Below are 72,089 nucleotides of genomic sequence, written 5' to 3' on the forward strand. Positions count from 1 at the left end.
ACAAAATGACAAACTTTTATTAGAAAATAATATTTTCTAAGTTTTAAATCAATTTAAATGTACTAAACAGTTTTGATCTGTTCTGAAAGTCTCTCAGTGTTTTCTTAAATAGTATTTTGTAACACTGATGGTAAATTTATTACTCCAAAATAGGTATGTTTAGCTAATTTGCATAAAATTAACCACTACCACAACCAACATCTAAGGAAACAAGATACCACTAAAATTTAATAAAATGATATGGTTAATTGTTATGAATAAAATAACAAATTATGTGAGCTATATTGTTTGGAAATGTAGTTTAAACACCTTTTTGAAGGAGGACTCAGTATGTAACATACTTTACACATGTTACGTTACCATTTCAATAACCTTATTTTATTACGTCAATTATTTAGAAAATATATATCAGACAGTTTTGATCTGGTCTTAATGTCTGTCAGTGTTTTCTCGAATAGTATTTTGTTACCCTGAAGGTAAATAATTTCTTTTACATTAGGTATTTTAGCTAATTTGTATAAATTAATTAAGAAATAATAAATCTGTTCCTATATTTTATCAGTTGATAAAATATGGGCAGGAGTTAGGATGCGTAATAATTAAATCACGAGTGCGCAGCACGAGTGATTTAATTATTCGCATCCGAACGACTGCCCATATTTTATTAACTGATAAAATTGTTGGAACATATTTATTATTTCGATTCTAACAACGCAAATAATTTGCATTTTACAGTACTACATTTTCAGCGTAATACATCATTCGGGTCATATGCTGTTACAATTTACCCCCAAGGTTAGAAAGTGTTGCATAGCCAATGGAACGTACAGATATTTGTTTCTTTTTTATCAGAATTTTGAGAAGTATTTATAAATTAGTAATTTAACATCTCGCAAACTGTTTATGAACAGAATCATCAAATAAGGTTATATTAGTTGACTCTGTGATACGAGTTACCAGCTAAACATTTTTTATGACGTCACATCATTATGACGTCAAACTTTATGTCATACATTTATGACGTCACCGCCGAATTATAATTGAGCTAATTGAACTCGCTCGTAGAGATCAAAATGCGTTTTACGGACCTACACATAAGTCAGTATGACTTTTATTCATAATTATATTTTTGAAATGTTGTTTTCAACCGTTTGGCTCTGAAATGATTCGTATGTAATGGGACAGAAGTAGAATCTCTTATGCCACAATCATAAGGGGGTGAAATGTACCAGCCAACCATATTTTATCGTAGATTCATGTATAGGCGATTTCGCTATATGTTTATATAGCAATTGATGCGGATCGTGTTAGAATCTATGCTAAAACAGACATCTCTGGAAACAAGATATAACTAAAACAGAACAACATGATGAAATTAACTGTAATCAATAAACTTGTGTTATTTGAGCTATATCATATGAAAATATAGTGTAAATACTTATTTGAAGGAGGAATCTGTTTGTTACATACTTTACACATGTTACGTTACCATTCCAGTAATCTTGTTTTATTGTATCGTTATTTTCTCAGAAAATAGTAGAGGAATATTTAGTTATCAAGTTATTAAATACTCTTACAAAATAGTATAGTTCCATACTTCTCAAGCAATGAGATTTTTTTTTCCATAACTGCGCTTTAAAATACGTTACCACTATATTTTGCTGTATTTACAAATATGTAGGAAGAAATTTGAATCATTGTTATCAATATTATGATATCATTGATTTGTTAAATCTTTTAAGTATTTATTCTAACATTCTTTCTTTACTTCTGTCAACCAAGAAATCATCTAAAACATTCATTACACATTATGATGTTCTTTTATTTGATGGTTTCAATATTGTTGTCAATAATTACATTTTACATTGATGAGGTACTTTTATGTATATATTCTGTATATATTAATTATGTATAAATCCCTGCTAACATCCATACACTGATAATAGGGTTACAATTTGGGGCTGCCTTTCATGGAAAATGTTTTTACAATGGAATATTTATCTTGTTTCGTGTGATTGTGAAGTGTATCTATGCAGTTATTTACGTGAGAAATAAAGCATTTTGTTTTTGAGTTTGAGAAAAACATGCATTGTATTGAGATATTTGTAGGCTTATTAATAAATTATTCACTGTTAAAAAGCTTCACTGAACAAAAACTCAAAAACAAAATGAAATATTCAGGTACTTTAAGTAATCTTTAGATTTAAACTTATGAAATTGCAAAAAGCTGTCAAGAATGTGAACAATATTAAGTGTTTGAAAACCAAAATTGTTAAGAAAGAAATTACATCATGCTATTCAAAACTTCTAGGAAGACACTGAGTGCCTTCTGAACGACACTTCAGAGTTACTGAAAACATGTTGCAATTGACTTTACGAAGATCCTTTAGAAGCAAAGAACGCAACCAAGCAAATAAATAGCAAACTCAGTTGGATCAAGTCTGTAAATGAATTGTGAAACACACCTTACGCCCCCCCCCACCCCTCCCCCGCCACCCCAGCACTGGCTTAAGAGGAATTCTGTTTTAGTAAACATGGTCCAAAAGGGACAGAAAATCTAACAACACTGAAACCGAGTAGGAGGAGACTTTTTATAAACATCACATGTCACTTAAATACTTTTTTGTGATAGCAAATATTTTTTAAGATGATCCTTTGGAAGCATAACAACACAACCAAGCAAAATAACAGCTGATTTGATTTGATTGTGTCTGTTCGTTAGATATAGTGAAATGTGAAATTGCCCTCACACCCCTAACACTAGCTTAAACAGTGATCTGTAATAGTAAAATTGTATGGATAAGTAAATATCTGAATCTAAAATTAGATGAAATGTCTGAAAAATATGAACTGCACACAATTTGAGGCAGCAGTGTTACAAGAAAATCATATTCTGCACGTCTTGATTAAGATGTGACTTAAGATATTTTTACATTAATGTTACCTAATATTGCATATTTGCCCTATAAAACTGTTATGAATATGTTTTTTTTTGTAATATATTTTTATTTCCAATAAATACAGCACATTTACAACAAATACATCAGTGACAGTTTATTTCTTTTCAATATTGATAAACAAGTACTTTCTTAATTAATCTTCAATATTCATTTTATTTTTATTATATATGTCTATATTATTGGAAAAATGTGATAAAAAAGGAGGAGGGTAAAAAAACAACAAAAAATTAAAGGAGAGAAAAGAAAATAATGAAAAAAAAGGAAATGAATATTTGGATGTTCTCGACAGAATTTATATACTGTTATATATGATGGAAAAATGCATTTTTTAGCTCATACAAAATGGTATTAAGACAGCTCATATTATTTCTCAAATACTATCAAAAACTGACCATTTTTGCCTGTGTTGTTCTATTTTGTTATGTATTGTGGCTATTTCCTGTTCTATTTTAATTCGTAGTTTCAAATATAAAATAAAATTGTCAAAGACAGGTAGAAGTTTTCTATTTTTCACCTGAAAATATAGGATTTCATTAAAAAGATCAGAAAGTTTATTACATTTCTATTTTGTCCGCTTACTAAATTACCAAAACTGATTATTTCTAGATTAAAGTATGCTGAGATGTTTAAGGCACTTAGGAAATCAGTTAATCTATTCCACATGTGTTGAGTATATTGGCATTCCCAAAATAAATGCTCTTGACTTTCTACATACATGTTACAAAAATCGCATAGACTTGAACTCTTAATTTTACCTTTAATAGATACTTATTAGTGGAAATAAGACGGTGAATATATTTGTATTGAAAACTTCTCAGTTTTGAGTGTATGGTTGATTTGAATACTTGTCGGTATATAATTTTCCATTTTATTACTTCTTTATCTAAAACATCTTCCCATTTGGCTTCGTTTTTTAATTTTTGTTTTCCTTTTTTCTTCATTTGCATTTCATACAAAAACTTATTTGGTGCTTTTGTTTTAGACAGTGTTGTAAGTAAAGATTCAATTCTATCATATACTATGTTACTCTCTTTCATCTTTACCTTTATGTTTTGTGGTATACATTTAACTAGCCGATGATACTTTAAATAATCTATATTTTTCAAATCATAAATATACTTGAAATTTTGGAAGGAATAGAAACTCTTTGACCTATAGTCAAATAAGTGTTGTATAGACTTAATGCCTTTTTCATACCACTCTTTACAGAAAAAATGATTTTTTTTTTATTTTATTTTTATATCTGAGTTGTTCCATATGATTTGATGACTTACTTCTGTTTCATTTTCATTATCTTTTATGGATTTCCATGCTAATAATATGTCTTTTAAGAAAGTATTTTCTTTGCATATCATTCCAATGTCCTTTTTGTTAAGATTACTTTCAAATATTAAAGATCCTCCCATTTTACATATTATGTTTTCATAAAACAATTTCCATGCTCCTTTGTTGTTTTCATCATTTATTCGTTTAACCCAACATGCTTTTAATGCATTCAGAAAATATTTGAAATCCGTCATTTTTAAACCTCCTTCATCATAATTGAGTGTTAATGTATCTTTCTTGATTTTTTCTGGTTTATCATTCCATATAAATTGAAACATTGCTTTTATTATTTCATTAATTTTGCTATCTGAGGGTGTTGGTAGCACTGTAAGCGGGTATATTAATTTCGGTAGAGCAAAAGTCTTTATAACTGTTACTTTGCCTATGAGTTTTAATTTTCTATGTTGCCATTGTTTAAGACAGTTTTTAAAACTATTTATCTTAGGTTCCAGATTATTATCAAGGTTTTGTTCATAGTCATTCGAAAAGATCATTCCTAGCGTTTTTGCTGATTCCGATGTCCAAATAAATCTATTTCTATGTTTAATTTTAATATTTATGTTTTTTAATGACCCAACTTTTAAAACAGTAGATTTATCAGTATTTAATTTTAAACCCGATACATTTCCAAAATCTGTTATAACATCAGTTAATCGTTCAAAGGAATGTTCTGTTCCACTATTAACGAAGGTTGCATCGTCTGCAGAGTGACTGTTTATTCTCTTGCCCATTTATTTCTATACCTTTTATTAATTTGTCTTTCGCAATATAATTGCTTAATATTTCCATACAAATTATAAATAGCAGAGATGACAGTGGACATCGTTGTCTTACGCTTCTTTTCCTGTTTTGGTGATAGTGAGATTATCCCTTGTTTCTGCAATACTGTTAAATTTCCCGTTTGGTAAGAGTAGTTTATTGAACTGATGTAGTATTTTTTAAGTTCATTCTAGAAAGTTTTGTAGAATTCGCTCGTAATGCCATCTGATCCTGGACTTTTTTGATTTTTCATTTCACTTAATGCATTGTAACATTCTTCCTCTGTCAGGATACCTTCACACACTGTTTTATCATTGTCACTTAATTTATTAATCGTTGGTTTGAAGAAGTCTGAGCTATCATAGAAATTATACTTCTTCTTATATAAGAGTTTATAAAAATTTCTTCCTCTTCTAATATCCTTTTTGAGTCTGTTATTTCATTTCCTTCTATTTTTAGCTTAAAAATTGTTTTTCTCTCTGCATTTTTCTTTTCCAGACTTGCAAAATATTTACTATTTTTTTCGTTTCCTTCAATATTGATAGCTTTACTCCTTAATATTGCTCCGTTTATTCTTTTATCATATATATTTTCAAGTTCTTGTTTTTTTCTTTTAATTTCTGTGGATATTTCATCGCTATCTGATCTGCCACTATGCAATTTAGATTCTAGTGTATCTATTTCTTTGACTAAAACTGTCTCATTTTCTGTATCTTTAAGTTTTTGATAGGTTGCATATTTTATTGTCTGATTTCTTATTTCCCCTTTTATAAGTTCCCATAATGTATTTGGATTAGTATCTTTATTATTTTCAGTCAAGCCACATATATTTTCTTTTATTTTATTTTGATATTCACTATCAAGGAGTAGACTATTATTTATTTTAAAATATTCTGGTCCTCTTTTCTTTCTAAGAAATTTACTGATTTCTACCAATGAATGATCTGATTTATAACCCGGTTTGATATTACGGTTATTAATTAGGTTAACGAGGTTATCAGAGATGAGAAAGTAGTCTAATCTGCTAAATATACGTGGTTTTGTATTTGAGTGCCATGTGAATTGTGTTTTATGTGGATTAAAAAAATCTCCAACTATCAGTCAGATTACATACATCAATTAATTCATTTATGGGTTTTCTGCATTTTTTATGTGTTTCAAGTTGTCTATTCTTTTTATCTTTATTAATATCGATGACTGTGTTGAAGTCTCCTCCGATTAGTAAATTGATGTCATCCATTTTTAGAATTTTGGACTCAATTTTTTCAAAAGGTTGTGGGTTATCTTCGTTTGGACCGTATAAATTAATAATGACTATTTCTGTTTCATTTACAACAATGTTAACAAATATCGCTCGTCCAATAATTATTTCCTCATGACATAGTATCTTACCATTAAATGTACTATTAAAAAGAATTGCCACTCCCTCACTGTTACTACTATTTCCACTAAAAATAGCTTCTCCACCCCATTCCTGTTTCCATGTATCAGTTTTGAAGGGGATTGAATGTGTTTCTTGCAGGAGACAAATAGCATACTTTTTACACTTCAACCATTGAAAAATTTGCTGTCTTTTTTGTAGTTTCCTAACCCTTTTACATTAAAGGAGCATATACTAACAGTCTCCATAAGAAATTTATTAAATTATAACAGTCATTTGATTCTATCGAGAACATCACATATTGCATTAAAGATATCATTTTATGACAAACAGAGATGAGAAGGAGGAAATATATATTTATATATATCTATATATATGGGCTGCCAATGCTTTCTTATTTTGTTTTGTTCAATAAAACTTAATAAGCTAATAGTAACAACATTATAATACTAATTTGGTATAATATAATGTTATCGACTTTTATACAATAGATTTTCATGAAGTGGTTCAAAACTTTTACTAATCTTTAAATCACGAGACTCAAGTCGTAGGCTTACAATTTGAAAACCTTACTTAACTGGTAACCTTCTATTAAATACTGAATGATAACTAATAAGCTACTTATATTTGAAATAAATGTTTTAAGATACATTCTATTATCAATATATTTAATCATACTAACTAAAAGTCGTCCTATAATGGTAGATTTAGTTGCTTTTTGGTATCTTATTATTAATATTGCTTTATAACATATTACTGTGAAATCATTTTTCGCGTATTTCGCGCTAGAACCGATGCGCGAATTTAAGACCGCGCTATTTATTATTTTCTAATTCATTTTTTCATTTATAAATTGAAAATGCGCGAATTAAAGCCCGCGCGAAACAGTCCTTTTTCACGTTTGCGCGAAATTTCATGCCAGCGAAATTAAATGATTTCACAGAGTATTTATAAAATAGAAAGTAACTGACAAAAGAAGATCATAGGCTCTCAAAAATCACAATGTTATGAATGACATTTGATTACACTTTGATTCAGAGCAATCTGTATCATGCTATCGAGTCTCTTGCTACAGTTTGGACTTTTTACAAAGACAGGTCATGCCTATGTCATAACCTTTGGTACGTAACTTAATTGATAATCAAACTTTATTTGTTATGATTGACGCATAGCTTCTCTTAGTAGTGTTTCTCTTAATGTTCCGGTATATCCAGGAATATTCCATCACATAATACAATTTAGTCCTTGTCTGTACAATTTAAAATATTAAAGAAATATTTTGTACATTCTGTCATTCTTGTGAATGTTTCAAAATGACAACAATAGTTTTCTTTATTCCATATCTATAAAGTTTTATATATTTGTTATATCTTGATTCGGTATCACTAAAACAGTTTTGTCAACCTGGTAAATGTTTTAAATCTAAAGTGTTTACTTAAATACCTGCATATTTTCTTTTGTTTGTTAGTTTTGGTTTAGCACCGCTCTGCAACAGAAATTCAGTCATGTAATGTTGAGCAGTTAACCTAGCAAGTGTCTCTGGATTCTGTACCGGAACTACTCAGTTCTCTACAGGCAAGTGCTAAGTTCTCCGTATTATACAGGTGTAAGTCTATTGGCTTCAGACACAATATCTTAATTGAATCGTCATGGAGAGCAAATGCCTCATCCAGATATCTGACTCAAGACCCTATGATTCGTCCTATCGAGCTAGGGTTGGTTTTGTATATATTCTTATAATGCTACGATTTCTAAAATCTTAAAAAAAATACTTTGTATAAAACTTGTTTTTTTACGCACAGGACGACAGAACATATCAGCTGTATGATCATAATATTATGAACGCACAGATGGATATCATTGTTAGTTTTATTGAAATACCATCTAAAACTATAGTTACATGGATGTTGAAATATATATTTTATATGCAACTTCTAAAATAACAGAAGAAAACCTTCTTAAAACTTACCACTAACAGTTTAAATAAATCAGTATGTGACAATTTGGGCTTCAATTTCTTCTTAAATATCGTTTTAAAAAGCAATGGTTGTGGTAACGTATTTTAAAGTGTGTTACGACAAAAAATCACACTGTCTGACAAATAAAGAAGCATATTGTATTATTATAGTACAAAATAAGTAATATTAATTATGTTTCTGTAATATTTTCTAAATAATTGTTGCAATACAACAAGGTTGTTGAAATGGTAACGTAACATGTGTAATGTATGCTACATTTTTATTCTTCCTTCAATAAAGTGTTAACGCGGTGTCTGCGAACATTATAGATCAAATAAAAATTGTTATTTCATTGATAACAACTAATTATATCATTTTATTCAGTTTTAGTGGTCTCATAATTTTATTCATTGTTTGTGACACTGGTTCATTTCATGCAAATTAACTAAGCACTTCCAGTTTTTGAGTAAAAAAGTACCATAAGAGTAACAAAATAATATATTAAAAACACACCGAGAGACTTTAAGACCAGACCAAAGCTGTTTGGTACATTTAAATTGATTTGAAACTTAGAAAATGTTATTTTTTAACAAAATTTGCTCATTTTTGTAACATTTTCATTAATATTCATGCAAATTAGTTAATTAACATAAAAAGGCTGCTATTTAAAGACACATGTCTTAGCTCCATTTTGACACCATTTTTAATGTTTTATCACCTAAACTGACCAAGATATGACTGATTATCATCTATATGGTTGTCCTTTTCAAAAATGAACGGTTGCCATGGAAACAGTGAAATCATATATAGTTCAAAAGAGTTTTTTCATGGGAACATTTTTTATTTTGAAAGAGTTGGTCCTGCCGAACAATTTGGTATCTATGAAAAAAAGTCTAGGGGGGATGCATGGTAGACCTTATTGTATCTTTGTTTAGATAAATGAAGTATTCAGATTTGAGAACTGATTTTGAGATAAGTTTATTTATTTATTTTTTTGTTGGATTTAACGTCGCACCGACACATGATGGGTCATATGGCGACTTTCCAGTTTTTTAATAGTGGAGGAAGACCCCAGGTGCCCCTCCGTGCATCATTTCATCACGAGCAGGCACCTGGGTAGAACCACCGACCTTCCGTAAGCCAGCTGGATGGCTTCCTCACATGAAGAATTCAACGCCCGGAGTGAGGCTCGAACCCACATCGATGAGGGGCAAGTGATTTGAAGTCAGCGACCTTAACCACTCGGCCACGGAGGCCCCTGAGATAAGTTTAGTTCTGTTAAGTACGATAATTATCCTAGTTATTAACTGAAACTTTGAACTAACTTTTGTCATTCATGAATCTTTAAAATAGTTATTAAAAAGTACATACATTCAAGTTTTTTTTTCCGGATCTTACGAACATTTTCTTTTAATATTTAAATGTTTGGTAGGTCATTTTATCTTCAAACACCACCTCAGTTCATATAGATTTCGTAGAAAGCAGGGCAAAATAATTGAATTATTCAAATATAACAGATAAAATAGGTGATATTTTCCGTAAAAAATCGAACCAAATGGTACCCCTGAACATGTAGATAAAGTATTCAATTTTTGTTATGTATTATTTGTTTACAATGTTATAATGGCTTCCTTGGACCTTTTTGCATTTTAGTGAGTACAGTGAGCATTTCTTCAAATATTCCGACTTTTGTCGTGGTTTTCTGTAAGTACTCGGAAGCGGTTACGGAACATATTGTCGTCTGCTAGCATCTGGGTTGCATACAAATTGTTATAGCTTAAAGCCTATACAAGAAAGTTTTTCTTGAGACACGTGATGTTTTAAATATTTTTAGCTTTAATTTTGCTAATGAAACTTGAAATTTTCAAAAATTGTTTCTGTTGAACTGGATTACTTAAAACTGTTCTGTGGTGATGAATGAACATACAAGACATAGTAAAAGTGGATAACCACAGATCGCCCAACACGAAATAAACGAAAATGTTGCAAGAAGCGATATACATTTAGATATATTCATAATCATGTTGCGTAAAAAGTGTATAAAAAAATAACCAGCTTTTACTGTTTTTACATGTATTTTCCTTAAATCCACATGATATATATATAACTTGACGATAAAAATCAAATTGCTTTAATTTATGAATACAGAACAAACTATTGAAAGAAATACAGCATTATTAGTTCATCAAGGCTATGTTATGGAAGATCAAATTTGTTTTAAAAATCATATTATATAGTTAAAGTGTAAGAGACCTTATCCTTTTGTCTGTTCATTTCGACTTAATACCTGTTTTGGTACATATTTTGATTATTCGTTTGAAAACTGCGTTATCAATTTAGTTATTATTTATTTTTCGTTTTAAATTAACATAAAATAATTTAATTGCATCAAATGTTTTAACACCCTTTTAATTTCATTGTATATTACATGCCTAGAGGTAAGCAATACCCGGTCAGTGTTGTTTCAAGCTGGATCATAAAAAGGCATGTTACCCCACTTATTACAAGTGATATGTGTTTTATGGTTTTATTGTTATTGCATTGTAATATATATTTTACTTTCTGTTGTCTTTATATAGCTTTTTTTTCTCCCAGGGATTCAGTTTGTATGATTTTTACACTTATTTCATTAATCTTATGACAGCAGGACGATTTAGTAAAAACTATTACTAACAGTGATAAAATTAATTATCATAATGGAAAGAGAAACTTATGGCACTGATAAAAAGTCTCAGTTAAGATTTAGAGTTAGAAGTATTATAGGGTTACAAATGATAACAACGTCAGGAAAGTGCGAAAATTAGGAAATCTACAGATAAAATATCTATTTTGTTTATTTCCAAATTTCAGTTTTAAATTCTTGTATAACTATTTTTGCTTAGGTTGTGTGTGCAAACTGCGCTGTGTTGGTATAATAAAACAGTTGCATTTGAAAGTTTTAATTCATTTTTTCACACCTAAAATAAAGGTCATTCTAAATTCAAGATGGTGGAAATAGTTTAAACACCGTTTTGTAAAAGTTGTTTTCTACGCACGATTCATTTCTTTCAGAACTGTTGCTTTGAGGTAAATAATTATCAGGGCATTCGATGAAATAAGATTGCCTAAGCCTATTGACATAAAGGTTGATTTCATTTAATCTAAATTATCATATTCTTTTAAAAAGATACATACTGAAGGGAAATAGCAAAGTTTGCTATTTTGTATAAACATTGCCTACCCGTTTCTTCACATAAAAGATCTTAGTACCATAGTATTGCTACTTATTTATGAAATTCAAAGCTACATCTTTCGATTTGTTTTCGCGGTAAATACTTTTGAATTAAACAAATTTCCCCTAAAAAAATTTTCACTTAGGAATGAATGGTAATGTTCAATAAAATGAAATGTTTGCTTTTGCTTTTGTTGTCCTGTCAATCAAGATCACATCCAGGGACATCATCTATTAATTACAGATTTTTTTAACCAACATATTTAATTGTTAAGCTAAAGAGCCTAGTCGGACCCCAAATGCTTTATGCATTCTGGAAAGAAAACTAAATTTCAATCAACAATGCACTTGCTTGGAACATGAAATATATTTGCTTGGACTTATTTCTGCAGCCATAAATGTAAAAATTATATGATTCTTATTTTATTTCCAAGTGTTTTTTTTTTTTTTTTGAGACAGTTTCATGATATACGTGTTCGTGACAACAAGTTTTCCGGAACATGATAATTTCTTATTAGCCACTTTTACAAATCATGCAAAATTCAACAACTCGAGACACCCTGAAAGTAATATCTTTGCTGCAAACAATCAATTAAGATATAGGTCACGTTATCATTTCATGTTGCCAAAATACTCCTCAAGTAAAATATTCCGGAACGGATTTCTTAAGTGTTGATCGCAGTAGTTTACTCGTATTTTTAAGAACAATGGCTGCATATATTTGGAATCTTATGTCTTTTCCATTATGATTAGCATATTCTGAAATATAAATTTAGATTGGTTTGATTCTTCTGGCAATTGTATTTTGTAAAATCTAAGGTAACGGTACGTGATATATATCAACCATCTAAATTATTGTAGGTCTTTGCATACATAAGTAGATATAAAAATGTCTTGGCTATGCTTTTGAATAAAAACTAAAAACATATAGTTGATCATTTCTTTATGGTTGTTTATTATTTCTTCAACTTGTTTGTTTGAGAAAAGACGTATCCAGTACTCATACAAAGATTTTCGAACAGTCCTCAATAAAAGCAGGCCTTCTTGTTTCAAATGTAACTTGGAGACTTAAAAGACTAAACCCTACAGAAAAATCGGCACCCATAACATACAATCAGATGAAAACAAAAACATTTAATTACGACAAAACCCAAAATCTTGATTTGTGAAAAACACTATTTCTGATTATGGAACGTTATTTATCTGTTTGTCTATTATTTGCATAGCAAAAATAAACCACAGCAATGTTATATCTATACATACATATAAAAGTGAAAACAAGTTAAATGACAAAATTATTCATACATTTTAACTTAAGAACAAAAGACCTTAAAATATTGGCAGATAATTTGATCGTTTAACAAAATTTTCATTAGTACTATAAGTATTTTCTCTGTTTCATTTCTTTTATTCCTTTTCTTTCTGTTTAATGAATGTTATGTGAATACAACAATGCAGATTGAAAATAAAGAGCCGAACAAACATGTATTTTTAACCGTTAATATATGATTCTTCTTAACGCTATAAATACTTTAACAAAAATGCAGTTTTCTTGTTTTACATTCAGTAAAGGCCTGTCCTATTACTTTCAATCCAAGATGATCTTCTTAGTACTCCAAATGCATTTATTCTGCAAAGTTTTTCCCTATTTGATCTTTAAGTCTATTACCTAGATAGATAATGGTATATCTGTGGTATACTTTATATAATGATTGAAACTTAGGGCCATTAATGATTTTAAATGTTTATTCCTAAAGTTTTGAGAATATCAGATTTAAGTATAATATGATATCGATAAATAGAATAAACTTACTCACCGATAATGATTTTCCTTTCCTATAGCTATGCAAAATCCAATTTATATCCAACTTGTATTAAACATTGACATCGTCAATAATTATATACCTTCACTATATGTATGAATATTTCTAATTGTACTTAAAATTAAACCAGGTTAGAATATCACCAATAATTACATTTCTTCACTACGTCTATGTATATTCCAAATTATATTGAAAATTATCCTTGCATATTGCCAATTTTGTTGAAAATCCGACCTGAATATCACAAATAGTTACATTCCTTCACGTATATTCCAATTTAATCCAGTTTGAATACTCAACAATAATTATAATAAAACCTGCTCACAAATAATTATATTCCTTCACTAGATCTATGTATATTTCAAACTCCGTTGAAAAATTAAATTCAATTTGAATACATATTATATTTTATAATAAAACCTTCTCACAAATAGTTATACTCATACTCTATATGTATATTCCTAATTGTATTGAAAATTTAATCCTGTTTGAGTACATAGTATAAGAATGCAATATTTCATACCAAAACCGATATTTTGAGTTCTGATCAATAGCAAATAATTGCCAGGTGAAATAAATTGATGTAACCTTTTCTAATAGCCATTTGAAAAAGATGTCGTGCATATTGGTTGTTTTTTCTCCACCCTTGAAATATACAAGCACAGCTTTCAAAGGTTCCATTCTAGTATCAATTATTTCAAAACCTGAAAAGAAACAAGAAATACATAATTATATCAAACGGGCATAGACATGTTCAAGAAATGCAGCTCCTAACACTGAAATCAGAAGGCGTGTGTGAGTACATTGGCAAGTGATAAAGAAAACTGTTTGATTTAATCATGACTGTAGAATTGCTCAAGGTGATTTTTAAATGCAAAACGAAATATGTTGTTAGATAATTCTGAGGTTAATAATTTTCTAACTTGTAGGTCCAATTTTGCCAAAGCTAAGAGAAAAGCTAAACATTCTTACTGGGAAACAGAATTAACAAATGGTGTGAGAGTGAACAAGTTTTTAACGATTCTCAGTTCGATTTTCGAGATGGTCACTGTACTTCTGATGCAATTTTTCTTTTACATGCTGTCATTCAAACGTTTTTAGGTAATAATTCCAAGTTATGGTGTATATTTGTAGATTATAAACGTGCTTTTGATAGATACTGTCAACCGTGAGGCATCATGGGAGAAACTTATTAAATCAGGTATAAGTCGCAAGATGATCAGAATGATTAAGTCAATATATAACAATGTTCAGTCATGTGTACGTATGTCAAGCTCTATGAAGATGTTTTTCAATGTCACTATCGGCTTAAAACAAGGTGAACCCTTGTCACCGATAATGTTTATTCTTCTTGTAAATGATATAGTTGATAATCTTGATATGGATTCTTTGACTGAGAATGATTTAGATTTATTGTCAAACTATCTTATTTCATTTGCAGACGATTTTGTTTTTATTCACAACTGACCCAAATAGTCTGCAAGCACAAACTGAGAGACTATGGCACTATTCTTAGAAATTAACATAAACAAGACTAAAGTCTTATTTTTGAGAAACGGAAATGCAGTCATAACGTAGATTATTTCATAAATGATAAAAAAAGTTGAAATTGTTGACAGTTTTATTTATTTAGGAATTACATTTACACGTACAGGAACTTTCAGAGATGCTGTTAAGCTTCTACATGATCAAGCTCTTAGAGCTTATTTTAATCTTCTGTCCTTATTTGATCGTGTGGACATGGATGTAAACATTTTTATTTAATTCAATGGTCCTACCTATTTTACTATATGGCGCAGAAGTTTGGGGTGTCTACAAGTTAAAAGAAATTGACAAGTTACATGTTCGGTTTTGTAAATACCTCTTGGGTGTTAAAAGACAGACCCCAACTTATGCGGTGTACGGCGAATTAAGGGTACTACCTTTTCCTGTTGTTTGTAAAATAAGAGCATGAAATTTTGGTAAAAGATCATGAAGAACCCTAATTCTGCTTTATATGATATTTATCGTGACCAATGTAGAACTATTAACGGTATTTGTTGGTCAAATTAAATTAACTCTATTATAGATCACTTTGGTTACACTGATATACGCATGAGCTTTAATAATAATATGAACTATTTCCCGTTGTTGAAAAACAGATTGTATGATCAATTCATTCAAGAATGGACTGGATCTATAAATGTTATGCCTAAATTAGAAAGTTACTGTAAATATAAAACGTCATTCTGTTTTGAGGATTATATTGTGAAATTAAAAAAAAAAACTGATTTACGAAAGGTGTGTACTTGCATGAGGTTGAGTTTACATCGGCTGGAAATTGAGACGGGTAGATATAATAATATAGATAGAAGTAACAGACTATGTAAGATATGTAACCAAAATGATGTGGAGTCAGACTATCATTTCATTCTTTGTTGTAGTAAATATACAGACATTAGAAAGAAGCACCTTGGTAATACACAATGGCCCACTATTCAGAAATATAATAATTTTATGTCTTCAAAAATGCTAAGCTATTTGTTAAAATAGCTAAGTTTAATAAAAATGATACCACATAATTTCACAAAAATTGTTATATATGTTCTGTTTGTTTGGATGTATCCTGACATACTTTTGTAATTTAAACGTTTGTTTATTGTATGCATACCCTTTTATTTTGTTTTCGCACTATATATTTATATCTGTATTGTATTGTTTTTTAATATGCCTGCCATATTCTTTTTATATTTGTATGCACGTATAATGCCGAATTTGCCGAATAAACCTTGAAACATGATAATTCGGAGATATATTGCCTGATAGCATCGCGCTGCCGTAAAATACAAATCAATAGATAAATAGACATTATCAAACATATCGAGAAAAAATGAACAAATAAAGGAGTGCAATGAGGTAACGCCCCACGTCCTTAGCGGCAAACCACAGTTGTAATCCCGATGTGATAATTCCTTAACACACTAAAGTTATGGTATCAGATTAATACAATGTAAGTCGATGGATAAAATTCTAGTATGCACACAAATTGCAAAATCGAAATTGTATCAGCAATCCTAATCTACCATTTTCTTGTCTCATTTATGTAAATTCTTGTGCCAACACGTGTTAATTACTTATAACACTGTAATGAAGTTTTGAATAAGGTAAACTATTTTCAGTATTTGTCTTATTCATTTTATACATGTGTATATATATATCGTAAAAATATAAAATGACTTCACACACTTGCTTGGATTTTCTTAAATTTTAATAGAAAAATCACAAACTAGTTCCGCCGTGAATGGCTCATAAGTGTGTCTACATATATAACAATAAATGAAAGAGAAGTATTTTGTTTTTTTTTATTCTTAATATATATGTATTTGTTACTTAGATTATATTGATAATTCCGTGTATGATTTTAAATATCTTTATATGTCCAGTCTGTTCTTAATGCAATATACATTTATTGGTTGAGGAACAGAAACCTTCCCGAAAACACTGCCAACATAAGATTGATATATCTTTTTTATTCTAAAGGTCTAGTTTTAAAGTATATATTTTTGTCAGATATCTAATAAATCTGCATCTTAAATTAACGAAAGTTTTGCTTATATGAATGTCTACATTTCGTCTAGCAATGACGAAATAAGGATATGGAACCATTTGGAATTTTGGTACTATTCGGGTAAGGGTCTGCACGCTGTTTTACACAGTATATGTAATATTCCTGCGTCTTAATTCAGTTTTGACTTAAAAGGATTTTGCAAGTAATTGCGATAGTTGTATTATTTCATCATTGTACGAAAATGTGTGAATATCATTTTATTTTTGCAGTCAGGACCCAATTTTAATTGCTTTTTTAAGAATAAATATCGGCATACTCGACATAATATTTTATTCTTTTAATTTACTGCTCATATTTAAGTACAAAAAAGAGCGTCGTTTCAAATAGAAAACAAAAGGTGAAATAACATCAAACAAACAACCAACACAAGAACATTAATACGGAAAATATGTCCTCCGCTCACTTTACGAACTAACACTATCCGGGCTTGGAATTTAAATTCAGACACACTTTGCATTTTTAAATGGAATTATTCATATCGCTAGAAACGAAATGACCGGTTACATAATAGAACTATCCATATAAGTTAATCAAATCTAAAAATTGAGACATAATACAATAATATTAAAGGCAGTGGTTATAAGGGCAGAGTTGTAAAATAAGCCATATATTTCAATAATTTTATATATCGGAGTACAACAGCGCGAGTTTAGAGTATAAATTAATGAATACATATAAGTGTTGAAATACACGGTCAGTCAGTAATTCAATATTGCCGTTGTGTACCGTTTTAATGACTTATTTTTTACAGAGTTGATAACTGATTATTGATAAATATTAATATTTCTTGAATAAAAAATGTAGAGAATCAATAACCTAATTACTAGTGTTGCTTCGTCTTTCAGACATATTGCTTACTAATTTTTGTTGCCATTAGAAATAGTAATTCCTCAAAATAGTACCTAAGTTCTAGACAGCCAAATAATGTTTAATTGAGAATATTTACATTCGCCCTATTCTATTCCATTCATATGAACAGCAAAAGGAAAGGCGCGAAAGTTACGTCATCACTGCTTAGTGACGACGTCCGCGTATAGTCAAGGAGAACATTCCTTAGATGACGTCGCAGTTGTTCCGTCTGGTGAACAGAATGGCCGGGAAGCTGATTTCAATGCTAAATGCTACAAATTATATGCAATTCATAATATTATATAGTTTACAAAAGGAAAGGAAATATAATGTAAATACAAAATAGACATTAATCGCTAGCGCGATTCATTGATTTGCCGATCCTATTCTGTCGTTCATTTCGCATGAACACCGAAAAAAAAATAATTTCATTTCTTGAATATATAATAACGTCTATCAGTTGGAAGCGTAGGTCTTGGTGTTGTATTTTAGTACTATGATCGAAATGCTATTTTATATAAAAATGTTTCATGTATATATACAGAAAGTGTATTGTAAAACTTCATTGAAATTTCGCACAGCTAAAATTTTATAATTATGTATTTCTACTGCTAAAAACATAGCTTCATAAGATAAATAATGACGATTTTTAATTAACACAATTTGTGTAAACGTATCATCAGTTAATCTATTCCATAGTTGTATGTAGTACAATATTACTAATTTTTTGCCATTTTCTGTCCATTACTGATAGAATGATAAATATGGAAAATTCAAATAAAACTGTATAACATCTGTTTGAAAATTGCCAGTATAATTTGATTTCACACTTTCCTAAAATGTTTTAAATTGCATTTTTTAATAGTTTATTTTTCGATTTATTATTATTATTATGTATTATGTACCATGGACAGTATCAGGTTAAGTGCTATTGATTGAAAGTACCAATGATGTAAATTTGACATCTATTAGAATAAATCATGTTTAGTCATTTGAAAAATAGGATGAATTTATACATGAATTAGGTAACAGAGATATTTCTATCGTAGCAATTTTTGTTGAATATTTAGGAAAGATTGTTTTATTAAAATGCCGTCTTTATTAAATCATAGTCGCTTGAAGCTCTTTATAAATAGATATATGCATTATCATATTCCACCCACCTAATATACTATGAAATAGTACAGGTTGGCAAGTAAATCGCGTATTTTTTAGTCATTTTATACCAGCTGATAACTCGAACAGCATCTCAATTATCAATGTAAACAAACTTTCAAATGAAAGAAAAATCATTCATCTTATGTTACGCTGAGCACAACTAACAAAAAAGATATTAAAGTCGTTCAATTTACCAGCTAAGTAACACTATCAAAATCGCCGTTCTGGTAGTCCATCATATCTTATCCAGTTTCCGATTGTAAAACTTTCAAAAAAAACACATTAATTCATCATTTACAATTCTTACCAAAAAACAAACGTGATTGAAAAATTAAATAAAGACTACCTGCAAACATCCCGAGCCGATTACAGCCAAAGAAACTTTTGTTTACTTTGGAAAACCCCAACGGTTTCAAGAATTGTGACGTATTATTCGTGACGTCATTACAGCTTGAAGATGATGAGGCTCTGCTTTGTGGTTTATGGAACACAGTGATTGATCGTTCTGAATGTTTTTCGACTTTCTCGACACGCCTCATTTTGATGATAGAATGCTAGCTGTTCAAAACTAAAAACTAATTTTGTAGGGTTTCAAATTTAAAGATCTATATTAAAATCTGTCAAGGGACAGCTTAATATTACTACTTATATTTCAGTTACATGTAGGTTTTGGCAAAGCCTATCTTTCACGATACAGGAAATTATACTACTGGTTGTTCTTTTCAGATATTATTTTCCTACGATAGTGTTACTAGAACACACCGCTGAATAAATGCGCTTACACGTAAGTAATATTTTGTGTCATACCTACGTTATTTATATATCGAAAGTATTGCTATTTGTGCCGCCGGAATCTTTTTAATGGCATGATAGAATAGTTCCGAATCTCATGCTTTGCGACTTGAAGGGTACCCACGGTTTACCCAAATGATGTCTGTTGTCGCAAACGTGTACGTGCGTTTCATGGCATATTAAAGTTTTAAGGTGCTTTATTACATAAAAAAGAGATATACATACTTCTTCTATATATGAGAAATCAAAGAGGAAAGGCTTATTTTAAGTACTAGTAAACGCATTTAGACTTACTTACTGGAGAACAATCTGAATTGTGATCGTCTGGAGTTCATGTAAAGTTTTGGAAAATGCACTGGCGGTATTGGCGTCCTGAAAACTGGTGTGTAAAAACTTCAAAATTACGGATTTGAATAAGAGATATATATATGTTAAGTAATCGTAACACTATTCATTGGACATTACAGTTATGTACAAAAACACTTTGTCGAACCTCATTTTTTCATTTAACTTCTGTCGTAAGTTATAGCAAATGACATCACATAATACTAGGAAAATGCAGTGGTTTCAGCATTGTTTACACATCGCGGCTAATATGTAGAAATATTAATTCTGTTTGCATGTGTAAAATATATTCATTAAACAATTCACCACTTGGGCACCAGTATTAAGATTCAAAGATTATTTGTAGATTCTTTAAGGTACATTTAATAGAATTGAATTTCTTTTTCATTTTTTTTTTTTTTGTTATTGTTGTTGTTGTTGTTGTTGTTTTATGTTTGTTTGTGTTTTTTGCGCCATGAATGACATTTCCCATTTCGTAATTTTGGATCGACTGAACAATTACCATGTTCACCCATAACTTACGTGATGCAAAGATTCTTAAATTGTTGCTAGGCAATGCCTACGGATCATTCACTCCTGACAGACCGGAAGTTGAACACGGAAAGGCCGAATACCAAAACTGCTCATGTATGTTTTAGATGAAATATTTAAATTTTAGATATAATTATGAACCGTTATGTGAGTACCTTTAAAATAAAATTTCCGTCTTTCAAATGATGTTTAGCTGAAAGCAATCCGTCAACATTTGCCTTCAAAATCGCCGTTCATAAAATCAAACCGGGGCGTGAAATTGCCAACCTGGATCTCTTTCAGAGATCTACTATCTCTTCAAGAGATCTAACCTGCATATGATTAAAATACAGGAAATGTTATATTTTGCTTAAAATAAATACATGGAGGAAAATATACATTTTTCGAAATTGGTGCTTTATTTCATTTTACAGTTATGAATACGTGTGTGCAATGCTTTGAAATTTTTTCTTTCATTTAATGAATAAATATATTAAATTTCCAAAAACATATTACACATTTTTCGGTATGTAATTGCAATTGTATTATTCCAATAATGTATTTGGTCAAAATAGAAAAGGGAAAGTTCTACATGTGACTGAACATGACAAAATTTAAAATGTTGCAGTCTCGCTTTGACTGAGCCTATTCGTGGACGGTGGTGGAAAGGAAATCCACCATCCGTGCTTCTAAGCTATACACAAAATCGTTTCATAAGTTAGTATTTATGTTCTTACTTTTAACATAATTTTGGTTATAAGCATCTCGACAATCTAAAATATTCTGCTTTGTATATGTTCATTTACGTCAACGTACCCGATTTAATGTACAGAAACAGTTTCTGTACCGCGAATGACATAATTAACTTTTCTGTTGGGTAATAACCGACACATCACATCCCACCGATGTAATTCCGTAACAGTGTAGAGCTTTGATACATTAGATAGTTCTATTTTACATCATATTACGAGGGGGTGATATCAGTGTCTGGAACAATCTAAAGACTTTATATGATTTGTTTTTTTAAATATCTCAGTGTTTAAACGTATTTACAAGTAAACATGGAATGGAATATTAGTATATGTCCAGTCCCTGAGAATATTCTTCTAGTTGGTAAATTCTAAAAAGATGTTTAGTGTTACGTTATATATTTGTAAAATTTCAAAACAAAACATTCATCTAACAAACGTTTATTGGCCCCCTTATAATAAAATACAAAAGTTTGTCATTTTCATTGTGTTATCTATTATCTGTTTAACAAAATGTTGTACGAAAACGATTTATAAACATGGTGGCATTTTATAATTCGAACTGCTAGTTAAAATGATATAAATATTGCGAGTATAGTTATTGAAAAGATATTTCTTTTATATTTAATGAAATATTGTGTTTCAGAAATTGGACAAATATTTTTTTTAGAAAAACTCGTTGAACATAAGAGTTCAGACGTGTCATCATGGGTCTATCGAAGCATCTAAATGAGCCAACACCCCCCACCCCCACCTCACACTCACACACACACACGCACACACACACACACACACACCACGAATAAGTCAATGATTTGTCTTGTAAATAGAGATTTGACAGGTAAGAATGGCGCAGTATCTTCATGCACTCTACACATCTGAAATGTTTTTATTTAAGAAGTGACTAGAGTTCAAGTAACCATTTTTCGACCCGTTCTCCCTCCAAAAAGTTACCCAAAATTAAAGAGAGGGCCCTGGATATGACTTTGACCGTTTCTGCGGGTAGGGACATGGATCTCTTAATATTTGTGAAATTTCAATAGTTAAAAAAATATTTCAGTCACTTTAAACGTTCACCGTCAAGCAACTGATGGCCGGTTTGACTGAGGAGTGAGGTCAACTATTATTCCTCTATTTCCTAGCAAAGCCAAATGCGTCTTTACTCTTTATATAAAAAAGCCCTTGGAAATGTTGAACAAAATTTTGTATTCGCGTTTTTTCCAGTCAAAGGTTTCATATACATAATAATCTAGAACATGAAGTACATAACATTAAGTAGATACGAACAAGTCATGAATGAACATGCTTACTCAAAATGTATAAAACAATCATGTATGTTTGTACATAAAAATCTACATTCAAGACAGTTTTATAAAATGAATTATTAATCTGCCAAACATTTAACACAAATAAAACCAAATGTGAAATCGCATAAAAATATAAATTGAGGAAATAACATTTAATTTATTTATCGTTCGTATATAATATTTGTCCAGTTGGTGAAGGTTTAGGTTGTAAATAGATATCAAAAAGGAAAGAGATTATTTTAGATATATAATCACACAAAACATGTATGTTTTGTAACATTAATCTATAATTCCTGACAGAACCTTTATTTTTGTACAACTTTAATAAATATATAAAGGGTGTCATTGCGTTTCCGTAAATAACAGCAATTGTGTTTCACATATGAACTTCACATTTACATTTTATACAACTATTCTAGCAAAGCCATAAAATGTGAAGAATTTTGCGGCAATTTTTATAATGATCTGGTCGCTGTCAACGCAGTAATAATAAACGTTATCAAAATTACAATTCTTGTGTGTTTATTCAATTGCAAGCTGCCTTTTCTTAAATATTATTATAAATGATATAAAGTTTACTCTTTTCCAACAAAGGCCGGAATTACCGATGTGAAGGTTTGTTTTATTCTTTATTAATCAAAATTGCCGAACGCAACAACTGTCTATACATTATAAATTGTGCAAGCAATATTCTAACATTTAGCCGTCAACAACATATGAGTACTAATGCATAGGCTTTATACAGTATATATCAAAATGTCATAATAGACCTTGAGCTGACAATAACCCCCCATCCCCCCCTCTAGGGATATTTCTACGCTATGATTTTCTTAAAGCATATAATATAAGCTATCATTCCAGAAATTCTGCCATCTGGCAGTCGGGTTCTTTTTACGTTACAGCCTACTTTGTACGTTACCATTAATAATTTCTAGAAAATATTGACTGGCCCTACAGTTAGCCATAAATGGTTTACTAGCTACACAATATATCAATATATAAAGACAGAATATACAGATTTAAATTTTGCAGGTAAAATTGACACTTATAGGCATGTGCTATACGTAATCAAATGTACGTTACCAAAAATTGTAATGAAAATATAACTATGTGATTTTATATTTTTTTTTGATGTGTCTATGTCAAAAGTGTTATAAAAAGGGGTTGTGGTTATAACAGATAAGAGCTTGATATTATTATATTGGTTGTAAAATATTTCTAATTATTGACAAAAAATAAGCAGTAATGTATAGTAAAGAAGATTAAATAATATAATGTTGAAAATATGAGTTTCAAATTTATAATAATTATTTTTTAAAATAGTCGAAAAATATTTGGGATTTGATAAATTTTTTGTTCAAACAGATATGCAACATGTACAAATTTCATAAATATGTATTATAATTACATTTTAAAACATAAATATATCACAAATTATAAATATATGTAACGAAAATTACTAATTAGATAAATCATATATAATTTTCTTCAAACTGAATTTACCATAAAGATTAACAAAAAATCATTTTTCCATGTGAAATAAAACTGATTTCATTGAGTTGAAAATGAAATGAAATGAAAAAAAAAATAAATAACAAATGTGTGAACTGATATGCAGAGAGTGAGTGCTCAAACTTGCTTTATATGTATAGCACCTTCGAATTATTCGATCAATGATAATGCTACAGTCTAGCACATGTTAAAAACGTCAGTAGATACAAGTAATGAAGTTGGTCAGAAATGTACTATAGCGACATGTGGCTCGGCTGTTGCTAATAAGGCATATTCTTTGGTTCTGCAGTCTAGAGATGGATTTGGTAACATAATTGTTAGAATGGGTATGTTTCACACAATCTGCTCTATAGTTGGGCCTGTAGGAAAATTAATGAAGGGCAGTGGTCTTGCAGAACTTGTAAAAGAATCAGGAATTTGTTCTAGTGGTTCATTTAATAAGTTTTACCAGGTAAACGCTACAACCATACCCTAAAAGAACACAGGACTGTAATGGAAGCTCTTGAGTGTTTGCTTATATGCAAGTTTGAAGAGACAGAACCCCACAAGGAAAGCATTTCAGAAGACACTAATATTGCAGAAACAGACTGAAAGTCCAATGCAAAGAAAAGATGTTTGAATTAATAACTCTCCTGACTTTGAAGAGTATTTACATATAGCATCTCTGTACAAACTGTGCCTTTGTTCTTTGCATTTGACCACAACAATCGCTCCCTCCTCATTTACCTGTTGACATTGATGAATACTGATCCAGGTACAGAAGAGCTACTCCAGAGTAATGATTTTAGTGTATCTAGGTTTTCTGTACCAGCATTGAGAAATGCTGTAGATATTACTAGCAGACAATTAACAGACATTACAAGTCTGAGGTTGGCATACTTGGTTTCAGTTGAAACTCTGCTGCATATTTCCACAGGTGCATGACTCGTCATTACAGAGCAAGGTATGTTGAAGCAACACTTCAGAATGCAGACATACATAGAGAAGACATGTCCAACCACAAAGAAGTATAACCTGCTCAGATAGACATGAATGAAGAGGAAGTTAACAGGGTTATGATGGCATAGAATCCTTCACAAACCCATTCCAGGCTGAAAAAAACACCAAGAAAGATGAAATTTACTGTGTGTTGTCTGGTATTCCTGCGAAAGCAGAAGTCGCTCATGACCTTAAGGCAACTAACATAGATGGAATGACAGGGGATGGATTATCAAAAGAAGATTGACTGAAAAATCAGTTCCCTTCCAAGACCTCGTGAAGAGAAGAAAACTTAAAATATTTTTCACAGCTGAAGGTAAAAGGAAAGTAACTAATTCTCAAAACAAAATACTACAGATAAGAGCAGAACGTAACGTATATGAACAGTTGGTACTTTTAGCTGTCCAGCACAACATAGATCTAGAATTGACACTTTCTTTTTTCTCTAGGACCTGTCACCTGGCCGTTATAGCTACTGCGACTGGAATGCCAATGAAAACAGACAAGTCTAAACTACTTCACCATGTACATGCTGCAGTCGTCCAAAAAGATGACATTGTTTTGTTGATTGACAATAACGTCCTGCTGCAAAGCTTAGTAACGATCCCTGCAACATTCCAAGACGTAGCCGAAGCTGTGTTCAGTCAACTACCTAAGACAGCTCGAGTCGATTTTGTAACTGACACTTACTGTCCTCGTGACTGAAAAGCATTCATGTCAAATAGTGAAAACAAAACAGTGATCAATCTAATTTTTGAACAATGAAAATGTGATTCCTATGCACCAAAGATGAAGGGAAGACAACTGTATTTTGTCAATGGTGAAAAGTGTTATTTACTCACAAGTGAAGATGGGAACAAAGTTCAAGCTCAATCAAAGTTAGATCCCCAGATACAGACGCGTTTGTGTTATTGGTGATATCTTCAAAAACACAAAATACTGTTTTATTTTACACTGAAACAGGCAGTAAGAGACGCCATTTAAATGCTCACAACATCTTTATACATCTTTATAAACAAAGGAGGAAGAATCTGCTCAGTTTTGCCTGCAATACAGCATCTGACTCGTTGACATAACCGGTGCTTTTGTTCGCACAGGGAAAGTAACACTGCTCAAATTAGTAGAGAAAAACCAGGTGTAGGTTGCAACATCAGCAGAAGTAGTTCATACACAGCACTGATCTGATGACCTCTTTAACAGCATCGAAAATATTGTCTATGCAATCTATGGATTGAAGAATACATTAACATCAACAAACTTATATATGACATGTTTCTCGCAAAGTATTAAGTACGTGCTGGCAATGTCCCGAATACATATAATGGTATGGACATGAGTCTATTTCCACTGTGCCAGTTATCATTTAGAATGCACATAACACGCGTGAACTATCAGTTTAACCAGTTCTACCAAAAGTAGATGAAAGTGGATAGAAATTTGGATCAGAAAATTTGTTGGAATATGACTGGTGTTCCGATAATATAGTACTTCAGGAACTAGCTGAAATTATTTGTGACACATCAGCAACATGCGACTCTGATGACTCCGATGATGACTATGAAGAAGTAGAGATGACCAATATAATTGATACCATATACGAAACAAGACAGTGATTATGATGACTTAGGTGACTGAACCCCGCAACTTAATTGTTTCTCAAATTTGATCTATGTGGATTTATTCGGTTAAACAGATAAGCGGTTGTAAGTGTGTATTTTTCAGTTACTAAAATACACATTCAGTAACGTATCGTAACGTAGATTACAATGTCAGTGCTGGGCTGTATGGATTTTTATATCAAACTAGTTCAAACTTGATAAGATACTCACATTATCTAAGTTTGAACATCATTATAAGGATTACATAAACAATCTACTGACCGAGAAATGAAAATAATATATCGTGAATTTTAGTAACGTATATAATAATGGTGACGTACTTGTTCTAAAAAAAGTGTTGAACGATAAATTCTTAAATACTAATGTAATGTATATCTGAAAATAATATACTTTAGACATATCTGATATTTTCTGACAATTAAACCTATTGAATTAATTGATATGAGTATTTTTATAAAACAGAATGGTAACGTAAATTACAAAATGAATTGATCGATTTAGAGAACACAACTAAACCGGAACATTGACAACAGCATATTCTGCATATTACTAAACCCACTTGCTGATGATTTTGGTTGTTTCTACCATATAAATTACCACATTCCAATTTTATCATTTATTAAATAATTGTTAAGGTAACGTAAATAACAGGCTGTAACTCATAGAGAACCCGCTTGCCAGATGGCAGAACTCAGAAATATGATGTATATACAAGGGGCTTCAAAAATAACGGGGTCTACAAAAATCCCTAGAGGGGGGGGGGGGAGGTTTCACCTTCCAGCTCTAGGCCTATAACATCTGATCTTTGAACGATGAATACTAATTATAGCATATTAGTAATTAATATTTGATATCAGTTAAAGCCTATGTTAATACTTGTGTCAATTAGATTCTTCCAATTTGAAATATTTTGTAACCGTGCATGCTTTTGAAAACCAAACACTTTCAATTAGTTTTCTAGACTTTACTGCTTACCTTATACATATATTTTATCTTTCAAAAATCACTGAAACAAAAACGAATAATTTACAGAAGTAACATAAATACATACAATATGAGACGGCTGAAACCATTATCATCATCAACATAATTCCCTAGTACAATACCGACATTTGAATTATTCAAAACTAACTGGCAACAGTCGTATTTTACTTTGTAAAATATAAAGCCAGTATAGGAAACCGTGTAGGCGTAAGAAACCGTCGAAAAGAGATAACCAGCTTCTAAAGACAACTCAAGGCATTTCCATTTGAATTTGAATTTTTATGTTAATATTACTAGACTGCTGGACCTATTTTCATATGTGTGTTTTAACAAATATTTATGAATAAACACCACCCGATGTTACTGCTTGTTTACAATTCTGTGTCAATGAACAAATTTTAGTCTTGTAGATAATTTATGATTACATTAAATGAGAAAAACAGTGAAATCAAAATGAAATTATACTCATTAAATTTCAAGTACCGAAAACGTGTTGACAAAACCATCAAAACTGACAAAGCACATAATTTATTAAATAACATTTTGTTATATCTATGTTTATTTTGTTTTTCGGGTATGTTAAATTTCAAATAACATTTTGTGTTAATCTTAATTTACAGATGTATACTAAAATGGCAAACAAAGTGTGATATCCGGTGATATATTATATATTTAAGGGATTTTGCCTTAGAAAATCTTTTCTTTTTTAAAAGCAATATTGTAGTGGAATAAAACGTGACCATGAGAACTGGATAAAGAGTGATTTTACATTTCCTGAACGCAGTGCATATTTGTGATAGTTTATATATCGAAAAACGTTCCTTAATATTTCATATGTTAAAAAAAGAACATCGCAAAATTTTAAGATTATTTAAATTATTTAAGCCAATCTTATACCAGTAATCTTTCCCATCATTGATAAGTTGTATTATTTTATCAATGTAAAGACAAATGTTGCTACAACGAAAATGTGAGAATATCATTTTATTTTGCAGTCAGTACCCAATGTTTAATTTTAGAATAAATCGCGCCATATTCAACATAATATTTCATTCTTTCCATTTAGTGCTCATATTTAGATCACATTGAGTATAAAAAAGAGCGGGTTTCAAATTAAAAATAGAAGGTGAAATAACATCACATAGACAGCCAACACAAGAACATTAATACGGAAAATATGTCCTCCGCTCACTTTACGAACTAACACTATCCGGACTTGGAAATTAAATTCAGACACACTTTGCATTTTCAAATGGAATTACGCATATCATAACAAACGAAATGACCCGTTTCATAATAAAACTATCCGTATAAATAAATTAAATCTCAAAATTGAGACATACATACCAGAATACTAAAGGCAGTGGTAACAAGGGCAGAGTTGTAAAATAAGCCATATATTTAAAAACATTATATATCAGAGTGCAACAGCGTGAATTTAGGTTTTAATTTAATTAAACATGTTAGTGTTGAAAAACACTGTCAATCCGTAATACAATACGGTTGTTTACAATTTTAATTAGTTATTTTTTTTACCTAGTTGATAATGGATAAATATTGATAAATATTAATCTATATTGCTTGAATAAAAATGTAAAGAATTAATAACCTGACTACAAGTGTTGTTTCGTCTTTTTTACATTTTAATTACTAATTTTATTGCGATTAGAAATAGTAATTTATCAGAAGAATACCTAGACTGCAAAAAAAATGTTTAATTTAGAATATATACTAACGTCTATCGGTTGGAAGCGTAGGCCTTGGTGTTGTAATTAATACCATGATTGAAATTCTATTTTATGCAAGCATTGTTTCATGTATATCTATACCGAAATTGTATTGTAAAACTTCATTAAGAATTCACACAGCTAAAATGTCTAAATTATGTATTTCTACTGCTACAAACATAGTTTCATAAGATAAATAATAATGATTTTTTGAAAGTAACACAGTTTTGTGTAAATTGTTAACACGAGATTAACTGTAAATAAAAATATGATTACAACATATCATACAAATAATAAGTAAGCACAGAGCACTACAAACACAGCCTCAGAGCCATGCATTTGCTAAGTAGGCCGGCTACAAAAAGAATCTGTAACGGAAAAACATTTTGAACGGGTTGCTTCAAAAATACAACAGTTGCATATTGATTTTATGCACAATATGGAACAAGGATGACTATTCAAATGGGAATGCTACGTTCCTTAATCACAGTTACCGTACAACGTAAACCACAGCAGCGCATACACTAATTTCACACACACATACACACACACACACACACACACACACACTTTACTAATTCTTTACTAATTTTTTTGGTTGGGTTTAACGTCGCACCGACACAATTTTACGTCATATGGCGACTTTCCACCTTTGATGGTGGAGGAAGACCACAGGTGCCCCTCCGTGCATTATTTCATCACGAGCGGGCACCTGGGTAGAACCAACGACCTTCCGTAAGCCAGCTGGATGGCTTCCTCAGATGAAGAATTCAACGCCCCGAGTGAGGCTCGAACCAACATCGATGAGGGGCAAGTGATTTGAAGTCAGCGACCTTAACTAACATATATAGATAAACAGACAAGTAAGATATAATAACACTGTAAGGCACAGCCAAAGACACATAGACGCACAAGCACACAAACACACACACATAACCAGGAAAAAACAACAATCATGCACCGCCTTAGGATTCCAGCAGCCAAAATTAAGGTCATAGTAAAAGGGGAGGGGATACCAAAGCAAAAGGGCGCAAATTCAAGGGGAAATGATGGTGGTGATGATATGGGGAGTGAGAAGAAAGAGGAAAGAAATCTTAACAACAAACAAGACAACATACCCAACACAAAGTGCAAGCGCACACACATAAGCAGGACAAACAGAACAATCGGGCAACGCCTTAGGATTTCGGCAACAAATCTTAAGGTGAGCACGATGACTTACTAATAGTAAAAGGGGAAGGGATGCCAAGGCAAGGGAGCGCAAATGCAAGGGGAAAGGATGGGGGCGATAGGCAGAGTGAGGAGAATGACAAGAAACGCTAACAACAAACAAGACAACATAAGCAACATAAAATACAAGACCGACAGAAAACAAGTTGAAAATAGGGGCACCGCCTTGGAACGGTCAGAAACATATACAAAGTAAACTAGGGGGTTTAAAAGCGTTTAAGGCATACCAACCTCGCACTTACCCTATTTTCAACAAATTAGACAAGACAATATAAATAAAATCAGCTGAGAAATGCTCTTACGTTAGTGAAAGAATACCAGATCATATTAAGTAAAACATAAAATTATGGTACATCTATGGTATAATTACACCAATGTTATCAACAACTTGTCTGAAGTCAGAGCACCAAGAGTCTAACTTTTAAGGGCACGACTAAGAAAGCTGCAAGACAAAATTCCACTCCCTCCGTCCATTTTATGTAGGATTTAGGAGAATTGCTTCGTGGAGTCTTACATTTTGTTAGTCATCGCTCCATCAAATAGGAAAGCGACCAAATATGCACTATGTACGTATCGTCTTTTGATAAACTTTTTAACACATTTTACAAATATCTGATTAAAATAAAGACTATGCTTATTTTTCGAAATTTATAAACAACATTTCCGTAGTATTGCGGGTGTGTGAGACCAAGTTTTTAAAAAGTATTAAATTTCTTTAACAGTTTTGTCGATCTGTGGTAAAATTTACTGAAAGCTTTCCGTAGCTTATGATAACGGTAACCCTGTTGTAATAATGTGTTGGTTATATGAGGATTTCTATTATTAAAATCCTCTGACTTTAAGCAAGCTCTTGCAAAACGATATAGACACCGAATGATATTGCTCGAGGGACATCTCTATCAAGGCGCGAGCAGTTGACAATTTTAAGATTAAATTTGTTTCTTTTATCATATATTTTCGTTTCTAGATTATTATTCGCAATTGTGTAATTCAAGTTCAAAAATGACGCTTCTAAATCTGAAGTATTAGCCTTGTTAAGCTGTAACTATTTTTGGTAAGTGTGTTTAACCATTTCTGAAAAATATAGATTGTCCATATTAAAAATATCATCAATATTCCTCGAGGTTCCACTAAAAGCTTTAATAATTTAAAATTGTGTCTCAGTGGACAAACTAAGCATGAAATCATGTTCATAACAGTATAAGAATTAATCAGTAATGAGTGGGGCGGAGTAAATTCCCATCGAGAGAACAAACACTTGTCTGTAAGTTTTTTTGCCAAAATTGATAAATATGTTTTTTACCTGATAGAAACCTAAGAGCTTCACAAAGCTGATCATAACTCCATAGGATATGTCATAAATTTACTGTTAGAAAACAATGCTCTTGTTCCATTTCATGCCAGATAATTAACGTTTTCTCTTGCAAATGTTTTCTCAATTAAAGCTAGCAGCTTTTTCTTTAATAAGATTATGTAATAAATTAGTATAAAGAGTAGAAAAGTCATAAGTAATTATTGATAACATCTCCAGAGTTCTTGATGGACACATAATAAACCAACCCCGAGCAATACGTCTTTTATTGCAGTACGACAAGATGTCAAAAGTAGAGAAATAGTTTTTGTTGTGCACAAGGTTTAATTTGCAATGAATCGAGCTTAATATGAAGTTTTGTATAGTTTTGGGATCCAACAAAGAGTAGGGAGCGTCATTTGATTGATAAGTGCGACATTAAAATTTATACATTGATCTACATGATTTTGTACAATATTATTCTCGTCTTGTAGCGATAACGGATACGTTTTCGTACGTTTCAGTTCATTTTGTAATATTTCTGTGTAGTAAATGTGTCGTATGATAATAATGATAGTATTGAAGCTTTATCTGCTGGAGCTAAAACAATATTCGTGTGTAACATAGATAAAGCTTTCTTTAAATGTCGAAGTGAAAACTTGGGTTTAGGAAGTGATAAGGAAGGGTTTGATTCATAAAATTTTTCTCGAGTTTTTTATGATTTTAAAAATATTCTTCGGGTCTGCATTTTCTTTTCGACACCATTGTTAGCATAGTCATCAATAGACTGAGTTATTTCAGAGAGACATACTAAGTTAATCTGTTCCATAATTATATTGTAGTACAACATAACTCTTTTTGAAATTTTCTGTCCATTACTGATAGAATGATAAACAATGAAAATTCAAATAAAACTGTATAACATTTGTTAGAAAATTGCCAGTATAATTTGATTTCACACTTTCCTAAAATGTTTTAAATTGCATTTTTAACAGTTTATTTTTCGATTTATTATTATGATTATGGTATACGTACCATGGACAGTGTCGGGTTAATTGCTATTGATTGATAGTACCAATGATGTAAATTTGACATCTATTAGAATAAATCATGTTTAGTCATTTGAAAAATAGGATGAACTTATACATGAATTAGGTAACAGAGATATTTCTATCGTAGCAATTTTTGTTGAATATTTAGGAAAGATTGTATTACTAAAATTACTGACGCTATTAAATTACATGAAATGTTATAGTTTGCTTAATATAAATACATGGAGGAAAATAGTATATCAAGCATCAATTTTTCAAAATTTGTGCTATATTTTATTTTACATTTATGAATAAGTGTGCGCAATGCTTTCAAATTTTTCCTTTCATTTAATGGGTTTATAAATTACATTTCCAAAAACATAATTAATACACTTTTTTGTATGTAATTGCAATTATACTATTCTAATAATGTATTCGGTCAAAATAGAAAAGGTTGAGCTTTACATGTTACCGAACACGACGAAAATAAAAATGTTGTTCTTACTTTTAACGTAAGTTATGTTATAAGTATTTCAACAAATTAAAATCTTCTGCTCTACACATGTTCCGTTACGTCAACGCACCCGGTTTAATGTACAGAAACAGTTTTTGTACTGGGTATGACACAATAAACTTTTCTGTTGGGTAATAATCGACACATCACATCCCACCGATGTAATGCCGTAATCATGTAGAGATTTAAAACATTAGATAATTCTATTTTTCATCATATTAAAGAGAATTCCTATAGTTTTTTTCCTTTCATAGAATTTTTTTAAATTCCATATATGATAGTAAAATTTGTGCTGAAAACAATGAACAAATAAAAACAATAGGTCACCAGTCTTGTTTTTGTGAAAAATTGTTTTGAACACATCCACTGTTGCTGAAAATGCTAGCGATTTTTCAACATTTTCAACATTTTCTGCTTTTTTATGAATACCAACCAAAATGTACATCAAGACAGCACAATAAGGTTTTTTTCTTTTTACAGATTTTATTATATACTAATTTGATATCATAGTCATATTTGTAATACTCTATCCTTACAATAATGGGTACAAATGAAAAAAAAAATTGTTTCATATTTACTTTTGTGAACTTTTTTCAGTGAAAAATACCCATAGTGAAGAATATTTTTTTTAATTTTGAAAAAATTCTTTCATAGAATTTTTTCCTGTTTTTCTTGTGTATAGATAATTGTATTGTGGGCATAAAAATGGCTAAAAATGTATGGGTCACCAGGCTAAATTTTATGTTAAGACCGCTAGAATATAACACCTGTTCGGACGGAAAATGGCGCGAACCTGGCCAAATTGATTACATGTATGTCTGCTAGAAGTTAAAAAAAAAGTTTTAAAAATTCTTAATCATTTCTATAATTGAATACTAAATAATCTGAAATGTGATATTGTCTTATCAGTACTAAGTCAATTATCTTACATTATATGAAGAACACCGTCTTTGTACCAAAATGCGATGTGAAAACACAACCACAAAAATAGCAAGATACCTGTCAGGCATTATACTTGTCAATACAACATAGACCAGTATCAACATTTGATTACTGATAAAACTTATCAAAAATGTTATTTCATTCAAGATTCCTCATATTTAAGACTGTCTGTAACATGTTTCAACAAATGTTGACTTCAGTTCAGTTTTCCATAGAAAGTGTCGGCTGCGCAGATAGATGTGCATAAAAAACTATCGGAATTCCCTTTAAGAGGGTTGTCATCAGTGTCTTATGTAATTTTAATATATAATTCTTGATAGAAACTTAATTTTTGTATAAAATAAATATAAAGGGGGTCAATTGCGTTTCTTTAATTCTCCCTTAAAAATGTATATTTTGAACTTATAATTTGAGAATTTCCTTCAAATAAAAATATTGCACAAACATTTAATACGTAATAGTTATAGTATGTGTGAGAGTGTGTTACCAGTATATATCAGAACTAGGGGTACATCGAGGGTATTTTTCTCTGCACATATCGTCGAGGCCGGTAGGCCGAAAAAGATATGTGCAGAGAAAAATACCGAGATGTACCCCTAGCTCTGATATATCCTCGTAACACACGAGTATTACATATTATAACTGTTTTATCGCATAGTTTTATCATTAAAATTTATATATTATTTTCATTTAAATTTGTTTATTATTATGTTTACACTTTTGATTCCCTTTCTGCGCCTCGCTGACTGAAACACAAAAACTTCTGTTTTAGAAAATGTGTTCCCCAGATAAAAGTATCTAACAGATTTCTGCACTGGTTTTAAATCTTTGCATTTCATTGGGCAAACATGTTGTAAACTCTGTTGTTTTGTTTGTAAAAAAAAAAAAAAAAAAAAAAAAAAACAAAGAAAAAGAAACATTTGAGAAAACTCAGAATTTTATATATTTCATGTATTTCTGAATTTGGCAATATCTATAGAGTCTTTGAAACATTCTAGTTCATTTATTCTTTTACTTTATAAATGTAGGTGTTTGCGATCATTCTTTCTCTGTGAACTATAAATTGGAGCTAAAATCATCTTTTCTTTGAAAGGAAAAAATTATACTCCCTCGATAGGAGAAAAAGTGTTGCGATATATATCGGAACAGTTTTACTGTGCTGATATATATCACAACAGTTTCTTTCTAATGAAACTCAATAGAGATTTTCGTGTTGATATATATCGTAACAGTTTGGTAAAATATCAGCACAGATTTTGTAGTAATAATGTGTGTAACCATGTTTAACATACTGTAAAGATCAAAGGAAAATTGCCGCACTATGCGATAACGTAAAAGAAATATTTTATTTCAGAAACTGGAAAATTGTTTTGTTTTAGAACTCGTGGACCATAGACTTCAGATGTGGAAGAACATTGTCAAATTGGTCCATCGAGGCACCTAAATAAGCTCCCGCCTCTCTCCCCCCCCCCCCGCCCCCACCCCGCACAAACTACGCCCCCCCCCCACACACACACACCAACGCCACAAGTAAGAGAACGATTTGTTTAACAAATTGAGATATGTTGAAGAAAATTACCCCTTCAATAATTCTTTTATAGTTTGCTGCCGAAATTAGTAAACATAATTTTACACTGGAAAAAAACTGTTTACACATTAGTTATAGTAACCACTATGTTGTGACAGACACAAATGTACGAAAAATAATTCCCCTTTCATATGAAAATGTCTTGAAAATTTTCTCTCAGAGCCAGTTACTCAAATTTGAAGAGAGTGCCCTGGGTATGACTATGACCCTTTTCGCAGGGAGGGACCTGGATTTCTTAACATTTGTGAACTTTCAATAGCTACACAATTATTTCAGTCACTTTAAACATTCAACGTCAAGTAATTGATAGCCGGTTTGACTGAGGAGTGAGGTCAAATATTATCCCTCTATTTCCTAGCAAAGCAAAGCCAAAGGCGTCTTTACTCTTTCAACAAAAACCGCTTGTAAATACTGAACAACTTTTGTACATGCGTTTGCCAGTGTAAGCTTTAATTATGCATAATAACCTAGAACACGAGGCATATAACTTAAAGTAGATACCCACAAGTCATGTATACACATGGTTTCATAAAATGTAAAAAACAATCATGTGTGTAAATAAAATTCTACATTTAAGACAATAATACATAATAAATTATTAATCTGCAAAACATTCAACACAAATAAAACCAATGTGAAATTGCATAAAAATATAAATTAAGTAAACAGGGTTGAATTTAATTATCGCTCGTATATAATTACTGTCCAGTTGGTGAAGTAGATATCAAAAAGGAAAATAGGATACTTAGATATGATAAATACATATAATCACACAAAACATGTATGCTTAATTTAATATATAATTCTTGATAGAACCTTATTTTTTGTATAACTTTATTAAATATAAAGGGGGTCATTTGCGTTTCCTTACGAAACAGCTAAGGCAATGCAAAAGAACAAAAATATATAATAAGTATGAAAGCTAAACCGAGTCCTATCTAAACAATGCGTTAAAGAAAATAAATGAAAATATTCTGTAGAAGATTTATGTATTGTATGCAACTCAAATTGCCGAAAGATATGTTTTTTCAAACCATAGAAATATACCGAAATAATGAATATGAAGGCATAACTTTGTCGTTAAACACTCTTCTGCGCAAGAAGCGTGCACATAAAATTTTTGCCCCCATGTTTATTTCAGATGATCAAATAAAAAATTGTTCTTTTACCTCAGATTTCCTGACTGAAGAGTATATTTCACCTTACCAATTGCATTAGGTATCCATTTAGTATAGTTTTGCATGATCCGATCTTTTTGATTTATTACCGATTCTTTACATTTAATGACTAAACGCATTGTGTAAACATAATTTATCGCTTTACAACCTTTCTCGAACATGAAAGCTTTTTCACTTGAAATTTGTAAGCATTCGCTGGCAAAATATTTTATGAAAGATCGGAACATTTCTAACACAAGTTTTAATTTCGAACATTTTCCAAAACTTGAAATATTGAAACATTGTACTGAATATGCATGTATAAATAAACTAATCCAAAAAATAAACCTTTTCAGAAATATTTCGGGAACTACATGTTTCAGCCGAACAAAGCATTTCAATATGGCACAGGTAAACAATGTCAAATTTCACCTAAATGGATTGGCTGTAAAAGGAGAATTCATTACTTGTTGACACCCTCCCCCCACCCCACCCCCACTCCCCTTATATTTAAAATATATAAGTATGTCATCTTCAATGCGTTATCTATTATCTGTTTCACATATTCTTGCATGAAAACAATTTATAAACATGGTGGCATATAATGCAAATTGGTAATCAAAACGATATAAATATTGCGAGTATAGTTATTAAAAAAAATATGACTTTGATATTTTGAACATATAATCTGGGAAATTCCTTAAAATAGATATATATTACACACACCTTGTATACTGTTAAAGAAATACTTCATTTCAGAAACTGGACAATTAGTTTAGTTTAGAAAAACTCGTGAAACATATACCTCAGATTTGAAGAACATTGTCACAATGGGTCCATCGAGGCTTCTAAATGGGCTACGGCTCTCCCCCCCCCCCCCCCACCCCACACACACACACGATTTGTCTTGCAAATAGAGATCTGACGGGTTAAAAATCACCCCTTCAACAATTCTTTTGTAGCTGACTTCCAATATTATTAAACATAATTATGAAAATATTACTCCAGAAAAAATTGTACACATTAATTATAGTAACCAGTATGTTGTGACAGACAGAAATACAAACAAGAGGGTCATGATGACCCTGGATCGCTCACCTAAGTAATATAAGCTACATGTTTCAAATGTCAAAATGATGATACAATATTAAGCAATTCAGTAGGTCACATTCATGGTCAATGAAATTCAGTTTTACGATTTGTGTGCAAAACTGTGTATGTCATCAAAATTTCAAGGCTGTATCTTAAAAAACAAGAAAGTAGGTCAGTAGGTCAAGGTCACAGTCATGTGACATCATTTTACTTGGGGTCATCAGGTGATTATAATTAAACAGTCTTGGAAATAGGATCAGATGATTTTTTAAGTATTTTTCCTATATAACTCACATAATAACTAAGTGACCCCAGGGCGGGGCCTCTTTTAATCCCAGGGGCATAATTTGAACAATTTTGGTAGAGGACTACTAGACAATGCATCATACCAAATATCAAAAGCCTAGGTCGTATGGTTTCAGACAAGAAGATGTTTAAAGCTTTTTCCTATAAAAGTCTATATAAACCTTGGGAACCCCAGGGCAGGGCCTCTTTTTACCCAAGGGGTACAATTTGAAAAAGTTTGGTTGAGGACCATAACACAATGCTACAAACCAAATATCAAAGGTCTAAGTGTTGTGGTTTCAGACAAGAAGATTTTTAAACTTTTTTTCTTATATAAGTTTATATAAAACTTGGGACCCCCGGGGTGGGGCCATATTTGACTCTAGGGGGATAATTTGAACAATCTTGGTAGAGGACCACTAGATAATGCTACATACCAAATATCAAAGCCCTAGGCCTTGTGGTTTTGTACAAGAAGATTTTCAAAGTTTTCCCTATATAAGTCTATATAAACCATGTGACCCCCGGGGCGGAGCCATATTTGACCCTAGGGAGATAATTTGAATAATTTTGGTAGAGGACCACTAGATGATGCTACACACCAGATATATAAGCCCTAGACCCTGTGGTTTTGGACAAGAAGACTTTTAAAGTTTTTCCTTTCGGTTGCCATGGCAACCAGAGTTCTGCATGGAATTCAATTCATTGAACAATTTTGAAAGGGGGCCACCCAAGGATCATTCCTGTGAAGTTGGGTGTAATTCTGCCCAGTGGTTTTCAAGAAGAAGATTTTTTTAGAAATTGTGGACGGACGACGCACGAATGACGACGGACGACGGACATCAAGCGGTCACAATAGCTCACCTTGTCACTTCGTGACAGGTGAGCTAAAAAATATTCCCCTTTCATATGAATATGACTTATACATTCCCTCTCAGAGCCAGAGGGACTATCCCCGTTACCAAAATTTGAAGAGAGGGCCCTGGGTATGACTATGACTCATTTTGCAGGTAGGGATCTGGGTCTCTAAACATTTGAGAAGTTTAAATAGCTCCAAAAATATTTCAGTCACTTTAAACCTTCACCGTCAAATGATTGATAGCCGTTTTGACTGAGGAGTGAGATCAACTATTATTCATCCATTTCCTGGTAAAGCCAAAGGCGTCTTAACTCTTTCAATCAAAAGCTCTTGCGAGTTCTGAATAATTTTTGTATACGTGCTTTTTGCCAGTGTAAGGTTTCATATGCATAATAATCTAGAACACCATTTTACATAATGAATAATTAATCTACAAAACACTTAACACAAATAAAAACAAATATGAAATTGCATAAAAGTATTACTTGGGGAAGCAACGTTGAATTTATTTATAACTCGTATATGATAACTGTCCAGTTGGTGAAGATTGAAGTTGTAAATAGATATCAAAAAGGAAACATGCGGAAGAGTATACTGACCCCTCTTTACTTAATATATATCTTTGAGAAAACAACATTTTATATTATTTATAAGTCGAGTAATATGATCTGGTTATATGTTGCATAATATATACAAAATGTAAATTGTTATCAAAATATATATATAAAAGCCTATTTCAGTCATGCATGTAATTCCATGAGAAGCGGCGTATTGTCCCCAGTAAAAATAATGTGTTTGCCCTAAACGAGAAAACAATGAGCAGAACTAAACAAACTGGAATTTAGAAAGTTGATCTGATGTTATGGAGCCTGCATATCACAGGAACTGCCAAAAGACAAAATTAAAAAGCAAGCACCATATCCAAGGGGGTGATTATACAATACCCAAAGCTATAAAAGCGGGAGTATTGGAACCTCCCAGGCCGAAATGTTTAAGCTGAGAAACTAAACAGTACCAATAACCCGACATAAAAGTCGTGCTGAACGATCTGAGAAGATCGAAATATAACAGCCCTGATTGAATGTACGGGGAAACTTATTACGACCGCCACACGGCACAAACAACCTTACTGAAATTCATTTTAAATAGTTTATATTTTAGAAAATACATTGAAATTTATTCTGCAATAAATATATTCTCAAAAAATTAAACGTGTTATGAAAATCGTTTCTCTAAAAAAATCCGACAGTTTTTTAAATAATGTAGGGATAATACACGTTTTTTAAGTATTAACGTTTGCAGAATCACGCGGGATTGTTTGTGACCGAGACCAAAGGCTATTCTTGCACAAGCATAACACGACGACTAAATGTACTGTTTTCATATGCGATAACTTTATGATTCCAGTACATTTTTAAAATACCATTCTGTTGTTCTTGGCAACGGTAGACATTTTTTAGATATCCATAACCAGGGCCCAGACATCACCAACACTACAAACAGCACGTAAAGAATGTTTTTAACGATTCTTTTAATCTCTTGTAATTGCAAACATGATATTACCAGTAAGTTTTCATATTACTTAAACATTTGGTAAATAGGAGCACAATTTCAAGAATAATAACTTTATATTCGTGTTTTTGAACGTATGGAAAAGCTTCAAGCTTTTTGTGTAAATTCCGTCGAGAAATTAGATTAAAACATAAATGATACGTACCCAAATCATTTATATCATTTCTAAATGCAAATCGCACAAGTTACAAGCGATTCTTAAACATTCACGGTTACGTACAAAAACTGAATAGACGCCGACTTCTAAAAAGAAGCGAGTACGAACGTTGTTGGGGGCAGTGCATTTGGCGTTGGTAACTGATACAGCAAAACATTCTATGGATTAAATTGCATCTTTTATGCTACAAGAAGAGATTTTAATGAAAGAAACAAGAGGCAGATACCAGATTTCAATCTGCGCAGAAATACAGATACGTCCCCGGTAAAGCATTTCAAAAATAAAAATCGGGTATTAACAGCACGTGAACTGCCTTGTTTGCACACGATTTTTTTCCTGTTAATACATGGGCGGATCCAGTGAAAAAAAAGTATTTTTGCAAGAATATATATAACATCAAAGAAATATAAACGTGTAATAAAAAAATATATATAAACTCTCAAAAATTTAGAAATACATAAATATAATATTTAAGTGTTGACGAATTTACCTACTATGAATGTAATTTAGGGGGTCAGTATACTCTTCCATAGTTATTTGTTTAACATAATCTTGTATGAAAACGATTTATAAACATGGTGGCATATTATAATGTGTAATGCTAATTAAAGTGATATAAATAATGTGAGAACAGTTATTGAAAAAAAAATTACTTTTATATTTTGAACTTTTAATTTTGGAATTTCCTTCAAATAAATATATATTACACACAAGTATATATACCGTTAAAGAAATATTCTGTTTCAGAAATTGGACAAATATTTTATTTTAGAAAAACTCGCGCAACGTAAGACTTCAGATGTGAAAGAACATTGTCACAATTGTTCATCCAAGCATTTTTATGAGCCCTCCCTTCCCTCAGCACACACACATACACACACACACACACCACGAATAAGTCAATGATTTGTCTTGCAAGTAGACATCTGACGATTAAAATGGCACAGGATCTTGCTGCACTCTACACATCTGAAATGTTTTTATTTAGGAAGTGACTTTTTGGGACCCATTCTTCCTTAAAAAATGAATGTTGAAAAAATACCCCTCTAACAATATTTTGCAGTTTGCTGCCAAAATCATTAAAAATAGTATATAAATCTTACACTGGAAAAAAAACTGTATAAACATTAAATATAGTAACCTGTATGTTGTGACAGATAGACCTTTATAAAAAAAAAAATCCCCTTTCATATGATAATAACTCGAAAATTCCTTAGCCCAGTTATCAAAATTTGAATAAGAGAGGGCCCTGGATATGACTTTAACCGTTTTTGCAGGTAGGGACATGTATCTCTAAATATTTGAGAAGTTTCAACAGTTATAAAAATTTTCAGTCACTTTAAACGTTAACCGTCAAGCAACTGATGACCGGTTTGACTGAGGAGTTAGCTCTTTTTCCTAGTAAAGCCAAATGTGCCTTTACTCTTTAAATAAAAAGCCCTTGAAAATGCTGAATAATTTTTGCATTTGCGCATTTTGCCAGTGAAAGGTAATCTAGAGGCATTTTGCTTCAAATGGAGTTCAGTTGTGGAACAACCGCCCTCAGTCTATTAGAAATATCCCTGTCTAAAGTAGATTAAAGGCTGCTGTCAATTTATTATAACATGTTCTCTGTGTTCATTACATTCATTCCTCTGTCTAGAATGATCTTTTTATATATAATACATGATTTTCTTATGATACTGCTACCAATTGCAAGGACCACCGGGGAAATAATTGAAAATCATTTTTCACTTTTTTTGTGTTATCCACGGTATTGGTGTGCATATCATGGTCTTTAACATGTGTATATTAATATGCTATTACTTTTGCTGATATTTATGCATTTTGCTATTGTCATACTATGTCACTTGTTACCTAAATAAACTTACTTACACATAACATTAAGTAAATACGCACAAGTCATAAATGAACATGGTTACTCATAATGTAGAAAAGAATATTTGTACATAAAATCTACATTTAAGACAGTTTTATAAAGTGAATTATTACCAAAACATCTAACACAAGTAAAACCAAATGTGATAATTGCATAAAAATATAAATTGAGGAAACAACGTTTAATTTATTTATCGCTCGTATATAATAACTGTCCAGTTGGTGAAGGTTTAGGTTGTAAATAGATATCAAAAAGGAAATAGATTATTTTAGATATATAATCACACAAAACATGTATGTTTAGTAACATTGATATATAGTTCCTGATAGAACTTTGATTTTTGTACAACTTTAATAAATACAAATGGGGTATAAATGGACTCATTAACAACTGTGTTTCACATATGAACTTCACATTAACATTGTATACAACTATACTAGCAAATGTAAACATAGTACTAGAGATCACTCAAAGACACAAAGTTTAATCCTACCCTGCATTTACTTGTACACCTGCATGAGACAAATTAAAAGGAATAATAAAGTTAATGTAAGGTTAAAAACTTCGTGATAAGTCATTTCATTGTAATGTCAACTTTCGTGGTAAATACTAAAGATTTTTTTTTCTTCTTTTTATATATGGTATGTGATATGGTACAAATAACATTGTTTTTCTCGTTTAGGGCATAGCCATTATTTTATCTGGGGACCATACGCCGCTTGTCTTGGAAATGCACTCTGTGCATCATTGAAGGCTCCATGTGCACCGCCGTATGAATACATGTTTCTAAATTATATTAAGTACTTGTAACATGTGTACATGTTGTGTTCTGTCACCCCGGGGCTGGAGGGCGTGGACGGTAGCTTGAATGTCCACTTCCGTCCATGCATAGACTCAATCAAACCGATCGTGCAACATGTTCGTTTATGTCGTGTTGGGTGGTCTGTGGTTTTCCATTTTTTTATTTTATATCTAAATTTCAGCTTTAATACAGGTTCTGAATTTATTTCATTAGACTTAAAACATTTTCTGATTTCACACAATTATGATATATTTTACAACTTTTTGCACTGAATAAGTTCTTCCCGCAATAATCCAGGTAAAACTGGGGATTAGATATTTATCAATGACTTGACAGATAGGACTATCTGCAAGAGCAGCTACATGGAAATTAAATAAGAAGTTACAGAAAATATTAAATGATATGCTTAAAATCAGTCTTTAATGTTACATATCAGTAACTAGAATAATTTTTTAATTGTTTTTCATTATCTAGAATTTTAGGTACTATCTCTAGCAAATGCGAGTTTATAGGCAAGTTTTATAACGATCCGCTAAATGTCAACACAATAGTACAAAAATTTAACAGAAGTTACAACTCTTGGTGTTCTCTGAACTTTATAATATTTATATATATATATAAATGTTATAATATTTTATCTCTGAACGATGAATACTAACTAATAGCATATTAGAAACAGTTAAAGCCTATGTAAATACTTGTGTCAGATCCATTCTTCCATTTTGAAATATTTAGTAACCGCGCATGCTTTTGAAAAAGAAACGTTTTCAATTAGTTTTGTATACTTCACTGCCTACCTAATATATATATTTTATCTTACAAAAAATCACAGAAACGAAATTGAAAACGAATAATTTACGGAAGTAACTGAAGTACATACAATATGACACGGGTGAAAACATTATCATCATCAACATAATTCCCTTGTACAAACCGGCATTTGAATTATTTAAAATTGAATAGCGACAATCGTATTTTACTTTGTAAAATATAAAGCCAGAAGTATAGAAAACTGTAGGCGTAAGAAACCGTCGAAAAGAGAAACTAGCTTCTAAAGGCAACTCAGTCATTTTCATTTGTTATTTTCATGTTAATATTAATTATAACAATCTACCTGATTTTCGAAAATGTTATAAAACGCAAAGACTGCAATGAAATATTTTGTATTTATTTACATGACTGCTGGACATATTTTCATATGTGTTTTCTTAAGTGGAAAGGAGTCAATATTAATAGCTTTAAAATGAAGCGGTATTCTTTTAAGAAACATAAGATAAAGTGTTGTGTAAAGGTTTTCTAAAATGCCAGTAGGTACTGTTGAGTATCTTTATTGTCAAATGCAAAACATGAAAATACTGACATAATTTTGATTGTTATCTAATGTAGGATTTAACGATATCAGCTATTGGCACTATTTGTAATCTAAATTAAGACGATTATTAATTTTAGAGCAGCCGAGTTTAAGTTCAAAGAATAATTAAGTCAAAAGTGTCTCTAATCTGTCTGAAATTATATAAAATAAAAGTTCGTAGGTATTGCAAATCATAGAGAATTTCCAGCCAAGTATAAAATCAAAAAATGAAAATACAATCTATGTAAAGTGGAATTAAATTTACAATAATTTGATTTCCTTATTTTTGTCTATTTAATTACTTGATTATTTTCATTAAGTTATAACAGCAGCTAATAGCATTTGATTATAGGAAATGATGAAGTCCGCTTGGAAAAAACTATTCGGAACCGTGTGTAAGCAATAAAGTACACAATCACATTAAATTAAATATTATATACATGTATCTTAGAATCTTAAATTGATATTTGAAAAAAAATGTTTCAAGTTTTTATCAATATTATTCAGTAATGAAATACTGTCGACTGACATTCATCGTACATGTGTAAAAGCCTTTTTGGGTGAATGCGAGCGAGAAATGACGGGTTCAATTTTCAAGCTTAGGTGGATGGTATTCTAGTCGGTATATTTATGTGTCATAACCTAAAAGAGCTAATCGTTAATCGAGAAATTTAGATCTATACCATCTTTCTAGGGCAGGGAGTTCAAAGCTCAATTTTTAAGTCGAAAAAATATTAGGGGCAGAATATTTTTCTGGACCGCTGGTAAACTTAAAGACTTGTCCGTCTACTTTCAGTCCATGATAATTTTGTAAGTTTGTCAAGTATTCTAATTCCGCAAATGCTTTCGCAATTTTACGTTAAAGTCTATGCAATGTATTGATAGTGATACATTACTGGTATATAATGTTGAATGATTTTGAATAAACGTACTCACCAATAATAATATTTCTGCACTTTATCTATGTATGTTCCAAATTGTATTGAAAATTAATCCGATTTGAATATTAGTAATAATTACATACCTTCCCTATATCTATGTATATTCCAAATGTCTTGAACACTAAATCTGATTTGAATACGTGTTGATAATTTGAATGCAACGTGCTTATCACATATTATATACCATTCTATATGCACATATATTTCAGAAGTGCAAATTAAATCCGATTTGAATCGCACAAATTATTTAATTCCTTTACTATATCTTTGTTCCTTCCAAATTGTTAAAAATTAAATTCAATTGCAAAGCATACTCACCACTAATTACATTTCTTCCCTTTATACAATCATATTCCAGATGGCGACAAATCCTGTTTGAGTAAATATTAATTACAATGAAACGAACACACAAATAATAGCATTCAATTCCAAATTGTCTTGAAAATTACATCCAACATCACCAATAACTATAATTCCTTATCATCTTTATGTGCATGCCAGATTTAATATCACTTTTAATTATACTCCTTCACTATATCTACGTAGATTCCAAACGGTGTTGAAAGTTAAATCCAGTCGGAATATTTTAATATATACTAACACATATATCACTTTCTTTCACAAGCAAACCACTTTTCGAGAAACAATCACTTTCGATGAATATTGACTGTTTATCATCCCTGAAAGTAAGAAAGATGTCAATATCGTTAAAACATTCCAGTGTTCAATTGAAAATAATAGATTCAGCAATGTGTACATTAAACCAACTTTTCCATAGTTTGAAACTAAAAAATATCTGACGGAAACAGAAAAGTTCAGGAAATTAAGCCGATCACACTATAACACTTTATTCTTTTCCCTCACTGCGTTCGTCCGAAAATAAAATATTTCTTTTCTAAGCATACCTCCTGGAAAAACAACAACAACGACAACAGGTATGTTGTACAAGTAGGACAGGCTAGCTACTATCTCGAAGAAACAAATATGCTAAGTATATTAAAAAAGAAAAAGATAGTAAATGATATGCTTTGTATTGTATTGTTAAAGTGAGATAATCAGGCTCAATCAAACCGAGCCTGCAACATTTTCGTTTTTGTTGTGTTGAGCGACCTGCGGAGTTTCCACTTTTTCTATTGATATCTTATCTGTACATTGCATTGTCTAAAGAAAACGAACCCCTTGTGAAAAATTCAATTAACCATTATCAGTTAAACAAGAGGGTCATGATAATCCTGGATCGCTCACCTGAGTAATTTGATCTACATGTTTCAAATGTCAAACTGATGCTAAAATATTAAGAAAGTAGGTCAAACTCAAGGTCACTGAAGGTCAGTGTTAAGATCAGTGTGCAAAACTGTATATGCCATCCGAATTCCAAGGTTGTATCTTAAAAAAAAGTAGGTCAGTAGGTCAAGGTCACAGTCAATTGACCCCTAATTATTTGGGGTAGTTAAGTAGTTATAATTAAACAGTGTAGGAAATATGATCAGATATTTTTTTAAGTATTATTTGCTCTATAACTCTATATACAAGTGACCCCCGGGGTAGGGCCTCTATTCAACAAATGGGCATAATTTGAATATTCTTGTTAGAGAACCACTGGGAAATACAACATTCCAAATATTACAGGCCTAAGCCTTGAACCTTCAGACAAGAAGATTTTTAAAGGTTTTCCCCATATAAGTCTATGTAAAACTTGGGACTCCCAGGGCAGGGCCTCTTTTCACCACGGAGACTTAATTTGAACAATTTCTGTAAAGGACCACTAGGCAATGCACCATACCAAATATCAGAAGCTTTGCAGTTTCAGGCAAGAAGATTTTTAAAGTTTTTGTTTTCCTATATAAATCTATGTAATACTTGGGTCACCCGGGTCGGGGCTTCTTTCACCCAGGGACATAATTTGAACAATCTTGGTAGAGGACCACAAGGCAATGATACATACTAAATATCAAAGGCATAGGTTTTGTGGTTTCAGACAAGAAGATTTCTAAAGTGTTTTTCTATATAAGTCTATGTAATACTTTTGATTCAATTCTTTGAACAACTTTTGAAGGGGACCACCGAAGAAACATCCAGGCCAAGTTTCACCAACTTCCACCATATGGTTTCAGAGGAGATGTTGTTTAAAGGAAAGTGTGGACGGACGCCAGACGGACGGACGACGAACGGACGGACGGACGCCGGACGGTGAGTGATCACAATATCTCATTATGAGCACTTTGTGCTCAGGTGAGCTAAAAGCGTCTCTGAAATCCGTTCATAGTTTATGTATATCAACATCTATACATTCCTAGAAGTTTAGAAAGCTGCAACTTGTTTTCAAAACTGTAATCAACATATCTGTCCTACGTATTACCGGACTTACATCTTCCATGATTATTAAGTAACCTACTACAAGAAATACCGCCGTTGTTTACCTTTGTTTACCGCGGCAGAAGCATCTCCTCTGGTAAATATGTAAACCAAAAAGCTCCTTCTTTTCTCCGGTAGCTACCATAGCTTCGAGAAAAAAAAATGCGTTCTTGAATATAATGCTCGTATTATCAAAAACGTAGCTTTTCAATCTTTCTAGTGAAAATGTAATCTGATGAAAAGAGAGTGAGACCTGTGGCAGCAATATATTTTTCTACCCAAGACACCGAACATGGCTTATTTCTCGTTCTAGCAATACGTATTTTAGAACATTTACTTAACTGATCAGTTTTACTCTTTTTGATACTGATAGTCATATGATTTTCGTGAAAAGTAATATCTTTCACTTGTAAAGAACTAATCTCACTGAAACGTAAAAAAAAAAAACCATGAAAACCCAAGAATACACGGAGTACGATTTTCTCATATCTTAAAGATTTCAGCCGTCACTAACTTTAGAATAAAAGTCAACAGTGTACCTTGGTTACAGTTACTGGTTGTTTCTGAACCGTAGATCTAGAAAAAAATCCTTCTGCTTCCATCATACATTAACTTTACCAATCAATTTTCAAATGACCAGAGACTATACATAATATCAATATAATACAATAATCTCAGGTGGTGATAGCACCACTCTCCTCTGTATCGTACCGGACACTACATCAAAACCAATGACATAATACCAATATAATACAGTAATCCCCTGTGGTGATAGCACCACTCTCCTCTGACCTGTACCAGAGTCCAATATTAATGGCACAATAACAATATACTACACTAATCCCAGGTTGTGATAGCACCACTCTCCTCTGTACCGTACCAGAGAATATACTAATAACATAATAACAATAACATGATATGAAACAGTAATCCTTAGTGGTGATAGAACCACTCTACTCTGGTCCGTACCACACACCACTAACATAATATAATACAGTAATCCCCAGTGAAATAGCATTATTCTACTCTGGCCCGTACCAGGCACTATATCAATAACATAATAAGAATATACTTTTGTAACCCAGGTGGTGATAGCACCACTCTCCTATGTACCATACCAAAGACTATACTAATAACATAATGACAATATACCAAGTAAACCCCGTAGTGATAGCACCGCTCCCTCTGGCCTGTACCAGAGACTATACCAATAACTTACTAAAAAAAACTACACTAATCCCCGCTGGTGATAGCACCACTCTCCTCTGTACCGTAACAGAGACTATACTAATAACATAATAACAATATACCACAGTAATCTCCAGTGTTGACAGCATCACTCTCCTCTGCCCCGTTGTAGAGACTATAATAATTATATAATAATAATAAACAACATTAAACCCCGGCAGTGATAGCACTTCTCTCCTCTGATCAGTAAAAATGAAATCCAATATAAATAACATAAAATAATACAGTAATGCCCAGTGGTGATAGCACCATTCTACTCAGGCCCGTAGCAGATATTATACAAATAATATAATAACAATAAACCACAGTAATCCCCAATGGTGACAGCACCACACTATTCTTACCTGTACCGGAGACTATACTAATTACATAAAAACAATAAACCAGAGTAATCCCCGGTGGTGATAGCACCAACACTCACCTCTGTACTGTGCCAGACACTATACTAATAACATAGAAACAATATACCACAAATAACCCCCAGTGGTAATAGCACCACTCTCTTGTGCCCCGTAGCAAAAACTATACTAAAATCATAACAACAATAATACATTAATCCCCAGGAGTGATAACACTAATCTCCTCTTGTCCGTATTAGAGACTATACCAATAACATTCTGAAAAATACCACAGTTATCCCATGTGGTGATAGCACCACTCTCTCTTTACCATACCAAAGACTAACTAATAACATAATAACAATATACCACAGTAATCCCCACGGGTTATACTCTCCGATGACCCGTAGCAGAAATTAAACCAATACCAATAACATAATATTATGCAGTAATCCCCATTGATGATAGCACCTATCTACTCTGGCCCGTTCCAGAGAATATACTCTGAACATAATGACAATAAATAACATTAATTCCCTGTGGTGATAGCACCACTCTCCTCTTTACCGTAACACAGTCTATACTAATAGCTTAAGAGCGATATACCACAGCATAGTAATCCACAGTGGTGAAAGCACCACTCCTCTCTGCCACGTATCAGAGACTATACCAATAACATAATAGCAATATACCACAGTAATCCCAAGTTGCTATAGCACCAATCTCCCATGGCCCTTACCAGAGACTATACCAAAAACACACGTAAAAACTAAACTAATCCCCGCTGCTGATAGCACTAATGTCTTCTATACCGTAACAGAGACTATACTAATAACATAATAACAATATACGACAGTAATCCCAAGTGGTGATAGCACCACTCTTCTCTGGCCCGTACCAGAGACTATACTAATAACATAATAACAATAAACCACAGTAATCCCCTGTGGTAATAGCACGACTCTACGCTGGCCCGTACCAGAGACTATGCTAATAGCGTAATAACAATATACCAAGGTAATCCACAGTGGTGATAGCACCACTTTCCTCTGCCCCGTGGCAGAGACTAAACCAATACCAACACCAATGACATATTATAATGCAGTAATACCCGGTAGTGATAACACAAATCTATACTGGACAGTACAAGAGACTATACCAATAACATACTAAAAATACTACAGTAATCCCCTGTGCTGATAGCACCATTCGCCTACGCACCGTACCAGAGACTTACTAATAACGTAATAACAATTAGCACAGTAATCCCATGTCTTGACAGCACCACTCTACCCTGGCCCGTACCAGAGACTATACTAATAACATAATAACAATAAACCACAGTAATCCCCAGTGGTGATAGCACCACTCTACTCTGGGCCGTACCAGAGACTATACTAATAACATAATAACAATAAACCACAGTAATCTCATGTCTTGATAGCACCACTCTACCCTGTACCGTACCAGAGGCTATACTAATAACATAATAACAATAAACCACAGTAATCCCCAGTGGTGATAGCACCATTCTACTCTGGCCCGTACCAGAGACTATACTAATAACATAATAACAATAAACCACAGTAATCCCCAGTGTTGATAGCACCACTCTACTCTGCCCCATATCAGAGACTATATTCATAACATAATAAAAATACATCACAGCATTTCCCAGTGGTGATAGCACCACTCTTCTCTGGCCCGTATCAGAGGCTATACTAATAACAAAATAACAATAAACCACAGCAATCCACAGTGGTGATAGCACCACTCTACTCTGGCCCGTACCAGAGACTATACTAATAACATAATAACAATAAACCACAGTAATCCCCAGTGGTGATAGCACCACTCTACTCTGGCCGTACCAGAGACTATACTAATAACATAATAATAATAAACCACAGCAATCCCCAGTGGTGACTGTACCACTTTACTCTGGCCCGTATCAGAGACTATACTAATAACATTATAAAAATAAACTGCAGCGATCACCAGTGGTGATAGCACAACTCTTCTCTGGCCCGTATAAGAGACTATACTGATAACATAATAACAATATACCACAGCAATCCCCAGTGGAGATAGCACCACTCTGCTCTGGCCGTACCAGAGACTATACTTATAACATAATAATAATAAACCACAGCAATCCCCAGTGGTGACTGTACCACTTTACTCTGGCCCGTATCAGAGACTATACTAATAACATTATAAAAATAAACCGCAGCGATCACCAGTGGTGATAGCACAACTCTTCTCTGGCCCGTATAAGAGACTATACTGATAATATAATAACAATATACCACAGCAATCCTTAGTGGAGATAGCACCACGCTGTTCTGGCCGTACCAGAGACTATACTAATAACATAATAATAATAATAAACCACAATAATCCCCAGTGTTGACAGCAACGCTCTACACTGGCCTGTACCAGAGATTATACTAATAACATTACAACAATTAACCACAGCAATCCCCAGTTTTGACAGTACCACTCTACTCTCGCCTGTGTCAGAGACTATACTAATAATATAATAACAATAAATCACAGCGATCTCCAGTCATGATAGCACAACTCTACTCAGGCCCATATCAGAGATTATACTAATAACATAATAACAATGTACCACAGCAATCCCCAGTGGTGATATCACCGGTCTACTCTGGCCCGTATCAGACACTATACTTATAAGAAAATAACAATAAACCACAGCAATCCCCAGTTGTAATAGCACCACCGTACTCTGACCCATTCCAGAGACTATGCTAAAACATTATATCAATATACCACAGCAATCGCCAGTGGCGATAGCACCACTCTACTCGGGCTTTTACCAGAGACTATACTAATAAGATAATAACAATAAACCACAGCAATCCCCAGTGGCGATAGCACCACTCTTCTCTGGCCCGTACCAGAGACTATACTGATAACATAATAACAATAAACAACAGTAATCCTCAGGGGTGACAGCACCACTCTACTCTTGCCCGTGTCAGAGACTATACTAATAACAATAAACCACAACAATCCCCAGTGGTGACAGTGCCACTCTACTCTGGCCCGTATCAGAGACTATACTAATAACATAATAACTATAAACCACAGCGATCACCAGTAGTGATAGCACAACTCTACTCTGCCCCGTGTAAAAGACTATACTAATACATAACAACAATAAACCACAGCAATCCCCAGCGGTGATAGCACCACTCTACTCTGGCCCGTATCAGCCCTTATACTGATAAGATAATATTTAAAATAAACCACAGCAATCCCCAGTGGTAATAGCACCACCCTACTCTGGCCCGTTCCCGAGACTATGCAAATAACATTATAACAATATACCACAGCAATCTCCAGTTGCGATAGCACCACTCTACTTTGACCCATACCAGAGACTATACTAATACGATAATAACCACAGCAATCCCCAGTTTTGACAGTATCACTCTACTATGGCCCGTATCAGAGACTATATTAATAACATAATAACAATAAACCATAGCAACCCCCAGTGGTTATAGCACCACTCTACTCTGGCCCGTACCAGAAACTATACTAATAACATAATACCAATATACCACAGTAATCCCCAGGGCTGATAGCACCACTCTACTCTGGCCCGTGTCAGAGACTGTCCTTATAGGATAATAGCAATAAACCACAGCAATCCCCAGTGGTGATAGCACCACTCTACTCTGACCCCTACCAGAGACTAAACTAATAACATAATAACAACATACCACAGCAATCCCCAGGGGTGATAGCACTTCTCTACTCTGGCCAGTGTCAGAGACTATACTAATAGGATAATAACAATAAACCACAGCAATCCTTAGTGGTGATAGCACCAATCTACTCTGGTCCGTACCAGAGACTATATTAATAACATATTATCAATGAACCACAGCAATCCAAAGTGGTGATAGCACCAATCTACTCTGGCCCGTACCAGAGACTATACTAATAACATAATAACATATACCACAGTAATCCCCAGTGGTGATAGCACCACTCTACTCTGGCCCGTACCAGAGACTATACTAATAACATAATAACAATATACCACAGCAATCCCCAGTGGTGATAGCACCACTCTACTCTGGTCCGTACCAGAGTCTATATTAATAACATAACGACAATATACCACAGCAACCTCCAGTTGTTATAGCACCACTCTCCTCTGCCACTCTCCTCTGCCCCGTAATTTATTGTATGGTCACTTGCTGCAAATAAACGTTCACGATTGGATAAATAGAATAGAATAGATATAAAATAAATACAGTAATCCCCGCTGGTGATAGCCCCACTCTTCTCTTAATCGTATCAGGGGCTGTACCGATACCGGTAATATATTAGAATAATATTAATAAATAAGTGCTCTCCATGTGATAACATCATTTTTTCCGAACCTATATCCGAGTTATACTAATACCAATATAACATATTACATGTACCTATATATCATAGCGATCCCCGACAGTAATAGTACTACTTTCCTCTGAAACTTGTCAGAGGTTGTACCATTACTGATGACATTTAAAAGTATATAATAATAAAAACACAACCGTGATAAAAAAAAACACTCTTGACTGAACGTAATCTGAGTTTATGCCTGTTATAATGTCGATTATCGTATACAAAATAGCGCAGATTATAGGCAATATTACAAGGTAATAAAGTATAATACTATCAATACAATTTGATATTACACTGTCATTTTTGCTCATTGTCATTTGACAGTCGGACTAGTGAGAAGCAAAGCTATGCAAAGAAAATAGAAAAATTGCTGTCTGGACTCATGGCTTGTATGTATGCCATTCTCAATGTTTTCGTGCTATCAATGTCCAACAAATCATATTTAAATCCGTTGAATTATGACAAAGAAAAATGGTATAGAAGGTAAAGTTGTACACATTTTTAAGATCGCTAATTATCTGCGTATTGCAAACGTTTAACTAAAAAGAATTTGTAACACTTGAACTGCGGTCTAGCGAAAATATTATCCTAATAAGATCGTCATACAAAGCAACTACCCTACACGATTACATCTTCGATTAATGTATTAACTTTTAATTTTTCTCTCCAAAACTGCATCTTCTTTTTTGATACTGTGTTTAACACAGGTAACATTTTTTACACTTAATTTTGCGTGGTAAGACGAACCGTAATATATGCGATGTATGGTCTGAATGCGTCGATTTGCCATACAATCTAACATATAAATAATAGACAATGTATAACATATACCGAACAAAGAAAAAAAGCAAATTTAAAGGGGTACAAAACAGGAACCCTAGTAGGACAACAAATATCACGGGTTTAAACCAGTTTATGATGCACCAAACCTCAAATGTAATCCCAAACTAGGTCAAGATTACATAAAAGTGTTCTCACAGGGTGAATCCCATTAAGACAAGGTATGTAAAATAAACATGCTCGAGTTCTTATGAAATACGCACATACGGAATCATACGTTCCCTTGTGGAATATAAGACTTTTTCAATTTATGTAAAAATGTAATAATAATGCAAATGTACGCTAAGGCTGATGGGTTTTTATATTCAATGACATCTCAAATTGGACTTGCTTCTTTTCTAGTAAAAACGTAAATATGTGTTTATATTCAATTTTGTGTTTTAGCTGGGCTGCAAGTACAAATGTTTATCAAAGGTGTATCATCTATCTTTTGAACGCGAAATAGTAAAATTTTAACCATATATTTTGGCAATGAATATTATTGATTGCAAACTCAAAATATTAAATTATGGGTAGTTAAATGAAATAATGACAAATACGTTAGTTTAGAAATGAACAGGCTATTGTTATTCCATACCATGTATATTCATAAATACTCACAACGATTGATTTAACATATTAAGGCTTTATCGTTTGATTTTAATGCCAGCAGTGAAACAATGAACAGTTTATCAATTTGAAATTTGAAGTTCCGTAACAAATTAATATAGAATAGTTACGCTCAAAAGCATGTAAAAAATCTCCTGAAACCCACTTTTACAACAAAAAACAAAGACGGTTTATTTAAAAGCAAACATGTTAGAAATATTTAAAACAAATGTCACTTTTACATAAGATGTAAACAAAATATTGTAGAGAAGCCTAATATTCTTTGATATTTTCTGTCCTTTGTGCACAATTTCGTTAACATTTTTTGTCTTAAGGTAATCCCGCTGTTCAGCCGTCACACGTATTAAAAATATTTATTTTGTTGGGTTTAACGTCGCATCGACACAATATAGGTCATATGGCGACTTTCCAGCTTTAATGCTGGAGAAAGACCCTAGGTGCCCCTCCGTGCATTATTTCATCTCGAGCGGGCACCTGGGTAGAACCACCGACCTTCTGTAAGCCAGCTGGATGGCTTTCTCACATGAAGAACACAATGTCCCGAGTGAGACTCGAACCCACATCGATGAGGGGTAAGTGATTTGAAGTCAGCGACCTTAACCCCCCACCCCCGTATTAAAAATAAATACATTCCTTTATTACAACACAAACGATCAAAACGTTTAGAAAGGGGAACAAAAAATTACCTGAACCATGTGAAATCGTGTGCACCCTTATGATTTGTATCGTTACTGACTTTACTTCCATAATAACACAATCTAAGTGCCAGCATTCACTTCCAAATTGCACAGTAGAAAACAACAATAACCTGCTACTTCCATGCCTGTCTTTTTCTTTTAACTTACTGACGGTGTTTGGATCTTTATTATTTTTCCTAAAATGAAGATGATTTATGTTGCAACTGGCTGTACTTTAAAAACTAAAAAAATTAAATCAAAATTCTAACATGCACTAATTTCAAAATGAAAATTCTTTCAGCCATCCATGTAGTTGTTGAAGTTTGCCGTTTAGGAGAGAAAGAGCTGGGGGGTTTTCTTTCAAAATATCATCTGCATATCTTCGGACTGAAGACTCTCTGAAAATATTTCTTTTTTAAACGGATCATGTTAGTATCTTACACTTTTTTTTGAAACACATTGTCTACAATAAATGGGCATAAAATAAATCAATGCGTGAGGACTTATCAAGATTGACAATCCCCTGCAAATATATTTAAAAACTTTCTGATTAAAAATTCTAGTTTACGTAGAAAATAACACATCTCTGATCCATAAGTAACAAATAAAAGTTGTGCCATAAATTTTATAGTAGTTTTATCTCCTGCCAGTCAAGATAATGAATACAGATTCTCATTTAATAAAGTACTTCCTAAATATTAACATTGTTAGTATTTGATAATTCAATGTTTTATCATTATTTGCTACATTACATTACATTTTGTTGCGTTACACACAATACAGAGAAACTTAAGTAATGTTTTACATCCAATTTATTAACGTTTCGGAGTTACACAAACGGAAGTTTTTTATGAAACAATTTCAGAACCAGGTTACAAAATAGTCATTCTTGTTTGTTTTTAACAAGATTTTTCCGTTTCATGGCAGGGTGTTTCATAATATCTATTCTATTCTAAACAGCTGTAGTTTCTGCCAACATCAGCATGCAAATAATTTGAAGACATATTCACATAGGGGACAAAACAAATTTTCATGTAACATATAGTTTGCAAAGGAAGTCTATATCCGCTTCATATATATATATTAGAATATGCATTCTCCTTGGCATTTTGTCACACACAAATATTCTGTCTTAACATGATCTAATATTTTCAAAATATATAAAAAAATGTTCAGATTCTCTAAGGCAGATATCTGTGTATAAACTTCTTGAGGTAACTATTTTTCGCTGTTTAAATTGTCTTAGCGTTTAGGATCTGACATGGTTACCTCTCAAATTGGATGGTTTGCATGAATAAAAATATTTTTGTTAATCTATTCAGTTTAAATATACATTGATACGAAATGCACTAAGACAACTGCATTGTGAAGAATTATCAATGTTCAGTGTGTATTACTTTGTGTCTTATATCGTAAACGTGTAGTTAGGACGTCCTTTTCAAAACATATTTGAAATATTACGCAATAATGAGAGAAAAAATTAAACATATATATTAGGTTAATTTAAGTTTGTTAATATGTTTACATATCCGCTGTGCAGCACTGACAGTTCTGTGATAACGTTTCATTCATCAATCAAAATTTATCATAACAATAAAATTTTATCCCATTTCCTGATTATGGCACAATATTACAAACTATATATTTATCTGAATAAATTAACACTTTTTGCTTCTTTATATAGTATTCTGTTGAAAATGCGTTTTAATACGGTGTACTTTCATGATTATACAGTAAACAAGAAATATGGATATATAATCAGCATTCATTTCAAATTTCAAACTTATAAATGGACAAGCTAATCTACTCCTTCTATGCTTTTTGACACTGTTTTTTATCCTTACTTTCCGATTTAGTGAAAAAATTGGTGTTGAAATTGACTGTAGAGCTACTTCAAATATTTCATCAATAACTTATTTTCACAATGGTCTCAATTTAGATGCTCGGTCTTCCTATACACTGGACATATGACAAAACATTATTTAAATTATAACTTATAGGAGTAATCATGAGTAATAATTGTCTTCTTAGAAAGTGATTTTAACTACATGTTTTAGTGTATAATCACAAAATTAATTAAAATACGTAAATAGCAACACTGAATTGAATATGAATTTACTTAATGTGTGCCACGTTATTTTGAAAAGTTATGGAAGGTTTTTAGTTTTTAATCTTAAAGATTCTGGTAAAGCAAAATTGCAGTAGAAAAGATGTTGAAAGCGCAACTGATATAATATTGTAAATATTTCAAAAGTAGTATACATACGTATATCGCATAAAATTAATGTTAAAGAAAAATATATATTTTTCGTGAAAGTTACTGTTTCTAGTTAATTTATTATCAGATATATACTTATGTTGTATCTGCTTTTTACGGAAAAGTATACCGACCCCTCTTTATTTAGTATATATATTTCAGAAAACATTTTATATTATTCATATGTCGACTAATCTGGTCTGGTAATATGTTGTATAATATATACAAATTGTAAATTGTTATCAATGTATAAATTAAAAAGTCAATTTCAGTTATGTTGTAACATGATTTTTCAAATAAATATTGAATTATATTGTGACATTATTAAAAAAACGAGAGAAAGATCAAAACTGACATGTATTTCAGATTTGTCAAAACCATTACTGGGAGACTAAATCAATGATGACTAACTGAAATGTCCAACACATCATAATCTTTATAGGAGCTTCAATGCTCTTACATGTGTTTTTTTTCTTCTTTGTTTATTAACATATGTTAATTTTCTTTTTTTGCTCAAGCAATGTGTAATATGTTGGCATAAGATTGGTCAGTAAGCCAGGTTATGTTTCCGTAATGCACTTCGGCTATGCAGCATGGTTATGGTTGTACAATTTTTAATTTGAGTGGTTGATATCACTAAAAATTATTGTTGTAAAAGTTACATGTCAAAGGTAACTATTATTACGTGATTTCATGTTAATTTTTCGGTAGAATGTTTTAGACAGTCAATTATTAATTTTCTTTTTTATTGTGCAGTTATTGTTTGGATCAAAACCTAGTAGCACAGAAAATTTTTGTAAACTTGGAACTTCATATGTTACTCTTTTCAAATAAGTCTTTCTTTTTTCTTTCTTTTCTCAGCGTTGTCAATATTTTTTTGAATCATCTTTAGGGACCGCTTCAAAATATTTTAACTGTCACATAAAAGGTTTTAGGGACCTTCTCAAAATATCTTTTCACTGCCAAAAATGACAAGTCAGTAATCGATTGATACTACTATATATTAGTATTGTAACAGCCATATGTCATAGTTAGCTATTATTAACGTGAGCTACTATTAACGTGGTTTCATTATAAGTTTTTTGTAGATTATTTTAGAGAGTCAGATAGTTTTATCAATTATCAATTTCTTTTTATTGTGCAATCTTTCTTTGGATTAAAACTTAGAGATGTAGCACAGAACATTATGTAGATGCAGTTCATATGTTTTTTTCTTTTCAAATATGTTTCCCCTTTTTTAGTGTAGTCCAGTTTTTTTTTTGTTTTTGTTTTTTTTTGTTGTTTATTTTTTTTCGGAATCATCTTTATGGACCGTCTCAATTATCTCTTCACTGTCAAAAAGGACAAGTCATTTAAACAATTGGTATTATTAAACATTATTATCGAAACAGTCAATCATAGTTAGCTATAATTAACATGGTTTCCTGTTAATGTTCTGTATATTATTCTAGACAGTCAGATTCTTTTCTTTTATTGTTCAGTCATTGTGTTGATAAAAACCTAAAGATGTAGCTCAGAACATTTAATGGTTGCTACCGTGCTGTTTTATATGCTTCCTTTTTCCACAAAAAAAGTCTTTTTCTTAGTGTAGCTACAATATTTCTTACTTATCTTTAGGGACCATTTTAAAATATTGTTTTTAACTGTCTAAAATGGCAAGTTATTAATCAAAACTACCAGTCGGTGTACTTTGTGTTTTGGGTTTCACGTTATTTTCTTTCTTTTTTCTGTCGTTCGTTTTTAGACGGTTTTAGAAAATTTCTGTCAATTTCCTTTACACGGCAACTACTGTTGGGTCCAAAAATTAGGTTTCCTGTCATTTTTTCTTTTACAAAGTAGATATTGTTGGGACAAAAACTAGAGATATAGCTGCACATACCATTTTGTAGAGGTATATGTATGTATTTTCAAAGTATTTTCTTTGTGTAGACAAGATTTTCTGAAGCACACTTGAGGAACGTATGAAAAAGTTTTTAATCTGTCAAAAATGTACTTGAACTTAGCCAGAGTAGCCAGGGTAAGGGTTAGGGTAATTGTTAGGGTTGGTTTCTGGCTACTCTGGTTGTTCTGGTTGCTCTGGCTAAATTCCCACACCCCTGTCAAAAGTCAAAATGACAAGTTATCAATCAAAACAACAAGTTTCTATAGTTTTGTGCGAGTTACGATTACTGGCACATAAAATTTAGAAAGTAACATGACAAACCTACATGTATCTAAGTTTTAGGTATCTGGTGTATTGTTGTTTTCTTTGTTGAGGTTAAAAATCAAATAAGATAACCACCAATTGTTTTTATATATACTTTTATGAAATACTGTTTTTTTTTCAAAGGCTTATGTCTAAACATTACGCACAAAAATCTGATCTTAGGTGTCTTTCCCTCAATTTCACTTCAAGAACAGAACTACATTGCATGTGTTTTAATAAACTTAATTTACTCTGGGAAGGTGCAGCACTAAATGAACTCTTTGTACTCAACATCAGGAGCCCTTGTACAAAAGTAAGAGGAAATTATGAATAAGGTTGTTAACCATTATTAAAAGTTATACTCATTAAGACATTCTGAAAAGAGGTACTAGACTACATTTTACAAAATGATAATATCCCAAAATTAAGTGAAAATGTGAAACAAGGTTTAGAAGGGCATCTTACATACAGTGATATGCTGAACACTCTAAAAATGTCAAATGATACAGCGCCAGGCAGTAGTGAATTTACCACTGCCTTCTTTATTTTTTTCTGGCCTGATATTGGCCATTTTCTAGTAAGATCAATTAACTATGACTTTGATTCGGGGGATCTGTCAGTTACCCATAAACAATGGGTCATAACTTGTATCCCAAAGGGAGATAAAGATAAACGTTACATTAAAAATTGGCGTCCCACATCTCCTTTGAATGTTTCATACAAAATTGCTTCTGCCAGCATTGCTCAAAGATTAAAAAAATGTCTTACCGAATTTGATTAGTTCAGACCAATCTGGTTTTCTTCCTGGGAGATTTATTGCAGATAATATAAGACTAGTGTATGATGCAATGTACCACACAGAAGAACAGCAAATTCCAGGTATGTTATTGTTAGTGGATTTTGCAACGGCTTTTGATTCCCTTTCATGGTCTTTTATGTACAAAGTGTTACAGTATTGTAATCTTGGGGAAAACTTTATGAACTGGGTTATTTTATAAAGATATACAATCTTGTGTCAATATAAATGGTAATCTGTCAGATTGGTTTAGGGTCCAACGTGGTTGTCGTCAGGGGGATCCACTGTCACTCTATATCTTTATCCTGTGTGCAGAAGTATTAGCAGCAATTTTGAATCAAAACAAAAATATTAAAGGGATAAAAATAAATAATACAGAATTTCTCCTGTCACAGTATGCGGATGATACAACTGTACCATTAGATGGAACTGGAAAGTCCTTAAAAAACACAGTACAAACACTTGGATTCTTTGCAAGAATATCAGGACTGCAAATAAACATAGACAAAACTAAAGCTGTTCTGATTGGATCTTTAAAAAATTACTAAATCCAGAACTTGGACTTCAGTGTGAGTCTCAAAGTTTTAAATTACTAGGAGTGACTTTCACAAATGACCTCAAAAATATGGCAAATACTAACTATCTGCCAAACATTGAAGAAATTAAAAGGCTTTTCGCTCACTGGAATAAAAGGATCATCAGTCCTATAGGTAATAATATAGTCATGAAAGCACTAGCTTTACCAAAAATCAATCACCTTCTTATGAGTTTGCAAAATCCAAGTAATGATATCATTAAAACTTTGTAAAATTCTTACTAAGCTTTTTATGGAATGGCCAAGATAAGGTAAACAGAAATACTATTATTCAGTCCTATGAAAACGGAGGTATAAAAATGATAGAGTTAGACACTTTCATAACCGCTTCAAAACTTACTTGGCTTCGAAAGTATATGAGATATAAAACTAGATATTTTGAACTTATCACAGATATTTATCCTTTCACCAAACTAACAGTAAATATGGAAATCATTTTATGATTAATAAAATGAACACTATTAGTAATTACTTCTGGAACGATATTTTTAAAGGAATCATACAAATAAACGACCAATATCCAAAATGTTGGAGTGATTTCTGTGCACTGCCAGTACAGCACAGCAGTAATTTTAAAATTGGTGGTTCTGGTTTTCACTATCCCATGTTTGCAAGGAAAGGAGTTTCATTAATCAACGACTATCTAGATAGAAATGGAAATTTTCTGTTATATAATGATTTTATTGATAAGTATGAAGTTAAAACAAGTTTTTACAATACCAAAGTATTATTGCATCAATAAAAGATTTTATTGACAAGGTTAGCTTCCCACACTATGCAAAAAGGGAAGCCTCACCTTTATAACCATTTGTGGTCAAAACAATTAATAGTCAAATAAAAGGATGTAGAAAATATATGCTTCCTTACTTGCCAGGCCAGAAATAATCCTCTCTTCAATGAGGAAATGGATTAATAAATTAAATTTAAATGCGCTTTATAACCAGAAACATATATATAAATCCCCTTTCATTGTAACTGAAGATACTAGGTTGCAATGGTTTCAATTTAGACTTAACCATAGAATCATTGCAACAAATTACTCCCTGCTAAAAATGGGTTTAAGAAATGATTCGCTGTTCTTTCGGTAATACAGAAACTGAGACTTTAAAACACTTATTTTATGATTGCTGTTGCAGTAGCTTTTACTGGACTGAGGTCAAAAGATGGATAAACGAAACTTGTCTAAATATTTCCACTGAATGGTCAAAGACAGATATTATTCTAGGTAACGAAATATTTAACATCGCCTTTATGAATATATTACTAAATATGAAATTCGTTATATATCAATGTCGAACAAGGAATATATTTCCAAGCCTTTCTGTGTTTCATTTTCAGCAACGTATAAAATTTTATCGCTGTCAGGATACTGGTTATATGACCCAGGGAAGTGCCTACGCCTTTAGTATCTTGAACAATGGTTTGGGTCCAATCGCTAAGGTGACTATGTCTTAGACTAGCTGACAAACGATGTAGAATGTCCTTTGTTAAAACGTAAAGCTAGTGAGACCAAATATCTCAGATATAGAATTTTCCTCTGGCTACCTTGCCTAAATGATTCGTGTACCAATGATTCGTAAATTATTTCTTATTATGAGCTAGACAATTTCAGGAATCAGGCAAATCACTAAATGTTTCAAACTAACAATCTTCAATTAAAAATGATTAGCTCAAACTCCTATAGGCTGGAGACTCTATACTTGACTGGTCTTTTTGTTGAAGTTCCCGTCAGACAATGTCTTTGAATCAACAACATACGAGTCCTATCGCATAGATGCTCGGCCTCTGTCCTCTCAAACTCTATAAGATTGCCCTGACTCCTGGATGCTCAGCGCCTATATGCTATCATATATAGCATTCAACTACCATATAGGTATTATCCCCGATGCCTTGGCTGTACTTCGCCAATAATGCTGAACCTTCTATAAGCTGGAACTCTCCTACTATCTCAGTAGATTACCAAACTCTGGGTCTCTGTCTCAGCTTCCCGATGCTCAGCCTATATATGCTATCGTATATAGCATTCAACTACCCTTAAGGTAAAACTCCTATGCGCTGGCCCTATAGCTCGAAACCTTATTGAAATTCTGCAACTCTTCTTTAGTCTATAAACTTCCAAAGTCTTCTTTTTAATAATTTATCCGCCCTGACAGGGTTACTGCAATAGTCTCCTTATCAAGGTACTGGGATAAATTATTAGTTGAATCCTCGATGTGTCTTCTTCAACCGCTGGATACCGAATGACCTCTCTGTCACCAATCTACCTATTTATACCCCAGCAGACGTGCTATTTTTAGAACTTGTTTCTGATTGGTCCAAATTTAAACATAACGTTTTACAACGAGTACTTGCTCTATCAAATATCTGGTTCCCTTTAACTTTTGTATATGACATAATGTGCGAAGCTGGGACCCAGCCATCCACATAATGAACCCAAATTAGCCACAAATGACCCAAATTCTATTATATACAGCAATTCAACAATAATTTTAGCAATGACAACATGAAAAGGGAGTCGAGCACTATCTGTGCTTATGTGTTACGTTAACAATATATCAGATATACAAATTATTCTGACAATAGCCCCCTTCTCAAGAAAATACTCTAAGTTTTTCATAAACATGAAGAATAATTTGTAAACAAATCTCTTTTTCTTTTTACTATTTCTTGATTTTGTGTTTTTTGTGTGTGTGTGTCAAAATCAGTCACACCATATTCTGTTTCATGTACTCAATTATTGTCTACTTAAATAATCAGCACAAACATTTTCTGTACCTTTAATAGATTCAATTTTGAATCTGTAACACTGCAAAAACAATGCCCATCTCATAATTCTTGAGCTTTCTACTTTACATTTGTGTATGTAACTCAATGGTGCATGATCAGTCTGCAGGATGAATTCACTGCCGTACAAATACTTCTGAAATTTCTTAACACCAAAAACTATTGACAAACATTCTCTTTCAATTACCGAATAGTTCCTCTCTCTCTGGAGCAATTTCTTACTGGCATATGCTATGGGAAATTGTCCATCTTCATACCTCTGAAGAAGTGCTGCTCCAACCCCAGTATCTGAAGCATCGCATTGTAATATAAAAGGTCGTGAAAAGTCTGGTAACCGTAGAATAGGTGCTTGTGTAAGCAAGGTTTTCAAAGTATTAAAAGCTTTGGCATGTTGTTCTTCCCATACGACGTTATTAGGTTTTCCTTTCTTGATTAAGTCGGTCAGGGGTGCTGCAACTTCAGAGTACGATGCTATGAATTTTCTATAATATCCTGTTAGACCAAGGAAGCTCCGTACTTGTCTCTTAGTCTTAGGTTCGTCAGCATTCCTTATGCGATCTAGTTTATCATCTTCCATTTCCAGCTGATCGTTTCCGACTTTATGTCCAGTAAATGAAATATTACTATATCCTATTAGACACTTTGATGGTCTTAATGTAAGATTTGCATCCCTAACTCTCTTAAAAATATCTTGTAACATTGACATATGTGTGTCCCATGTCATTGTGTGACCTAAAATATCGTCCACGTAATTGTCAGCATGTTTGCATCCTGTAAGTAATTTTCGCATCATTTTATTAAATGTAGCACCTGAATTGATCATACCAAATGGCATTTTCTGGAACTGAAAACTTCCCTCAGGTGTTGTGAATGCTGTCAAGTGCCTAGATTGCTTCTCGACAGGAATCTGCCAGTAACCTTTGCTGATGTCTAATTTTGTGAAGAACTTATCCCCATGAAGTTTTGACCGAATATCTTCATCATTTCCCATTGGCTCTGTATCAAATTTCGTTACAGAATTCAAACGTCTAAAATCGATACAAAATCTGTTTGTATTGTCTTTTTTTTTTACCATAACGATAGGGGAATTGTATGCAGAGGTGGCAGGCTCGATGATACCAGCCTTTAACATGTGTTGAACCTCTTGGTTAACCTCATTTCGTTTTGCATATGGTATTGGGTATTGTCTGACTCTAACAGGTTCCGTGGTGGTAAGTTCGACCTTATGTTCTGCGAGATTTGTAGTTCCAGGACTTTCTGTAAAAATTTCTTGATATTGTTTCACAAGAGATTTTATTTGAGTTATTTGGTCTTTGGATAACTGAGGATTGATTTTTACATCTTTATATGTTTCCGATCCTCCTATTCTGACAAGATCGAGCAAATTTTCGTCATCAACTACCCCTGTCTCTGTACTAACCTTGGCCTCGATCACGGCGACACTTCCTGCAAAAGTATCTTGTCTTTCTTCGTACTTTTTGAGTAAATTGATATGGTAAAGTCCTATTTTGTCACCGACCTTTACTTTATAATCCATTTTATTGACCACATCTACTACTTCATAAGGTCCTTTCCACTGGAGCATCAACTTATTGTGATTAGTTGGTAAAAGTAATAGTACTTTATCACCGATCTTCAAATTTCTGTTTCTGGCACTCTTGTCATAATGGTGTTTGTACGTTTCTTGTGCTACATGAAGACTTTCTCTAGCTACCTTACATGTTTCCTCCAGCCGATTCCGTAAGTCTAATACATATTCATATGTGTTTCTTGTTTCTGGTGTTTCAGCTTCAGTCCAAAGTTCTTTAAGTATTTGCATAGGTCCTCTGACTGTCCTACCATAGAGTAGTTCAAATGGTGAGAATCCGGTACTTGCCTGTGGAACCTCTCGATATGCAAACAATACGGCTGACAAATATCTATCCCAGTCTTTTGGTTTTTCTTGACACATCTTTTTCAACATACTCTTTAAAATACCATTCATACGCTCACAGAAACCATTGCACTTTGGGTTATACGGAGTTGTGAACATTTGTTTCAGACTGATCAGCCTACAAACTTCTTCCATCAGCTGTGAGGTAAACTGACTTCCCCTGTCACTCAAGATTTCGGATGGAAATCCTACTCTAGAAAATATATCTAGCAAAGCTTCAGCTACCCGTTCTGTCTCAATCCTAGGTAATGCAACTGCCTCAGGATATCTTGTGGCATAGTCGACCACGGTAAGAATATACCGATTTCCTTTTTCTGAAACAGGAGCAATAGGTCCTATTAAATCCACAGCCACCCGATGAAATGGTGTCTCCATTATTGGCATATCTCCTAGAGGAACTTTTCTAACTTTTCCTTTTGGGATCATTTTCTGACATATGTCACACGACCTACAAAACCTTGTGACATCACTAGTTAACCCAGGCCAGTAAAAACTTGTTTGTATCCTATCAACTGTCTTTCTTATTGATAGGTGTCCTCCAACTATTGATTCATGAGCTAAAGACATAACCCTCTTTCTGAATAGAGTTGGAACTACTATTTGCTTTATCTCTTTGATAAAACTGCCTTTCTTTTCTTCGAAGGTTCTATACAATACATCCTTCTTGACTTCGTACATAAATGTTAAACCACTTTTCGTCTTCATTTTCTTCTGATGCGAGGCATAGGTATACAGTTTTCCTAGGGTATTGTCTTCCTTCTGAGCTTTTTTTAATTGCTCGACATCAAGTTCGTCCTGTTTAGGTTCTGTGACCTTCAAAGGTTTTATTGACTGTTTTTCTTTCTCAGCCTGTGCTCTCGTTACCACAGCTGCAACAATATTTTCTTTTGATGGAGACTGTTTTCCATCCCTACTACTCCAGTTAATGTCTGGTCTATCAGAAGCCCCTTTGATATTTCCAATAACTAAATCGCAGATCAAAGTTGTCAAAACCATGACTTCAACTTCTCCTGTATAATATGGTGTGTCAACTTGTATCCTTGCTGAAGGAACTATCCTTGTTCGTCCATCAATTGCAACCATAAGATACTTCTTATCTAACATTTGATTCTCTGATACGAAATCTTTCCTAACAGCTGCCAACTCACAACCTGTATCTCTCAAAACTTGAACTTCTTTATCCCCTATATATCCTATCTTCAACACCAAGTTTCTTTCACCGGTTGTTGAATCAATGGTACAGGTGCTTGCTATGACCGAAACAGATTGTCCATCTCCTAACTTAAGCCATCCATCTTCTATGTTGTCTTTTACCTTTCTGTCATCTAATGACACAGCTATGCATGAAGCTGACACTTTCCTGTCTTCATACTGTCTGTCTTTCTGCGCTTGGCCTTCCTTTCTCCAATCTATAGGTGTAGAATCTTGCGTTCCATGCCTATTTCTCTGTCTTTCCTCATAGGATCCCCTACTAGCTAAAGCAGCACCGCTTATTTTTCTCTTGGATAGGTCTCTGCATTCTCTAGCTATATGACCTTCCTTGTGGCATACAAAACATACAGGCTTTTTAAAAGCTGGCCTTTCTCTTTGTTGGGGCTGAGATGAAGGTGTCATACTTGGACGTTGTGGTGGTCTATTGGATGAGGAATTATTTTTCAAAACCCTGTTTGAGGTTATAGTACCACCATGTGCTTCAATGTATTGTTCTGCTAACTGCGTGATCTCAGCCCTCGATTTTGCAACTCTTTCCTTTAAGAACAAAGCAAGGTCTGTGGAACATGTTTGGATGAACTGTTCTCTGATCATAAGGTCTTTCAGCATTTCAAACGTATTATCAACTTCTGCCATTTCTGTCCATCGACTAAAATATCTGTCCAACCTTGCCATAAACTGAAAAACAGTTTCACCACGCTCAGGCTTGCATTCCCTGAACTTCAATCTAAAACCTTCTTCTGTTAACTGATAACGCTTCAAAACTGCTTTCTTTAATGCCGTATAGTCATTAGCTTGGTCTGGAGGCATGCTTGTGTATACGTCCAGGCCTTTTCCTGTGAGTAATGAGCTGAGGCTGACAGCCCATGTCTCTTCTTTCCATCCCTGGCTTTTCGCAAACCGCTCAAATCGTTCGAGGTATGCATCCATATCATCTTTACTTTCCTCGAACTTCGGTAGCCTTGGCCGCAATGTTTTACTGCTGAAGTGCTCAGCACCTTTATCAGCTCCTAAAGCTCCGGCTTCAGCCTTTAGTTTTAACATCTCAAACTCCTGCTCTTTCAAAACTCGTTCTTCCTCTTTTAAAGCTCTTTCTTTTTCCAAACGTTCCAACTCAAATAACCTTTTCTTCTCAGCTTCTTGAGCCTCAAACCTACGTTGTTCATCATCATGATGCCGCCTTTCCGCATCTCGTCTCAACATACGCTCTTCTCGTTCAGTATATTCCTTCTCTTTTCTATCCACATAATCACTAAGCTCAGAACCTGAAAAGCCCATTCGTTCTCCCATCGCCACCCATCTATCGTAGTCCATTTTGAAACTTTAAGCTGGAACTATCTATAAAACTCAACTATAAGCTCAGACTACCTGCTGTCACAGCGCCTTCTGGTACACCAACAGAACGTTAAAACCACTAGTCTCTGTACCTCCTTTGATATAGATCCCGGACGAGCCCCCAAATTGTCAGGATACTGGTTATATGACCCAGGGAAGTGCCTACGCCTTTAGTATCTTGAACAATGGTTTGGGTCCAATCGCTAAGGTGACTATGTCTTAGACTAGCTGACAAACGATGTAGAATGTCCTTTGTTAAAACGTAAAGCTAGTGAGACCAAATATCTCAGATATAGAATTTTCCTCTGGCTACCTTGCCTAAATGATTCGTGTACCAATGATTCGTAAATTATTTCTTATTATGAGCTAGACAATTTCAGGAATCAGGCAAATCACTAAATGTTTCAAACTAACAATCTTCAATTAAAAATGATTAGCTCAAACTCCTATAGGCTGGAGACTCTATACTTGACTGGTCTTTTTGTTGAAGTTCCCGTCAGACAATGTCTTTGAATCAACAACATACGAGTCCTATCGCATAGATGCTCGGCCTCTGTCCTCTCAAACTCTATAAGATTGCCCTGACTCCTGGATGCTCAGCGCCTATATGCTATCATATATAGCATTCAACTACCATATAGGTATTATCCCCGATGCCTTGGCTGTACTTCGCCAATAATGCTGAACCTTCTATAAGCTGGAACTCTCCTACTATCTCAGTAGATTACCAAACTCTGGGTCTCTGTCTCAGCTTCCCGATGCTCAGCCTATATATGCTATCGTATATAGCATTCAACTACCCTTAAGGTAAACTCCTATGCGCTGGCCCTATAGCTCGAAACCTTATTGAAATTCTGCAACTCTTCTTTAGTCTATAAACTTCCAAAGTCTTCTTTTTAATAATTTATCCGCCCTGACAGGGTTACTGCAATAGTCTCCTTATCAAGGTACTGGGATAAATTATTAGTTGAATCCTCGATGTGTCTTCTTCAACCGCTGGATACCGAATGACCTCTCTGTCACCAATCTACCTATTTATACCCCAGCAGACGTGCTATTTTTAGAACTTGTTTCTGATTGGTCCAAATTTAAACATAACGTTTTACAACGAGTACTTGCTCTATCAAATATCTGGTTCCCTTTAACTTTTGTATATGACATAATGTGCGAAGCTGGGACCCAGCCATCCACATAATGAACCCAAATTAGCCACAAATGACCCAAATTCTATTATATACAGCAATTCAACAATAATTTTAGCAATGACAACATGAAAAGGGAGTCGAGCACTATCTGTGCTTATGTGTTACGTTAACAATATATCAGATATACAAATTATTCTGACAATCGCCCTTTTATAAATTTCTAATAATCTGGTGACCAAACAATTGGACTATGTAGAGCTTCTCAAAGTTACATTATTTTAAGAAATATCATAGAAAGGTTTCTTTGGGAATAATTTGTATGAACAGGCATAAATTATCAAAAACGAGGTATCACAAATCGTAAACTTTACATCCTGTTTTCAAACAAAGACAAACTTTTTATTAAATAGTATTATAATAGTATTTAAAAAAGAGAAAAAAACGTGTTTATAATTAGATTATATCGCTTTAGAATTCTTCCGACTATAAATGCCTTTTCGGGTCATTTTAAACTTGTCCACACATACGGGAGAGATGCCTCATATTTGCTCATTCTAAATGTTGTATATTTCTTTCTTGTGGATACAAACAAAACCTCGTATTTATTTAATAATCAATTCATACGTAGATCTTAATTCGAATTCAATACTTTTCTATACTTTTGCAGTAATATATTACTTGTTATAACATAATGAAGAACAATGTAGACTGGTTAATTTCATGAATATTTTGCAGCAGAGCTAGACTAAGGGATGGCATATAAAATACTGAGAAAAGCAAACCCTTTCAAATTGTTAAAAAGCAAGGAATGTATATAAAACTGAAAAAAAAAAAAAGAAATATTCCCTTAAAGAATATTTGTAGGGATATGTCAGAGAGATTTTATTTGTACCGCGATGTTGCATACAGCTGTAACTGTATGACAACATGCACTTAACAAATCTTCTAGCGTAATACTTAGACTATTTCAAATACCTTTCAAATTACATGCAAATATGTTTACTCATTAAGAAAAGTATATTGTTAGTAAAATGTCAAAATTACAGCTGATTGAAACATGCAATATCATATACTTGTAGTATTCACATCAATGCCTCAACCCA

At 32.6% G+C, this 72,089-nt stretch overlaps 1 protein-coding gene and 1 long non-coding RNA gene across 2 annotated transcripts; both read right to left on the reverse strand.

Moving 5' to 3' along the window:
- Window positions 1–10,519: 10,519 nt before the first annotated feature.
- On the reverse strand, window positions 10,520–54,426 carry LOC123563087 (uncharacterized). Its single transcript, XR_008368056.1, has 3 exons — window positions 54,347–54,426; window positions 46,242–46,926; window positions 10,520–14,122 (listed from the first exon to the last, which is right to left on the reverse strand). It is a non-coding gene; the product is annotated as an uncharacterized LOC123563087 (long non-coding RNA).
- A 4,955-nt stretch (window positions 54,427–59,381) lies between these two features.
- LOC128555404 (uncharacterized) lies at window positions 59,382–69,820 on the reverse strand. The gene is made up of 5 exons (XM_053537684.1): window positions 69,664–69,820; window positions 68,209–68,631; window positions 67,417–67,608; window positions 65,549–67,290; window positions 59,382–59,411 (listed from the first exon to the last, which is right to left on the reverse strand). Exons 1-5 carry the CDS (start codon window positions 69,818–69,820, stop codon window positions 59,382–59,384), a joined length of 2,544 nt encoding a protein of 847 aa, XP_053393659.1.
- Between the last annotated feature and the right edge of the window lie 2,269 nt (window positions 69,821–72,089).

The sequence above is a fragment of the Mercenaria mercenaria genome, chromosome 2 (assembly GCF_021730395.1).
Source record: "Mercenaria mercenaria strain notata chromosome 2, MADL_Memer_1, whole genome shotgun sequence".
NCBI lineage: Eukaryota > Metazoa > Mollusca > Bivalvia > Venerida > Veneridae > Mercenaria > Mercenaria mercenaria.

Excerpts from the sequence above, each read along its gene's own strand:
- LOC128555404 (XM_053537684.1), bottom strand. The coding sequence starts at position 69,820 with ATGGACTACGATAGATGGGTGGCGATGGGAGAACGAATGGGCTTTTCA. Across the intron at positions 67,291-67,416 it reads ACAGCTGATGGAAGAAGTTT|ACTGGGATAGATATTTGTCA; the intron begins GTAGGCTGATCA and ends AAAAACCAAAAG. Across the intron at positions 59,412-65,548 it reads AGAGAGAGAGGAACTATTCG|TTAGTCATCATTGATTTAGT; the intron begins GTAATTGAAAGA and ends TGGACATTTCAG.